A 72089-nucleotide genomic window follows, 5' to 3' on the forward strand; every position below is an offset into this window, starting at 1 on the left:
CACAGGAGCAGCTCATGTCACTTAACTCCAAGTCTTACTTTACCCTTATGTTCTGCATTACTTATACCCCATTACAAAAAAAATCAGGCACCTCTTGAAAGATTATTTTGTGGAAAAAATATCTATCTAACTACACTGTCACACTCCAAAGTAAATATTTGTACTTTTTGGTAGCTAACAGTGCATCAAAGCCTACAGGGTTTCTCTCCCCTTTCTCTTTCCTGTTCTCATTAAAATATTTTTTAATGAAAATGTCATTGGCATGTCACATCATTTCACCCGCAGTCAAATCTCAGATGCTCATTATGCTTATTCTTGAGACAAATGATAGACTAAGAAAAAAAATATATTTTTCCTCTTAGGAGAAGTAGGATAGTACAAAAAAAAAAAAAAAAGATAAACCAACTCATCAGCAAACCCCATTCATTTCAGAACATTGTTTCAAGTGTTCTAGCATTAATTAAATACGCTAAAATTGCAACCTTCTCCTTATTCTAAGTGTTACCATAATTTTCTTTAGTATACATTTGTATTTGGAAAGCAAGCTTTATTTAATAAACAGAACAAGACCACAAAATTATAACAGCAAAGGGTTAGAAATGAGAGAAAATTTGATTCAAGATTAATTAGACTTAGATGCAGAAAAATGTAGATCCACAGAACAAAAGTACATGTAAGAAATCAAAGGCCTGGAAATCTAACAGTGCTAGCCAATGCTCTCAACCCAACTGTTTAATTAATATTTTTCAAATCATCGTTATTCCTAAATGAATCTCCACAGCAATTATTAATCCCTAGATAAAATTATTAGCACACATACATACGTATTCTTTCTAATCAAAAGAGTCATGCAATTGAGAATTGAAGGCACGAACAAATAGCAGAAGCAGGTTGAATTCTTAGAATGTTAAGGCCTTGAAATTTTGTCGACCAGAGAAAACCCAGCTAAGCCTTGAAATAAAAATGTAACTTGCTTCTGCCACCTGCAAGCAAAGATGCTTTACTGTAAAACTTATTTACAAAATGTTGGAGGTGTTTCAGGGTAGCCCCACGGGATAAGAAGATTTAATCATAGCAATGAGACTTGTAGGCTTTGTGGGTGATCCAAGTCATTTTTCAGACCGTGAAAAGACTGCTAGTACCATCAGTGGACAAAATTATTAGAGCAAGAAACTTGCACAATTTGAGACAGAAATTGCATTATCTTAGTTTTAAATTACCCACATTTAAAAAGACCTTTGACTTCAAAAAGCACAGTAAATGCAGCTTTTTCTTTGAGTTCACTCTTCAAGATCATAAACCTGGGTCTTGTCCTAACACGCACACTTTTTGGGGAGAGAATCTTTTTTTTAATTTTTGTTGGGAGCTCATTTCTGACAGGCGCATGTTGGGAAATAAGATGCAAGGAAATAACCTCTTTTCTGCCAGTAATATTCGCAGCAAGAAAAACATGCAAATGCTACCTTAAAATTGGCAGGTTATTTAAATTATTGCCTCGTGTAAATTTATCAATGGGAAAACAGAAAGTCAGATACAGCTTTTGAAGTCTGTAAATTGAAACCTTTATTTTCAGAGGGTTTTGGGTCATGGCATGGCCCAAACCAAATTAAAGGTGTAGGTAATTATGAAACAGAAACTTCAATTCAGATTCCATCTTTCTGATCCACAAAGCCCATTTTTTCCCTAGTGCTTTCCTTTAAGCCAAGTAATTAGTGCTTTATGAGAGAGCCTAGTAGTAAAACTGAAGCTCCATCTGTGACTGTTTATACAAATTACGTACCTCATCATGTATTACTAGTGGTGCAAAAGAGAAAGATGTATGGCATGTATTGCATATTCCTGTATTCTCTTGGTATGATGCTTTTACGAGCTGTGTTTTGTTTACAGACTAAAAAGAAGGAAGTAAAGTATTGCCAAGAAGTAGTAGTAAATTACCACCAAAATTAAAGTAACCTTTCAAGACCATTTTGTTGCAATACATATTTAAACAACAATTTTGCAGGCTCTCCTTTACAACCTTCTTAAGACAGGGAGATAATACTTTTATACTACGAATGAGGTAGAGTTCCTACAGAAACAAATACATAAAGAAAGAAAACCTCCCTTTTCCCTCCCTAACAATTTTCTGAAGCTTGATTTTGAAACATTGAGGAAAACCAAAACGAAACTGTTAGGTGAAATACTGATGTATTGTAAGAAATAAAACATTTTTAGAAGTCTTGAATTCAATGGCAAACATGCCAGCCAGGGCAGACGCTGAGGAGGATGATGAAGTTTTCCAAGACTCAGGCTGTGCCGGCAGGGCTGGCACAAGCAGTCTTCTCCCTCCCCACCCCAAAGAGCAAGGTCTTTGTCTTCTCAGCTGCCTGCCAGGCTGTGTTTAACCAGCACAACCTGGAAAAGGAGCACCCCAGAAACCTGTGTGAGCATGAGGGGACACAAACGATCAGCCTGGCCTGGAAGCCACTCGGGCCAGCCCAACTACCAATAGCAACGAATTGTTAAACTGTGTCTCTAAGATTTTCACATTTTAGTTATAGAAGTTATAATAAAAAGCTTGAATGGTGCTATCACACTTTTCAGATTATCTAAGTAAGACAGCTTTTAAAAGTTGTGATATATTTCTATCCAAAGAGACAAGTTTCATACACATTTATGACAGTACAGAAATAAAGCTAGAGCTTCTTATGACAGAAGGCTCAGCTGATCATTAAAGTTTGGATGTAAAGCCAAAGTGCTGTTAATTCACACTATTCTACCCTTAACTATACTTTAATTAATGCCAGTGTGGCAGACACCTTCATACCCCAAGAACTTCCTTTGTATCCACATAAGTGCATCTACTGGCATCTTACCACCAGGTCTTGTAGCTTCAGAAGCAAACCGGTCCCCTTCCCACAAACACACTCTGACACCACTGATGCTTTTCTTTTGCTGTACTGCCTCCTGCGTAGGGGAGTGTTTTTACTTGGTACCTGAACAAGCAGCACAGTTTGGTTTTAAACCAGGAGCAAGTTTGTCACAGCTAAGTAAATAATGCATAGTTTCTAAAGTAATACATATCTAGCCATATTCTCTAGTGGGTTTTAAATGAGTAAACAGAAATTCACTTTTAACATGCAAACAGACACTGTAAATTTTCCCCACGTCTCCCATCTCCATTTTGGCCACCACAGGGCCTTCACCCTTCCCTGAACATTGCTTGTCCAGAAGCAGGCTAACGACTTTATCACACAGCAATACAAAAATTACAGCATTTTTGACTGAGATCATACTTGAAGATCAAACCATTTTTAAAAAAAGGCAGCAAGAGAAAGCACAGTGTTCCCAAAGCACGGCCTCCTCCCTCCACGGGTACGCTAAGCCAGTGAGGGGTGACGGGGACATAGGGGCCGCCAGTGGGATGGGACCTGCACCGTGGCCCTGAAAAAGGTGAGCTCCCTTGATTTCCACAGAGCTTTAGAGAGTGACAATGCCACCCATACATGCAACAGTGTATGCTGACTGAAAAGCAGAGACGGGGGCAGAGTCAGCCTCCCTGTGCAAGGCATGAGGGAGGTGGAAGATGCAGCCATGTTCTCTCCCAGCATTCTTCCTCGCCCACCTATGCCCATCCCTCCACAGGCATGGGGGACCTGCGCCTCTTCCCCGCAAGAGCCGTTAGATGGCATAAGATGGCAAGATCAATTACTGATCTTGCTAAGTCACAGGTGATTTACTGTTATCATTTGGTTTTTAGGCACTGCAGCATTCCCATCCCTGGGACGTTTCACCTCTTCTGTGAATATGATTTCCCCCCTCATGACTGCGCCCGCCAGGGAAGGAGCTTCAGGCCTGTGCACGAGCAGCTGAGATCAAGACGATGGCTACAGGGCATGTTCTCTGCTTTGCCTCATTCCTACAGACCTGGCACACTGCAGTTGGCACGAACACCCTCCCCTGACACAGCCTGGGTGACTCTTAGAGAGGGAGAAGTCTCGATGGCATCTACAAAGCTGCTGCTGTCCCCACTGTCCCCCAGGGAAGCTCCCCAGGTACAGACGGCAGCTTCGGGGCTGTAAGAAACCCCATAATGTTGCAATACACTCCAACTTTGCCGTCTTTTTGATGTGCCTAACCTTAAACATTAAATGGATCGCATGAATGGTTATTTTTCAGCATCGTATTCCAGACTCCCAGATCTCAAAAGGCTGCTCATACATCATGCAGTATAAAAGCTAATACAATTTCAGAGGGTGTAGTACATGGCCAAGGTCAGGAACATTTTCTCTCTGCTGGCACTTTCTGAGCACTTAACAAAAGCTTGTCTTAAACAATAGGTGTGTTATGATAAAGACAAAAGAGACTACGTTCCTGACGAGGAATGATGTTGTATCTATTGTTTTAACCGTTGCAGACAATGATATTTAAGAATTGAGAAGTCCAAAGTAATGCACAATTAACGGTCTAATCTGCACGGTGATTTATCACTGGTTTTCGCACACATCAAGTGCTACTTACGAATGGCCTGCTAAATATCCATTTGTAGATACAGATACAGGATTTGTACGCGGCAGATCCCATGCCTAGTTTGACTGCACAGCTACAATCCCAAAAACATTAGGAAAAAATGAGCATGTGGAAACTGGAATGCAAGTATTTAAATAATTCAGAACTACAGTATTCAAACCCAAAGTTCAGCTTGATTTATTCTGAAGAAATACACCCAAGATAAAGGTCTTCTATTAAAATGAAGCTCTAGAAAGAAAAACCTTGTAATTACAAATCTTCTATTCCCAAATAATACTGTTTTTTCTAGGTAAATATTCGCAATTTAAGGAAAATGTTGCTTGCTTTCGGTAAGGACTATTAGCAATACATTTACAAATGCTACTTGAGAAACAGTGGAACATAATTAAATGCAATATTACCAAATAAAACTAACACATTTTCGGGGCATCTGAATGTTAGCCTTCCTCACGAAATAAATTTAAAAATAAATAAATAAAACATACAGTACTTTGCCCACACTGTAATTTGTCAACTGTTGAGGAAATTGGCATGTCTTTTCTGCTGATTTATTGGTTAATCCCAACAATTCATTGTGGAAAAGGCCAACAATGAATTACAATGTGAGGAAAAATTAAGCAGTGCATTTAAAAAGTGTTTAACTATACAGCTCTTAAGGCGAATTTCAAAGTTCTCATAGACCTAGCTAAAGTATTTTGGGTAATGCTGTAGATGATAATTTAATAGTTTCAAATACTCTCTCTCTTCTAAGTTTTATATCCTGTATAGTAGCATTGCTAATATTGTTTCTTAGATTTGATTTCAAATACATTTGAAAAATATATAAACCTTGGGTTCCCAAAATCTAAAACATGAAGGAAGTGCTGGATATATTATACTGATTTCTTAAGTACTGGGACTCTGGATATTTCTATTCATCAACTAAGCGAATTATGCAATTTAAGCCAACGACTAATCCTGCTTATTGTAACGGGAATACCTCTTGCTTAGCGTTAAACAGGTTTTGCAATTCTAAAAAAATATGACTAGACACTTTTAGACTTACCTAATTTTCACACAAAATAACCTGCATGCCTTTAAAATACTGTTAATTTAAAGTAAGTTTTCAGGTAAGTGTTACAAAAGTCATGGATACAGAGTTTCTTAAATGCCGAAGAGGAAGGAAGTACAGCACCAGGGAAGACAGGACCTCACGTTCCCCTTTCCCTGTTCAGTCCCACACGCACATAGAGCCTTCACACTGTCAGAGTCGAGTTTGATACTGGTTTTCACACCGTGCTTCTATGCCTGTTTTCTTCCCCTCTTTTAAAAAATAACAGCTGCAGGTCATATGCTTAAAATGTTGGTAATCAGACTTTTCTTTCCCTTAGGCTTTACCATGCAAAAAAGGGAAAAATAAGGAATACCTTCAGCTGAGGTACTAGGAGCTATGCAAATTAAATCCCACTTGCTGCTTTGGGACATAATTGAAAGCCTATTTATAGCCAATGGGAAGCTTGAAGAAGTACAGCAGGTTTGTAACAAACACATTTTGAGGGTAAGCCTACGCTGTGCAATACAATATAGTGCAGAAGAATACCAGAGGCAGCTTACAGTTCACCTCTGGTTTACACCCTCAGCTTACACCCTCTTTTTAGGTAACACTTTTAAACAGGTTATTGGGCTCCACCTTAACTCCATTTAGGTCTTCTGTCTCCTGATGCTTCTTTTGGAGAGCTGTGCCGAAATCTCAATAGCTAGTTTTCAGCCTGAATTTATTCAAAGCAAAATTATGCACATTTGTTCTCCCACCAGATCTACATTAGCTTTATTGTAGTTTCAGGGTATGCAACGAACATGGTTGTTTATGGGTTGAATCACTTAATTTTGGCCCTAAATTATCTTCGTAGTAACTGTACCCGATGCTCTGTAATTACGCCCTTGGTTGCAAATTTCACACTGCACCTTGGAATTTCTTTAAATTGAAGTTCCAGGGCACTTTTCAATTCCCTAAATTCTTCAGTCTAGTTCATTTAATTGATCCTTAATTGATACGTTCCTCCAATTCTTCCCGTCTGAAATTACTTTGGTGTCTATGGACATCTTTCCATGTAATTTAAACCAAATCACTCGTGATCACTTCTTTCAAAGTTATAATCTCCACATACCTCATAACTTACTAAAATTAAATCTAAAGTATCATCGTCATATGGTCGGCTCCATACAGTACATGCAAATCTGAATTTTGCCACCTTAAGAATAAGCATAAAAAGCTTTCCAAGACAGAATTCACTGTTTCTGTCTCTTCTCAGGCACAGAGCATCACCTTTATCCTCCTACCAGAAGTAAGCAAGCAAATCTTGTCTTTGCCACGGCCACCTACTCTTCAAGGCAGTGAAGTCACCAGGAATTTAGTCAAGAGCCGTAGCCTGCTTAGCTGTGAAATGTGAGCTCCAGGTGACCTTGCTCAGCAATGCTGTCTTGTCATCCCATTTTGCACTCCCACGCTTTGGCTCAGCAGTAGTAAGAAGAACAAACAGCAATGTGGAGGCATGCACAGGCTGAGTTCATAGATTACAGTAGCGCTATACTACTGCCTAGAGAAAAGCCATCCGGGCATTGCGTACAAAACTGAACAATGCACGGCAGAGAGTAGTACTACATGAAACAGATTTGGGCTTTCAGTTCCATTGATTAACTAGCACTTTATCTATATTTAACAGTTAGCCAGATGATTCTTTTAATTGGGCAATAATTCTATACTATGTATTCCTTTCAGAGAACAGACAGGCTTATTTTAAAAAACAACAAAAATAAATCAACAAAACTCAAACCAAATTTGAGGGGGACAATATCAGGCTTGCCTGTGACATGTGGTGGCGTGACACACCAAGGTTAGAGGGATGGGGCACTAGTTGAGAGCCCTCAGCCTGTTGCTCTGAGAGGTGCTGGCTACACTGCAGCACACTCTAAGTTTTACAGAGATGAGCCAGGGGCTTCTGAGGTAATAGAAGGCAAGAGAGAAACACCAGTGAAATACCTCAAAGGAATTAAGGGGTGTTCCTTTAAGAATGTGACACAGCAGACAGCCCAGCTGAAGTGCCTCTACACCAACCCATCCAGCATGGGCAACAAGCAGGAGGAGTTGTAGCCACAGTGCTGCTAGAAAGCTACGACCTAATTGCCGTTACTGAAACTTGGTGGGACGAATCCCGTGACTGGAGTGCAGCTATCGATGGCTACAAGCTCTTCAGAAGGAACAGGCGAGGAACGGGGGCAGAGGCATTGCCCTCTACATGAAGAAATGGATAGAATGTGAAGAGATGTCTCTGAAGAATAGCCACAAGCAGGTTGAAAGCTTGGACAAGAATTAGAGACCAAGGCGAAAAAGGGACCTTTGTGGTTGGTGTCTACTACAGGTCGCTCAATCAAGGGGAGCCTATTAATGAAGCCTTCTTACTCCAGCTACAGGGGACATCATGCTCACAGGCTCTCATTCTGCTGGGGGACTTGAACCTCCTCACATCTGCTGGAAAAGTAGCACGGTGAGCTGTAGGCAATCCAGGAGACTCCTGTGCCACTTGGGCATGCTGCTGGCTCATATTCATCTAGGTGTTGACCAACACCCCAGGTCCTTTTCTGCTAGCTGGCTTTCCAGCCACTCTTCCCCAAGCCTGTAGCACTGCATGGGGTCGTTGTGACCCAAGTTCAGGATCCAGCACTTGGCCTTGTTGAACCTTATACCACTGGACTTGGGCCATCAATCCAGCCTGTCCAGATCCCTCTGTAGAGCCTTCCTACTCTCATGCAGATCAACACTCCCGCCCAACTTGTTGTCATCTGCGAACTTACTGAGGGTGAACTCGATCCCCTTGTCCAGGTCATTGATAAAGATATTAAACAGAACTGGTCCCAGTACTCAGCCCTGGAGAACACCACTTGTGACCAGCTGCCAACTGGACTTAACTCCATTCACCACAATGTTCAGTTAGCTCTAAAAATTAACCCCATTTTTCACCCTTACAAGACAGGCTAATGTGTTAAATCTAGAAGTAGCTGAGCAATGAGAACACAAAATAGAAGCTCTTAAAACAAAAGAGCTACTTTAAATGAGAAAATTTGGGATTTGGGTTGGGTTCTTTGGTTTGTTTTTTTTTGTGGTTTGGGTTTTTTGGTTGGGGTTTTTTTTTTTTTTCCTTCACAAACTCGGGTACCAGTTTTAGGTCCCACCTAGCCCAGAGTACTTGCCGGGAACCCGTAGTATCCTCCATCTTTCAAGAAGGGAGAAACAGGCTTGTGTCCATTGTCCCATGCAGGCAGACTTGGTGTACTAGCAAGGACTGACAGGAAAAGCTGATAAGAAGCTTTCAATTTTGCTACTCCCACACTCTGTATTTCACCACGATATATAATATTCACTGACCCATCCTCCATCATTGTCAGATCACATCTACCACTTGGATGGCACGAGATTTTAAAAAGAAGAGGCACTTTGCCACTAACCACTTCAGTCAAAGGACTTCTACTATTTTTGTGACAGGAGTGCAGACCTGAAGGTGCTGAACTTCCTGCATCAGAGCAGATCTAGAGCATCCCAAGTCATCAGAAACCACGAGATCAGTAGTGAACTTTATCCAAACTGAGCCACTGAGTCTTCCTGTCAGGGTACTGGTTACTGGCCAAGAGACCCGTGATATGTAGCTCCCTGGAGGAGTTGGTGGTGCCTACGGTACATAGAGGTAAGTATATGTATATTTGGGACAAGCTGAAGGCAGAAAGCAAGTATGTGGAGAAGCTCTGGTTAAAATACTGCCCACCTAGAAGACTGCAACATGCCTCATTTATGCAAAACTCTTTCTGCCTCCTAGAAGGAGTGTTTCTTGAACAAAGAAAGGAAGAACAGGCTCAACTATAGTCATATCTGACTATTGGCAAGTACTTAAATGGACAAAAACGGATTCCAAGTAGAATTCTACCACTCCAACATTTTTACTGTTACCCAAGATCAATAGGCATGCAAAGGGCTTTGCTGCATTACAAATTTTAGTTAAAGCAAGCAGATCCTTGTTTGATTTGCTATAGATACAGTAGTTAGGTTGCAAAAATAAAAACTCACACAGTTTGGTGAGCCTGTGTGCAAAAACATGCAACAGTCATACATTAGAGTGGCTTTTCTATGAAGTCTTAGAGGCTTTTTAGGTGCTTTAGCAGTTCACTCTTGAGACCAGTACACTTTGATCAACCCAGGAAAACACACTACGGAAAAATTAGCAGATTAGGCTTCTTATTACGCTGCACACCAGTACCAGTGACTGTTGCAATTCTGAAAGTAAATAGCTCCTGTACAATTAAAAACATTTTTATCTGTTGAGCCTTTAATACACTCACAAACTGCAAAATTTGGCAAAATATCACTTTAACCACATATTTTTGCCTGTTGCTGAAGAGGACTGTCACTTTTAAAAAAAACAACAAAACAAGAAAACCCAAGCAAGTAGACACATGCAAAATTGAAAATATTATCTAAGTTATTTACTGGAAGGTTTAATTTGGGCCACCCCAAGACTACATGCGTCAAACCTAATAGGAAATTTTTGAGAAACCCATTGAAACAGGCTTGGAGAGTGAAAAAACATTTTTGAAGATCAATTTTCTAACTTGTTACTGGGGTTGTCAGCAGCGTTGTCCAGTAACAGCAACGCAAGGCCAGATTCAATGTATTTCCCTGCTTAGAAAAATCTGAACCTTCATTTCTCTCTCCACAAGCCAAAACCATACACAGCCTCTGCCTGTGTGCTCTCAGCTTCTGCTGTTGATGCTCCTTCAGTTAGTACAAAATATGTAAATATGTACCGAGACAAAACCAAACCAAAAAAAAAGCCCAGCGTATGGAAGAAAGGGACTCTATTGCCTGGTCTTACAGTCAGTTTTCTGAGAGACGCAAACTCAAATTCTTGTGGGAAAAGTAGTGAAGCAGCAGTCTTCTTTTTGTGCTCATCTAAGTTTGAATGATATGCGTTGTTCAATTTTCTCCTCTTTCATTGAGATGAGAAAATAAATAGTTAAGATTTCCTCCAAACCAAAGTAAGTTTTCTGCCAATTTTTTTTCCCCTCAGCAGCTGACCTAAACACTATTAAAAAAAATAAATCAATTATTTCCAGATACTTAATTACGATTGTGATCTGGAACCAACAGGATTACGAAGAAGAGGACATATAAGTATTAAGAACATCTGTTAGCTGAAATTGTCTAGAAACTAGATGGGACCTATTATACCCCACCAACAAATTACACGCCCAGAAATCAGAGTGGAGTGTGTAGCATCTGACAGGTTATTATTGGGAAACCTATTGGCAGCTTATCTGCAGGCAATACCAATACTGCCTCAGGGGAACTACGCGGTACTAATTCAGGAAACCCAGAGAGATCGCTCCGAAACAAACAGACGACACAGCAGATGAGAAATACTGAGCAGCAAGAGCTGGTAGCATGATAACCTACCTCACCAGGGTACGAATCTCACCAGAGGATGAACTGAAGAGATGCACCCGAGAACTGTATGAAGGGACGAAGTAGCACTCTCAAAGAGGTATTTGGCTACACCGGCAAAACTACCACTCAGCAATTCAAAAAATAAATTTTGTGACGGAATACATGACACCAGAGCACAAGCTGCAAAGCTTTTGTGTGTGACAAAATGATCTAATTTCACTTGCCAACCTGTATTTGTAAAGTCCAGGGCCTCTGTCTTGCACACATGCAGAGACTTGGCTTTTAAATGAAGTGATGTCATTTATGTTACGCGTATATGCTTTATGTAATGCTGTCATTTCATAGAAATCCCATATTTATGTGACATTATTAATTCAGATAACTACAAATGTATTTATTCGGTAAGAACAAAAGCTATCTTATCTCCTTTCCATATTACTTGAACTCCTTAGCTGCTTTGTATTTCCTACATTGAGAATTTTATCATCTTTCCAAACTTGAGTTTAATGATCACTGTTCATTGCAATAGGTCATTTCCTTGGTCCTTATTCTGCTGCTCCAAGGGAGTATATGGGACCTAAAGCTCTGCTATTCCAAGGGAGTTTATGGGACTCAGCTATAGGGGCAGCTGGGAGATCCTCAACCATGGGGACAGCGCTTCATGGGCCAAGTCAGCCAACTCTGTGCCGTACTTCAAACTTCTGCAAGAATACTGGTGCCCAACAGCACGAGAAAGGCACTGGAGGCAGGGAGGGGGAGAAGGGTAAGGCCAGCACAAACTATAACATGCAGCTCCCACCTGGGAAACAGTCCCTTGGCAATAGCTGGGAGGTGGCTGAGGACAGTCCAGCAACGTTGTTCAAATATCAAGAGCCTCCCCAGAGAGGATCAAGGATGGCAGAAAAGGTGTTTTGTAGCCACACGTAGGGCACAGTCAAAGAATAATCCCACAGAAGGTATGAGGTACCCAAATTCATTCTGATTTTAATGCTTATTGATTTTATTATAGCGCTCTTACATGTTGTCTGGTAGCACTTTATAAATGTTTTATGTAAAATAAATAATTCAAGAAAGAGACTGCTTTCTTCAGTAAAGTTTATGACATCATGAGAGCTATTTTTTGTTCCTATGCTGACTGCAATGATGAAAGAAAAAGGAAAACTGGGATCTAGACATTTCAAACGTGAGCACTTTCTAAATCACAGCTGCTTTTTGTGTTGCAGCAACACTATGTTCAGGACTGTATTAGATATATAATACAAACATAGTTCTGTGCCTTTCTAGTGCTGTTTTTAACACTTTTCCTCCCCTCTGACCCTTGATTACAACACAATGTCTTTAAATACAACAGATTGGATTTTGTTGTATTTTAATGTTATTTTGTCTTATTTCCCCATTATTTATTCTCCTTTTGTTCTATTGTCTTCAGTAGCACTTGCATTATATCAAAGGGAGAAACTCCAAATTGAAAAAGCCACTTTTCAACCTAACTGAATAAATAGGCACCTGATTTTTAACACCTTCTGTCTACTGACATGACAACAGCCAACCAATCATAACGGTTAAAATCTGATTGGCAAACTGCTTCTATAATAAGACCATATCCTTCCTTATATACATTCTCCCTGAAACACCTTCCAATCAATTCTTGTGAACCACACTATAAGATCAAGAAGTTACCTATATGATATCTTCCAACAGCGGTGTCTCAGTGTCAATGGATTTTATGTCAGTACGTTAACATTTACACTCATCACTAAAAGGGAATTAATAGATTATAAAACATATCTGTATTTCTTACAGCTGTAAACCTAGCTCTCAATCCTCCTGCATAGAATGTTTCCTGATTACAGAATCATTGTGGCATATTGTAAATTACATGAAATGAATAAATGCTGCCTGGGGCACACACACACAGACAGTGTCGCGCAAATCTTGCTGCAAGTTATCATAAAGTCAAAATACTGCTCACCTCCCAGGTGTCTGTTCTGGAGGGCAGACGGAGCAAAACGGGGGAAGGGACCGGGAGTCAGAGGCTTTCTTAATTTTGTCCAGAGGGAGTTTGCTTATGCATTTTTCCAGTGGTCTCCAAGAAGAACTCCTCTTTCTTGAAATTTAATAAGCATATGGTCAAATCTCCTCCTTACTTTCACTCCAAAAAATCATCACAGAGCTTTGTAACAGAAGCTTGCTGGACTACAAATAGGCTCAAACCTCAAACAGTAAGTAAATAAAATGAGAGCTTCTATTCACTTCTCAGTGAAAATATTGAGTCATTAAGTGTCAAATGCCATTCACCATCTTTCACTACGCTGCTCACTAGATCCTACTACTTCAGCATGTTTCTTAGCTCTGACTCAGACAGCACTGTTTTACAAATGTTAAAAGTGCTAAAAATGCCAGGTGAATGAAAAAAGCGAGCTAAAAGAAAAAAAAAAAGAGCATTGCTTCAGAGAATAATGAAAGTCATTAGCACATTTTTCACCATTATTGTTTAAAAATCCAACAAATTTGGTCTTATACATCTATACATTATATCCTTGTCATATACTTAAGAAGTCTGAGGGCAGCTACAAAACAAACCCTGACAAAGAGCGGAGCAGGATTAACAGACAGTTGGAAAGCATGATGGATCTTTACTGCAGCTGATAGAGTCGCACACATCAGTGCTGAAACAGAGATATTTCCAAATCACAGTGCAGTTGGATAAGAATCTTCTCATTTCAGGTACCACCAAAGAGATTACAGCTGGCAGCAGTAGGAAAGAGATCCTCCTGTCAGAGCGCAAGGTGTCTTTCTGAAAGAACAGGAACTCTATGCCAAAGCCTGCAGGGATTACAGGACCAGAAAGAATAGTTATGATCGTTGTTTAATCTTCTAAATATACATAAGTCTTTCTCTCTTGTAACTTGCTCTTATCCATTCAGAACTTGAACACAATTATCCAATGGGCAGTGGTAGATGATGGGCAAATGGTCCCAACTGATACTGGTGAAATGGCACAAATACAGTTCCATTTGTCACCAAACCTAAAAAAACACATCTCTGGTGTTATAACAAAGTTGCTATTATTTCTTCTGGCAGAATTCAAATGAAAATTTAAAAAAACAACCCACACCACATTATTTTTTAGCCTCCTGATGCTTTACTAAGGGTTCATATCTGGGGTCTCTGATCTACCTCTAGACAAGATGTGCACTTTTTTTTTTTGACTGCAGATATCATTCCAAGCTGTCATTAACACTCAGACACTAAATAATTGAAGACTAGAAATGTATATAAATATTAGGAAATTACTGGTGTGAAACGCTTCATCTTCACTGACTGCAAATGTGCATGGCCCATGAGAAGGAGAAACAAAAAGGCTGGCACACAACTGAACAAGAGCCTTGTAGAGCACAGCTTCTTCCTGACTCATTTGAGAGAAAGTCAATGCCCACAGGTAGCTCAATTCACCAGACCATGTTGCCTTCTCATGCCAACGAGCAGTAGTCCCACAGCAGGCCGTGTCCTTCTGCAGATAGCTATCTGCAAACAGCCAGGTAACCCTGATCTACATTCTACATTCAGTCTTGAACAATGGTCAAGATTTTCAACAAACAAAAACACTAACGCCATCACCGTGACACCAGGACACATATGGCTGCTTCTTATTTCCATGGCTCACCACATTGTCTACAGAAATGGCAAAGCATTCTATGTAGCTTGTAAATGACAATAAATGTTTACAGCTAAACCAAATTTACAAAAGTCTGGGTTTGGGGTTTGTTTTTCTTTTTTATTTTCCCAAATCTAAGATGACAAACTACGTTAAAAATGAAACTTGACACTATTTGCTTTCTCTGAATTGGTTGCCCTAAAGTTCTCAAGGACCATGAAGTGGCCGTGCAGGTAGCCACAAGAATGAACGAAAACCGGAGCTTTGCTTGTTTGTCGAAAGAGAACTGCCAGCATTAGTGTTTTCTGTAGGAATCAATAAAACATGTCTTACAGGTACAAGGTTTCTTGCTCAAAGCCCACTGAAAATATTTAATATTTTAAAATGCAAAAAATAATATATATGCATTTTTACTTAACAGTGGAGTTCAGTCCACTGAAAGAGTGTTTGCTATTAGTAATATTACATAGCACACTAAAGGCCTCTATTGAGAGAAGGACACTTTGTGCCAGTCTTGTGCAGCCAGAGACAGGAACCTATGGAGGGTTTCTAATCTAAACACATAAGGTATGAAAGAGTTAAAAAGGTCTGTTGATTTATTAATGCAAAGTTTTGAATACACATGGCACTGTATGAACAAGCAGTCTTCACACTTTTCACAACCATTTGAGATATATATGTGTGTGTGTGTGTAAAAATCAGATAGGTAACACACATTCAGAACAGCAATGCTTTAAGATAGTTCTGTATTGGGATAGAAAACTACCATGAGGAACAGTGCAGAATCAGGTCCTCTGTGTTGTAAACTGCTTGACATAATTTTACATTAAGACTGACAGCGTTTCACCCTGCATGTTTTCTTTTTCATTTGTCATGTCTAAAAAGGCAACATTTCTGCACAAGTTGCATTCAGACACAATTTGGCATGTTCAATGAACTCACAGATCCCATCTTCTTTCTCTGGATACTGAGGCAGTTTTTGATGTGCCCTTGTGCTAGCAAAGGGTTAAAACTTTTCTTATGTTCCTACTGGGTTGTAAAAGAAACTGCTGAAGCTGATCAATGACCACTGTTAAGACCTGGAAACCAATTATAAACCTGAAATTTGTGATGAACAAAGCTCTGAAACACTAGGATGAAAACTACTGAATTAGTCCAGTTCATTAAAATCATTAATAGTCATGAAATGAAAACCACCAGAGTCCAAAAAGGCTTAATGCCCTATCCATATTAATTAGATGGGAGCAAATCTGAAGTGAAAAGCAGCACATGCTTTGTAGAATTAGCAATTGCTCTCTACAGACTACACAGATCTCTATTAAAATTCAGTTTAATTAAAATTGATCACGTTAAGAAACTGATGTGGTTAATTAACTGAATTCCTGGACTTCTTTTCATACATTTCACAAACGCATTGTACACTGCTTTCCTGGGTGACAGCTTACGTTGCAGTGAAAATCTTGATTTCACAGGTTAATGCTGCATGTTCCATGAGGCCTAAAGTTCCCGTGTCCCCCCCAGGAAACCCTGGCAGCACAGAGAAAACAACAGGCCTTAGAAACTACCAAAATCTACTGCAAGAAAGCCTGGCTGGAGTCTAAACAGTTTAGCATGTAGACCAGCGTGAAACTCTGAGCACACACAAGGAAGTGTCGTAAGAGCTGTGGTCTCATAAGGTCTATCACTAGAACTAAACAAAATATACAGGAAATATATAAATAGACGCATACGTTGTATCAGCAGAGACTGACATAAACAGCCAAAGGATCTGGTCCATGCAGTTAATGAATATAACAAACATGCAGACTGCAACCATTCCAGTGTTGGAAACATGTTGCCCCCATGTGTCTCACCGGGATGCATGAAATAACAGGGCTTCGTTAAAGGCTTAATCCTAGAGCTGCCCAGGAACACAGAGTTCGCACAAGCTTCAGTAGTCGATACGGTGATTCCCAGAGGGTCAGCAACCCGGTACCTCCTAGAGTTTGCAGTATCATTCTCTAAACGAGGTAACCATTTCCAGAGTTTTAAAGTGCACTTGGCAGGGTTAGGTTAATGGTTGGACTCAATGTTCTTAAGAGTCTTTTCCAACCTAAATGATTTTATGATAAACCACAAGTGCCCTACCAGCTTCAGGAGAAAGGCTGAATTGCATCTAATGAAGATTCATTTTTATCATATTGTTGTTTGAAATAAGGCATTGTGAATTGTGCCAATCTATTTTTGGTAGGAAGATTTCAGGTTTTTTTTTTTCCATGCCCTATTCATTGGCGTCTGTGGAAGCAACTTGGTTATGAAGTACTGCTCCAAACAATTCTTGTCTTTTAGAACATCACTTCTTAGAAAATATCAGCAAACGGTCCAGTGCCTGCCCCTTATATCATGCTGTACAAGAGGACATTAATGCAGCTACTGTTTGAAAGAAAGTGGATGGATGAACATCAGTACTGATAGAGCAGAGAGGATCATGCTACACCACCTAGATCATCATCTGAACTGCCACCCGAGTGGCTCCCCAACCTTTCAGGGTGCAGTGACACATGGAATCTCAGAGACTCATAAGTAATGATACTTCTGGATCAGCTTAGGGGAGAATTCAAAGATAAAACCCAAAATTTTTAGAGGAAGGAAGACTGTGGCCAGACAACTCTTGAAGGAGAGTGGGTCTAAGAATGGAAAATTGGACAAAGTCTAGATGGAGGCTAAAATAATTATCAAGGAATTATAATATAATAAATATACAACTAAGAAAATGATTTTACATACTAATTTTATATATCTTTGATTCATATTCAAATCTATATGAATAGTGGCACTGAACTTGGTACAACCACACCTTGTTCTTTATTACTTCTGACCACTATGTAAATGCTAAAATGGTATTTTTTTCTCCAAATATATTTTTGTTGACAATCACTATTACCATTCAGTGACAATGCTGTACTTTACATACAGATGTTGCATACAGGCCACCAGTGCATACGGATAGACACACATATGCTCTTATCTACGTATGTTTATATAGAACCAACTGCATTCACCTCCAGCACTATTTTTTTTCTTTTAAGAAAAGCAAAGCAACATCTGACTAGGATATAAGATACACGACTGACTCTTAATTCCCTCATGGCCAAACCCTTGTTAATGTCTTGGCCCGTTTCAGCAAAATGATCATGGTTCAAGTAATGTAAAACACACGCATTCAATCGTTTTCCTTTTCCCTAAAGGCAAACACTTTCTTATCATGGTGAAACAGGAGTCGTGTACTGTTGCGTTGGAGAGCCAAAGTTCTTTTAAGCCTCATCAGAAAATTGAATACTTACTGCAACCTATCATTTGGAACTGCAGAGTAAAACAAAAGCATAATGCAAACAAACACAGGAGGTTCAGTCAGCATTATCTAGTATTGCATAAGCCTAAACAGCTGCCTTACAAAATGAGAATACACAAGCAAAGACCCAAAATCAAATAGAAGAATTTAACTCCAGGAAAAAAAAATAAAGCTATTCATATTTAAATCAGGATTTCATAGTCAATAGTTTGAAAGGAGATGCTCTTGATATGCTTGCCTCGGAAGAGGGGTTATTTTAGGACAGGATTCTCCAAGTTACCACAAAGAGGGCAAGGCCTTAACACAGCAGGTGTGCACTCTCTACTTGAGCAGTGTCTTTTTATAATGCTCCTTTTATAATAAAAAGGGAATACTCATATTTTGAAAAAGTTGAATGACAGTACCAGTACAACTAGATAAAATAAAACAGAATAAAAGAAACCACATAGTAATTAAAGCAGGTTCTGCAATGTAAAAAAAAACTCTTAGAAAATGATACCCAAAGTTGCCTTACCCATGTTTCTTAGGGACTGTCATATCAGATCTTCTGTTTCTCAGGTGGGCTTCAAAATTTCCTGGGCTACCAGGTCAAACTGCATCTCTTCCCTGCACAACAGAAGAATGAACAGGAGTTGTCCCTTTCAAAGTAAAGAGTCAGGGGAACTGACAGGAGTCATGAGAGGTGACAGAAAGGGAATGGGAAATGTATGAGGATCAAATCCATCCTCTACAGAATGGGCCAGAGCCCAAACCCTGAGTGACTTCCCAGGCACTCGCTGCCTGAGGGTCAGTGTTTTCTGCAGCCACGCTGGCCCCCATCTCTCATACCCTGTTCCTTGGAGCTGCAACTCCAACAGCTCCCAGCGCGCCGTGGCTCCCCAGGCACACACAAGTACCACACGCTGATTTCCAAAAGGGCAATAGGAAGCCCTTCCCCATCCATCTAGGCATCCATCCTTTCCCTATCATCTCTTCCCTAAGAAAGGTAAACTCCAAAAAACCAAGATCCAGTTATACAAAGGGCCATCTTGCCGCTGCTGTCCTACCAACACCCTTTTCTTGCTCTAAGATGGTTTAAATACAAACATTAGATCCATTTCAGCAATGGATGACACCACCTCCTGTCAGTGGTGTAGAATGGAAGATGGCATCAAATGATGACCGGGAGTAATTTTCTTTAGTAATTAAAAAAAGTTCAAATTCAGATTACACTTTCCAGTACCTTCAGCCGCATAAATGAAGAATCACAGTTTATTCAGCCCTTTTCAGCACAGCCTTAGCCTGTAAGTACTTTTCTGGTAGAGCAATCATTTGCACAGTACTTGTTTTATATAAGTTTCAGGGGAAAGAGGAACAAGGCTCATGAAACAATTCCATGCCACGAACAGGCACGCCACTTCCAGCCAGATTTCATAATAAATACTTATGAAGGAAACTACACCCAACAAAACTGAATGATACCTAACACAGAGATCAAATCTTCATCTATTTCATAACCACACAAAGCTCCTATAACTCCATTAAGTTAGTGGTTTACTCCTGACTTACACATGAAACCAACAAAAGGAAACCAAAACCCCTTGATCTACCATTGTAAAGGCAACATGCGTAGCAGCCCGGTTTAAACAGATTAGGAGGACAAAAAACAAACAAAAACCCACACCATTTTCTTTCACATTTAAGAGACAGAAATATCAGAAGCAAAGACATGTTTACCAAAAGTCTAGTTTAAAAATCAGTAATTGAAAAGTATTATACTCCTTTATGTTGTCAACATCAGTCAGACTATTTTATATGACTTTCGTATGCCTCATACACAAAGTATGTAAATTCAATAACCCCTCATCTGGGTTTCTAAATACATCTTGGGCCCATTACCTGCAGCAGAAGGTACAGAAAGCAGACTTTGGCTGGGGACAAGGTAGAAGACGATGTAAATCATTTAAATGAACATGTGGAAAATGGAGGCACTGCCAGAAAAAGTTACTGCTGGACCTCATTTCCAAAGTCTGCCCAAGTGCTTTAAAGGGCAACTGCAGTACAGAAATTCTCACAGCTGACTTTGGAAAAAAACAGGCAATATTAATTCTCCGTAAAGCACTACTAAAGCTACACTAGGGTACAGTTTAGCCCAATATCTTGTCAACTTGTTAGCACCAAATCAATGAATATATAAAAATTGTGTGTCTCATGCCTTCCTATGCAGGGATTTAAAGATTGGATGGAATATTAAGGATGATTTCATTGTTTCTTGATGAATTCCTAAGTAGGTAAGGTGAAGTAACAGCTGCAGTCAAGATGTAGATCTCATATGTACTTCTCCCTAGTTTCTATTTCATAATTTCTTCTTATTTTCATTATGATTATATGATTTCCGTAATGATTATTTGTTTTCTTGGGTACCTAAAATAATTTCCAAAATGATTATTTGCATTCTTGGATACCTTAAAAAAGTGCTGTTTTCATACACTGAACATTAACTACTTGCTGAAAGTTCAGGCTCATCAGGATATTTCAAGGGAATGTTTATCTTGGCTGTTTTCTAACTTGAGGAAATTCTCAGCAGTGTCTGACAGACTTGTTAGTGTCCTGCGTTTTGTCATTTTCCTTATTGTCACCCTTCATCCTACAAAAATTGTCAAAATTTAAAATTATTGAAGTGGAAACAGTACAAACTAAAATTTCAGGAAAAGGAATTAGTAATTGGATTTTATATGTGAAAGTCTCACACACTCTATAATTACATTTCAATGAAAAACCCCTATTCTTCTTGCAGATTGGAAAGGTAATGTTTGCTTTGGATGTACAAAGTACATAGATGCTTCATGCCAATTATGTACCTTGTCACGCTATTCTAAAAGTAGAATTATTTTATTTAGCTAAACGCACAAAATATTTTTACTGGTAAAATACATGAATTATTCCTACAGTCAGATTAAAACCCACATCTTACTGACAAATGGGAAAAAAATGTTTAAAAAAAATTACAAGGTAAATCACCTCAAATGACATGCAGAATGCTGGATGGGAAGGAAGATGATACATACAAAGTGCCCATCCTCAGTAAGTTCAGTTACAGTTCATCATATCATACCAGAGCCCCTGTTTCAATCATCTATTCTTGTGCTATGCATGGAACAAGGAGCTTTGAAGCAACCTCTTGTGTTAATTTTGCATGAAAACACCATCTGGCCCTAAACAACTATCTAGGCTATGGATCTGTTATAGCCTAGATATGGTCAACATGATATTGAAAGGTCAAAGAAGGGTCTAATTATATGCCTTAGTACTTAGAGGCCATGGTCACTGGAGCATGAACATAATCACTCAGGCCAAACAAGACTCATTTATAATTTTAATTATCAGTGAATCAGACATCTCTCAAAGAGTTGTTCCATGTAAAAGAATTATATGAACGTTGCTCAAAATAACTGTCTTGTCTTGTTTGTGTCTAAAATAACCCCTTGAGACACCCTCAGCTAATTCCCGGTTGATATATTTAGAATCCATCAATCTTCTCAACCACTGCATATTAACATATTTGGGGTATTGTATAATTGCACACAACAAAAACTTTGTGTTACTACAGAGTTTTCAAAAATCCAGCATTCCAAACCTAAGAACTATCAGACTAGGGCTGACCACATGATTCCATTCACTCTGTTGTGTGCAATGACGCAACATGTACAAAACAGACTGTAATGATATTTTAATTAGTCTCTCACCTTTCTCATTGCACATAGTAGAGTATTTTGGGGGAGGGAACTGAGCTGTAATTAAAGGAACCCCCACTTTGTCTGTTGGGAAAAAAAAAGAAGTTATGTTTTGAAAGAGACCAAGATGATACAAAATGAAAGATAGGTCAGTTGATAAGCTGACTTGTAAAGTGTACACAACTTCCTCACCTGGCATGGATGCTATATGATGCTACATAAATCACTGTCCTGGTTTGAGAATCATTCAAATCAGTTTTTTACCCACAGATGGTCACAAATTCCTCAACTTTCTTTTTGTCAGTCCTGCCTTCAGGCATGGGGTTTGATTTACAGAAGTATCAATACAGTTCTGTAAGCTTTCAATATATGAAGTGCTTGTTGCCACTAAGTATTCTAAAGTGAACGTCCTAGGCATCTTACATTCACTATCCAAAAATCAGCGAAGTGTTTCCCAGCTCTTCTGAAACAACCCTTGTAAGCACTGTCTTCCCACCCGACTCATGCCCAACTTTCATCAGTTTTACTTTACCACTAGACATTTGCTGTGTCCCCCACCTCACCTCTACCATCAACACGTGACCAGCTGGAAAGACCACACAGCTCACTGAGGCTTGGGAGCATAAACAGCGCTATTAGTGCAGTGGAGCCATAGGCACTGCTGGAGGCATGGCTGTGTTGGATAATGTAGCTGTAATGATCAATGAAAAGCTCATGAGAAAGTTGTTAATTCAGAGTCAGATAGAAGCAGTAGGCACTAAGATAACACTTCACACTAGAAGATAAAGTACTATGTACAAATATATTTATACAGACTATAAGGGACATGAGTTTATGGTGTTAAAAATGGTGTACTGTGATTCCTAAACAATAAAAACCCACTACTACTACTCCAGGAAAAAGACACCCTCAGTTTCCTTCTATTTTGAATATAGTCATCACTCACATCACTGATAAAAGACTTGAGTCTGTTTTGATCTTCAACATTCATGTCCCTGTACCTCAAACCAGGACATTGCCGATACGCTTTGTGTAATTAAGAGCCCAGGAAATGCTTATCTGCACTTTCTTTACATGGTATATTATGTACTACTGCCCTATTGACACAATAAGCATAATAACAGTCACCCACTTGTCCGCTGGACATTTGAAGATCTGTGAAGAGACATCTCTACAGCCTCTGTCACAGGGATGGCTGGGCTCTTATCCCTCCACATGATCTCTGCTGGGTCATGATGGGGAATGAAGCCTTACCAGGTCAGGGGATGCTTCCTGGGGAGCACCCAGCTGTAACGTCAGCCCACCTTCCCTCTCTAAGCCCAACTGCCCTAATCACCTGCCCTCTGCCAGGTTTCTGATATAGCCTGGCTGCACTTCAGACAGTGTGTTGTGTCCAGGGTGCACCTTCTCCTGCTTGATGCCTTCATCACTGACTGCTTAGAGGGCTTCCTTTTCCCAAAGGCTCTCAAGGGGCCTTACAGCCTTAACCAGAAAAAGAAAACAGTCTACATCTCAGCAAGTTACATACGCTCACTTTTAACTGACATGAACTTCAAGGAGACCATTCACACACTTAAAAGTTAAGAAAGTACCTAGTATTGTGCTGAGCCTGGGCACTACGAGGGAGAACACCCTCTACCACACAGCTAAAATGGCTCCATTTTCCACAACTTTATACTCATTAAAGACCCCCCCACCACTGAACCCAGCACTTACACCACCACCAAACTGGAGTAACCTACACTGTGTATACTGTGTGGATTGGAGTATGCTCAGACATGCAGAAGACTCCCCAGTCCTGGTCACCTCATCACCAGATTTGTTGACAGATTGTACTTCGGCTGCCTTCTTGCTCAAATATCCCATCTCCTTCCAGGGGAAAGCGACAGCAATGGGAGACGGTGGGTGCTCAGATCAGGTCTGACCAACCCTCAGCAGAAGTCTCACTATCCACAGGCTGCATGCACAGACAACACCAGCATCACAAAGTGTCACTGAATGTACTCGCCCCACAGCATAGACACAGTCAGAGTGACCGCTACTCTAAGCGCCATCCATACGTAGTCTGTTTGCAAAACAGGCTTTCAACGGTAATAAATGCTTAGCTTTACAAATTAAGTCTTAGGGAAAAAATCTCTCACACACACAGTGTCAGTACTGTATTGAATTTGCAGATCAAAAAAGGAATGCTTAACACATTGGACTGAGTTTAATACTACGCCGTATACTGCCGTTGTTACCAGCCATTTTGGACATGCACAGGTTAATGCGGATTTCTCCCACGCTTACAAACGGCTAGATAGCAAAAGAAGAGATAGTTGTATAGTCAAAGCAGCTGGAGTAAAACGCAGAACTAGAATCAAAGACAAAGATACTTATTAAACAGAAAAAGGTAATAAATTGGATCATTTGCTTCCATATTTATGCTTTCAATCGTTAATCAAATCCATTTCCATTTCTAATTTTACAATTTTTCTTTTCTTTTGACCTTTAATAAAATGTTTCAATTGATCAGGGTAATAAAAATGTGAATTATATGAGCTGGCACAGACAAAGAAAGACCGGAGTAATCTGCGTTCCAGATATAACAAGGAGAATGCCTGTGATCAAGTACGGGCTAAAAGATACCTCAAAAAAATCCAAGTATCATATTTTTCACTTAAGAATTCAACGAAGAACAAACTTTAAAACAAACAACCATAAATAACCAAAATAAAATATTTGGGGGACAGTAGTTGTCATTCAATTGACATACAGGATCTGTTTGCTCATTGATACAAATTTATTTTTTTTAGCACAAATAAGAACATATTCTCATCTGTTCTTGAGATTTATTTCAACTATATCCCAAACACTAAATTGCTTAAATTGTTTCAAAACATATACACTTAAAATTGTTTTTTGGGTTTTCTAAACACCAGTGCAGAACTACGTCAGCAAGAATGTAATCAAAGCAAACAGCCTGCTGAGCCTGCCAACCAGTAATATTATTTGTTTCAATAGCTTTCCTTTGAATAGCAAGTATTGATTTTCTACATCAGAACTCATACAAACAGCATTAAAAGAGAAATTATACTTCCTATTTTTTCTCCATCTTATTAAAGACCATTGCTTAAGACTAACAATACGGTCACCAGAGATTTAAAAGTTTGAGCTGAATAGATCGACCATTCAGGAATTCTAGGAAATTTTTCTTCTTTTTTAAGAGTTCTTACTATGGGGCAATGCCACTTCTGCCAGAAAGGATGTTTTTTTTTCCCTTGAATAGAGGCAATTAGCTAAAATGCACTATTCCATTACTATCTGGCCTCAGTTACCTGTGTTTCTCAAAGTATTCCTCACATAAAGTTCAGGTAAGCAAAGGCATCATGAAGGAAGGAAAGAACAAAAGCACAGAGCAAAGGGTACCAGGGGACTGGTGGAAAGAAGAGGCTGAACTCTGGGAAAAGAGATCAAAGTCAGAGGTGTGTTCCGGGGGCAAAGGAAGGAGCAGAGTACGTATAGGAAGACTGGAGAAGCAACAGAAAGGTTGCAGGAACATTTGGGAGAGGTGACAAAGGGAACTATGGCTACTAGGAAACAAAAATTTAAATAGATTCAGCACTTCAGAAGACTTCTCAGTTCAGAAAAATATCTACATACAGGTGGTTCAACAGTTTTTGTTACTCCTCCAGCAGCATCCACAGCCTTCCATACTAATCAACAGTCACAACAGCCTTTGATGACTTACAGTCCTCAGTTAGCAATGCTCTTTAGCATCTCTCTTTCAAGTAATAGCAGCAATTTTTTGACTTCCAAACTTTGTAATATCTTTTCTTAAAAAATGCCAAGGGGCTAGAGTGCTATTACTGAGTTGGAGAACAAAGACTGGGCTCATTTTTAAATTTTGACTTCAAAAGTACCAACATTTATTAACGTGCTCGTTATCTTTAGCTGAAGGTCAATTTTCAGTGGTTGCATTTCCATCATACTACAATAATTTTAGTGCACTGTTGCCTTGGCATAAGCGTATTTTGATTAGAGTTAATAGAGCCACAAAGCAAAGATTTGGCCCCACTATAGTTACACTATTGTTTCCAACATTTAGTTGAACAAGGGTGACAATGACTTCCTTATATCTAGTCTGGATCTACCATCTTTTATTTTAAAACCATTACCACTTGCCCTGCCACAATAGGCCCTGCTAAAAAGTGTGTCCCCGTCTTTCTTGTAAGTCCCCTCTAAGTACTGAAAAGCTGCAATAAGGTCTCCCTGGAGCCTTCTCTTCTCCAGGCTGAACAACCCCAACTCTCTCAGCCTGTCCTCATAGCAGAGGTGTTCCACGCCTCTGATCATTTTTGTGGCCCTTCTCTGGACCCACTCCAACAGGTCCATGTCCTTCCTGTGCTGAGGGCCCCAGAGCTGGATGCAGTACTCTGGGTGGGGTCTCATCAGAGTAGAGCAGAGGGGCAGAATCCCCTCCATCGACATGCTAGCCGTGCTTCTATTGATGCAGCCCAGGATATAGTTGGCTTTCTGGGCTGCGAGCGCACATGGTCAGCCCATGTCCAGTTTTTCAGTCCTCAGCAGGGCTGCTCTCAATCCCTTCATCCCCCAGCTGGTATTGATATTGGGGGTTGCCACCACCCAGGTGCAGGACCTTGCACTTGGCCTTGGTGAACCTCATGATGTTCACAGGGGCCCATTTCTCAAACTTTTCCAGGTCCCTCTGGATGGCATCCTGTCCCTCAGGTGCATCAACTGCACCACTCAGCTTGGTGTCATCCGCAAACTTGCTGAGGGTGCACTCGATCTCACTGTCTATGTTATTGATGAAGACATTAAACAGTACTGGTCCCAACACAGACCCCTGAGGGACGCCACTTGTCACTGATCTCCATCTGGACATTAAGTTGTTGACCACTACTGTCTGGATGCAACCATCCAGCTAATTCCTTATCCATGGAACAGTCCGTCCATCAAATCCATCTCTCACCAATTTAGAGTGAAGGATGTTGTGGGTGACTGTGTCAAAGGTCTTAGAGAAGTCCAGACAGATGACATCCATAACTCTTTCCTTGTTCACTGGTGTAGTCACCCCATCATAGAATGCCACTAGTTTGGTCAGGCAGGACTTGCCCTTGCTGAAGCCATGGTAGCTGTCTCGAATCACCTCCCTGTCCTCCATGTGCCTCAGCATAGCTTCTAGGAGGTTCTGTTCCATGATCTTCCCAGGCACAGAGGTGAGGCTGACAGGTCCTCCTTTCTACCCTTTTTAAAAATGGGTGCAATGTTTCCCTTTTCCCAGTCACCAGGGACTTCACCTGGCTGCCATGACACAGCAAAAAATGAAACTCAAATATCATGGAGAGTGGCTTGGCAACTACATCAGTCAATTCCCTCAGGAATCTGGGATGCATCTTGTCTGGTCTCATAGACGTCTGCATGCTCAGGTTCTTCAGGTGGTCATGAACCTGATCTTCTCTTACAGTGGGAGGGACGTTGCTCCCCCAGTCCCTGTTTTGTGGTCCATCCACTTGAGAGATGTGGGAAGACAGGTTGCCAGTGAACACTGAGGCAAAAAAGTTGTTGAGTACCTCAGCCTTCTCCTTGACCGTTGTTACCAGTTTGCCAGTTTTGCCTATCACGTTCTTTGATCTTCCTTTTCTGGCTGACGTACCTGCAGAAGCCCTTCTTATTATTCTTTGCATCCCTCACCAAGTTCAGCTCCAGCTGAATGGGGTCAGCTTTCCTGACCCATTCCTACACAACCGGCAGCGTCCCTATACTCTTCCCAGGATACCTGTCCCTGCTCCCACTGCCTGTGCATTTCCTTCTTGCCCTTTAGTTTGACCAGCGGGTCTTGACTCAGCCACGCTGGTCTCTTACTTTCCTTTCCTGATTTCTTACACCTGGAGATTGAGATTGAGACCTCTTGCGTTCCATGGAAAGCAACCTTAAAGATCTGCCAGCTCTGTTCTGCTACCTTGTCCCTGAGGGCAGTTTCTGAGGAGTTCCTATTGACTAACTCCTTGAAGAGCTGGAATTTTGCTTTCCTAAAATTCAGGGTCCTGACTTTACTCTTCACCTGACCCATATCCCTCAGGACTGCAAACTCCATCAATACTACACACTAACTTATTTTAAGGTATCATTAGCTCAGTAGGGCACTATCTCCCCACAGAAAAACTCCCACATTTGTGCTTGAGGAGGAAACAAGTGACTAGAAACACCAAGTAACAATATGCTATTGGGACTAGAAGCCTCAAAAAGAGAGAAATGGGGTGCTGGAATCCAATTAAAGGAGAGCAACTTCACCCCCAGCTTAAGCAAAATCTAGGAGGAAGCTTCGATTACTACAGCATGTTAGAGTATCAGCACCAGTTCTGGACTAATAAAAGAATATTCAAACAAAAAGCATATTAACTCAAAGTGCACATTTTTATTTAATTAGAGGTAAAACAGAAAGAGCAGTAATAGGTCAATAATAATGACTTATTACTTCCTTTATGTGGCACATTTACAATAAATGGTAATTTACCATTAGAGAGACATTTTAAATTTTTTTCTGCTAAAGAAATTAACATTAGTCATGTGGAGAAAGAGAAGGCACTCCATTTCCAGCTTGAAGATTTGCATTCAACAAGGCAGTCTGAGGATATTACAGCCCCCGTTCCCCCTTTAGCAATGCAGGAAGAATTAAAGCATAACTGTGTATGACATCATTCCAGCTGTACGCTGATGGGCTACAGATCGTTTCATCCATGCTATTTGAAAAACATTCCACTTTCCAGTCATTAGACTTGCTAAATGGATTCACCTGCCATACCCTTGGAATCGTTAAATAAAGAAAAAAAAAAATCTTTGGCACACAAGAGCCTTGCTTTAGTTTTATTCTCATAGCTGAGATACTATTACTTTTACATCTTAAAAATAACAAAAAAATATTTTTCAATTACTTCATTGGAAAAAAAATATCTACATCTATGTTCCTTCTTTTATTCTTGCTCTAGGCTTATTTCAAAGTTTCTGATTAACTATCTTCACAAAACAGATACAACAGGACTTCCTAGACAAAACTTGTCATTACCAAGGCTGTACTGTGCCTTAGTATTTTTAAATAACTGCCTGTTAGCCTGTTCCAAAGCAAAGAGGATCAGTTTACTGATCTGAAGTCTACTTCTGGTAAGTTCCTTAATTATTTGACACGAAGATAGAGAGCTGCTATTTAACACTCCTTCCAATCACAGGAAAATATCACACCATTTGTGCACTCATTATGGCTGCACTCTTAACTTCAGACTCATTTAAAAGCTTCAACTCTACAGGTGGGATTTTCAAAGCTGCCTCTAGGTCATTAATTTCTAATTGGACACCCTAACCCTCTAGGCAAGCTTTGAAAATCTCATCCTAAATAATCAATATTCTACTTCCTAATAACCTGGTCTGAAAAAGAGTCGACGGGACAAAACATTTAGCAAGCGAGGGGGACTGCTGTGAACGTGGCAGGAAAAAAATAGATCGTATATCCTTGTCTTAATAGTAGGATTATTTCCTACTCCCCACAAGGAGTGAAAGGGACCAGACTGACAGAAGAGGGAGGAAAAGAAGGAATCTTCACAAAAACCAAAGAAACGAATAAAAAAAAATCAGAAGTCAAAGTTTCATAGATCTCATGAAAACAGAAGAGATGCAACAGCGCTGTGCACTGTTTGGGTGTATGTTCAGAGTATGTTTAAAATAATATGGTCCATATGGCAAAACCCCCCTGTTTAGGACAATATTAAAATACTGTATAATGCCACAAAGCAATGTATTTGATAAAAATCAAAACAAATAATTAAGGTATCATTACAAATTTAACCCCATATTTTTGAAATGCAGAACGGGATTTAAAACAGCAAAATTAGTATCAGATCCTATTGGGTTAAGTATGTTATAACTAGTAGTTAAATATAAAATAAGATTTCATTCAGGATATACATCAGCCTGAGTGACCTAATGAAAAGGAGAGAACTAATTACATTAAATCTAAGGCAATAGCAGGAAAAAAAATCAGTGAAACATTTGGGAATATCTCACCAATTCAAGACTGTAAATAATTTGAAACATACCTCTCCAAATATACCAGAAAGGGGGAGGAGAGAACGTAATCTAATATAGACCACCCCTCCTCTAATTAGAAGGCATTCGAACAATTGAATTTTCTAGGAGGAAAGAAGAAAAATAACCTAGCCCAAAACCCACACTCATTTAAGATTTTAATTATTAGTTTCTCTGAGTTGCCTGTATTCTGTAATAGTTATAGAACTGGGTAATAATTACGTTGTGGAGTCCTTCCAAAATAAAATATCCTTAACCACCTTGAAGCAGAAAAAGGATTCTGTCTGTGTTAACATACTGTATTTAAAAAAACAAAAAAACCAAAAAACCAAACCAAACAAAAACCAAATCTTCAAATTTTGAAATCAAGCTAATTCAGTGTAATCAGAAGGATACAGCTTTTTCCCTTACGGTTCAGCCCATTTGTTCTGCCTGCCACTCTGAGACCTAACACAGCTTAGAGCACTGTAGTTCTTATCACAAAAAACTTGATCCTTAAAACACTAGTTACACATTGGCATGTACTGGCTAGGTAGCAAACTATCTTTGATGTTACACTGGGCAACAGAGCGTGATGAACAGCAATATGGGCAAAGCAAAATCTGGCAACGAGGATGGCTACAAAACCCATTTGAGAATGCAAACCAAACAGCTGCATGTGCCAAATGTGTGTGTGTGTGTATATATATGTGTGTATATATATATATGCACAATCACTTAAGCCTTATGGCTGAAGGGTACTCAGTGCATTATCATATTTTCATACATATAACCTTAAGTTATAAGGTTCTGCTTCTGCAGCATAGGTCATAATAGGCATCAGAGCAGGTTACACAAAAGTTTAACTAAGAGTTGTACTTCTCCAATCTGGTTCCCAGATTCAGATTTTCTAACATCTCCTTTGCCCCTACCTTGATTTTTGCATAAGTAACCTGATGATATGGATTATACATGCAAAAACACAGTAATAGTTATACATCTTCAACTAAAATTTATTTTTTTAATCAGCCTTTTTTTTGGTAATAGGTGTATCAAACACAATCAAGATTTTAATACAGTATCTGTCAAGCAAATTCAAGTTTCCCTACTTTAATAACTTCACAGCTGACTCCTGTTATGTTCTTGTAAATTACATATTTCACATTTAGTCTGACTGGAATTGGTAATCTGAAATATTTAAAAATATTCTGCTACTACTACTGCTCAGTAGCTGATCTGTAAGTCAGCAGATGATGTCTGGAAAGATGTAGTGTTATAAATTTCAAATATTTCAAAATACTTTAAATAGATTTCTGTATTTTGAGCACAACTAAGAGATGCATTTCTCACTTTTATTTTAGAAACTCACTCTGTATGCATTAAAGGAAATTTTCCATAATGAAAGAGTTCAGATTATACAGTGAAGAGGCGGCATGGACTGAGCAGGTGGAGTTCCTGAGTAAGGTCAGCATCAGGATTTAACGTGCACAATTCTTTTTGTGACTTTGTCCAAAGACTTAGTTCAGACTCAATTAATTCTACATTCTCCTCATTTCAAGCTGTGGTGACGCAGTAACGTTGAGATTGATCATATTGGGACATTCTTTGAATTCCTCCCACTCATAAAATACATTAATGAAGCTTTTCTTTCTAGTATATCAATAGCTGGTGACTTACTTTCCTTTCTTTGAAGAGGTATTGCTGCCATAATGCAGATAAAACTCTAGAGCTGCACCCCAGACCAGTAACTGTTTTTTTAATAATCCTTGGTGTTGATTTCAATACACTGGAAATGAGTTTTGCAGACTGGTTACGCAGATTGTTGGGATCCCACATTTCATTCAAAGAGACTAACACTGGGGCTTTCAAAAGGTGAGCAACACTGCATACCATCTGACCAGTAATTTATTTTTCCTATTTCGATACTGCAGTTTTGAGTTGTGAACGAAAGGGATTAGGTCTCTGCAGCGATCCCAACTGGAAGACGATGGTACATTGAAGAGTTAGTGATCCACCTAACAGTTAACCTGAGCAGTCTCAGGCTTCTGCTCTGCTGCCTGTACAGCCTGGCCTTCAGGCCTGTGATGTGCTGCACATATCCCTTGGCCACAGGATAAACTTAGGATAAATTTAACGCTAATTTTAACAGAGGAGCCTGTGGGCAGCTCCCACTTGGTACCAGTGATTATGCCACCTGCCTGGCCTTGCCTTTATCTAGCAAGTGCAGCAACAAGTTCTCATGTGAACATCCTTTCTGCTTGCCAGTAGAGATGATTAACAGAGTTGTTTTCTTGTTAGTAAGTGCTATATTAGCTTGAATGACCAAAATGGGGCAATGCTTTCCAAGGACAGATCTGTATGGCGTGCTGTATGTGGATCAGAGGCCCATTTTGATGCTGCACAGCTCCAGGTTCCCAGCATCTAAAGGGATGTAAGATTTTACTACACTCTTTCTCTTTTTAGTGTTAGCTTTACTAAGTATCATTTTAAATGACACTTTACAGAGTCTGAGTGCCTTTCCTACTGGGATTGTAATGGATCAGCACCTCCTGGTGCAAAACAGTCTCAAAATATATATTTCTTCTAGCAAATACAGGCTTATTCTGCACTCCTCATGGCCACTGAATTATACTTGACCTTTGATTGACCAAATAAATATTCTTCACACGGATGGTGTACAACTAGCAAGCGAATACTTTAAATGCATCCAAATCATCAGGAAATTTGCAATATTGCCATTTCCTGCTTTTCATTGACAACTGTTTCTGCAGACAGCTGTACAGATTCAAGTTTCTCTTCACTATTCCCAACACTTATACTAGCATCCACTTCTTAATATTAGGTTAGCCTTTCAAAGTTTTAATGATAATTTGGAGGAATAGAGTGAAAATTAAGCAACCAGTTAAAGCCTGAGAACTAGAGTGAGAAATTACATTATTACTACTTGCCCTGAATGCCCAAATATGCTCACATAATATGGAATTAATTTTTTTTTTTTTTAATTAAAGTAGATACACTGCTGCAGCCAGCCAGACCTCAGAACACTTTAAAGAAAGCGAGGCAGGCACTTTACAGAACAGCAACAGGATTTTAAGTTAATTCACCCCAGTGTGAAATATTATACTATCCGGGAAGCAGCCATACTTAACTCAGCCTTAAACCAAGCAGCCAAATGGACTTGATTACAACTATAAGATGAAGTGGACCACGGTGTAGTGCAAATGATGCATACATGCATCACTTGTACCGGTGCTGATCCACACGCAAAACACTCTGCATCCCAGGCATTCGCATGTTGCACAGGAAATTGCTTTACACAGTCATTCATAAAACACACTATGTTAGAGTTAACTTTAACCCAATGCTTGATTTCTTCTATGAAAGTGGATGTAGCCACTGGAAAGATAATGGCACTTTCCCTACCTAGGACAGTAGAAATGCTTCACAACTGCATAGACAGTGCTCTGGATGAAGAAATCCTTCATGTCTTACACACCATCCTTAGTGGGTAGGTGGGGAGAGGAAGGAGTGAGGAGACACCCCGTTGTGCATCGGTGATAACACAGGCAAAGCCTTGACACCTTTTCTGCTGTCACTGATGTTCATGCACTAAGGTACAGGGGGCTACTGAAGAACAGAGTCCCCAGAAGAGCACGTATCCTTTGTACCAGCTCATTTTCCCCCCACATCGTTCTAAACCACCTCAAGCAGTTCCTCTGTGAATATATACAATTTTCCACAGAGATAAATAGGCAATTCAAATCTAAAGGCCCATGACCATACACTTTTTATACACAAAACGCTTGTAATCTTGTAATCAATATGCTATTTAACACAAAGCCAGTGCAGCCCCGGGGGGAGGGGGGCTGTGCTGTGAATATTCAGTTCGGGTGATAAGGTTTGCTGCTGTCTTTCTGCTTCATGGAAATAAACAGCACCTTAACATTACTGCTCAACAATGCTATCTGATGGTCACAGCGCCTCGGATTCATCAAAAACAACTACAGAAAAGAGCAGGTAAGGCAGCCCTTGAAAACAGAGCATAAGGACACCTGTTGCTTCAGGCGTCCACATCCACACGCTTGGAGGGGATTCACTGCCACACTTACCACAGCACTGACGTGGATTTTCGAAAACTTGTAGCCAGCTGGGAAAGACTGAGAAATTAGAAATAAAAAATACAGCCTTGTTTGGCAGAACTAGAAAGGCAGGCATGCTCCTAATAATTTCTATTATGAAAGTGTCACTATGTAGGAACAACAGTTATGGACTTTCAAGCTTTAAAAGAAGTCAGAGAAGAAGCAGGATAGCATCTACTGAACACCATTGGTTTACAGAGACTATTTCAAATCCAACTAAATTACTAATCCATTCCTTTCATTTGATAATGTTCTATTAGGTGAATGTAAGTAATGTAACTTTTTTTTTTAAGTGAAGCATCTAACGCTAGCATCTCTTTTACATTTAATTAGATAATAAGGAATTTAAAAGCCAGCTAGATAAAGCTAGAAACAGTAAAAATAACTTGAAATCTTCACACAATTTCTAGATGTGTATTTCAGCAAGCTGCTGCCTTGTCCTTTCTACTGATAACCACTGGTGGAGACAGAACAGTGAATTAGACAGACAATAGCTCTAGCACTGTGTAACAACTGACTTGAAGCAGATTATTAAATATAGAAGTTGTCTCATGTGGAATAGGAGGGTTGTTATTTTGGTTTTAGTTAGCATTTTCATTTGTAATTAGGAAACTTGTGAAAAAAAGTACTTGTGATATTTACAGCTGGTAGCAATTTGAGATAAATGCCAAAAATGCATGAGAATACAAAATTTGAAGAAACTAGGTAAATTAGAAACACATGCAAACTTAATACGTGGCAAATATAATCCAAAGCACAGAGTAAACAAGCAACACAGAAAGCAAACTAACTGTGAAAGGAGAACATTTCCTTGTGAGCTCTTCCAAGTCATACTTAGCGAAGTTCAAGTACTGTCTTGGTGTTGGCCACCTCACCTACTGCTGAAAGCTGAAGAGGCAAAACCAGGTGATGCGTCCATTCTTCAGTTTCCAGTTCAGAGCCAGGCACATTATAACGTAAACCACTATTGATTTCGGTTCACTTTAATACCCCGGACTGTGAACTGTGGTGGTGGAGGGCTCCAATTCATAATCCCTGTCAGATTTAGCTGCCACAGCTAAATCCACAGAGGTTGTGAATAAGAGACCTTAGAAATCATTTCAAAGTGAAATATGATCCAAATAGGCAAGTGGAATTCGAGGATATGTACAGTGAATCACGAGGTAAATTATCAACTTCCTCTAAGACGGACAGAGGCAGTTTAATTGAATGGATACCACCACGAACCAGGAGCTCAGACACACTGCCTGGGGCCACTGAGGGGCAAAATGAAGCTGTGGCAGTTGGCAGAAATACGAGCACCTTCCACGTTTTGGACACTTGTTCTGACCTCTGCATTGCAACACAGCAGCCCTTCAGGGAACCAATTCTCCCCACGTCTCTTCCCTCACCCCCAGAAAAAACTTCCCCAGAAGTGAGCCCAACCACTTCACTAAGCCAGTCCACAGTACAGCCCCCAGCAGATGTGCTGCACACTCTGGGTGGGCAAAATTACCAAAAGCAGGACTGCTAAAAGTGACATGCAAACATTGCACAAAACAGTTGTGGGTCTCTTGACATTTTGCCTTTTCGTCCTTCTGTTTCCCAAGCCTACATCTCTTCAGACCATAATCTTCTGTGTACATCCCCTCTCTAAGCTATGATGGTTCAGTTCCTTGGCTGAGGTCAAGGATTTAACTGTCTACACTGTACAAGCCTTCTTATGGATTAAATGAATCATGGTAGAGGTTTATTCTGTTATTCCACCGACAGAAGTCCACAGTCAAGACATCTTGCCCAGTGGTAGCTATTTATCTAACTACTGATGCCTTCAATATGAGATTAACTCTACCTCAAGTCACTAGAAGAATAACTTGGAGTAAAGGAAAAAAGAATAAGAACATCAGATTAACTCTAAAAAAAGTTCTTTCTATACATGAAATAAAGGTGCCACATCTTTGATTTTTTTTTTTTTTTTTTTTTAAGGATTAGGCAGACGCCTCTAACAGGTGGCCTTTAAGTAAAGTTCTACTAGACAGCAAAAGTTGATGATTTAGCAGACCTAGTCCATCAGCAAGTCTTACTGTCATTACTACCTCAAACAGTAACAGCAGTCTCTGCTGTCTCTTGGCATCCAGAAATACTTGTCCAGCATTACATGACTAACCAGAAACAGACTATAATTCACCCCTATGCCTAGACTACTATTTAAGATTCTGAATCAAGACTAAAACAATATGATTGAATCAAAAGGAGATAACAGGCAGTCATAACCTCATTTTGTTTGCATTTACTTTCACAACATTTTACAGTATAAACTTTGGCTGGCAAGCACTGCTGTCATCTACACAGAAACAGTTGTAAGAAATAAATACGCCCAAGGACTCTCTGCATGCCATTATAATGTGTATAAGTTTTGAAAATGCAAGCTACAGCTCACATATACATAGAGGAAACCCAGGGACCCGCCCAATTCATAGCCCTGGGGAACCTGGCAGTTCACAGGGGCAGTATCAGAAGATGAGATATTTACAGTGACAAACTGGCACCACTGAGGCAAATACTAATGAAGCAATGTCAGAACAGTGCCCACAAGGCTCAGGATTTTCTACAGGTATTTTAAGAGAAACCTATGATCTCTGGTATCAAAAGCCACAGGAAGATCAGTAAGAATTAAAATTGACAATGTGCCAGAAACCACCTACTATAAAACAGAAGGTCACTACAAATCCTCATTAAAGCTGTCTCACTGCTTTGGCCTGATTGAAATTTTTCAAACAGTTTATTATTACCATGAAGGTAAGGGCTGCAGTTGCCCTGCCACAACCTTTTTCCAGGACCTTTGCTAGAAAGGTAGAATTGAAACAAGGTGGAAATCTGAGAAATTGCCTGCGGACAGCAAAAAGCTGCTTAATCAACTGCTCCAATCTCCAGCAAAGAAGAAACTCGTACAGATGCCAAAGAGGTGTTAATGATAGATATTATAAAAGGGAACTGCTACAGTATATCTTCCAAGGACTGCTACAAAAGCCTTGCTGGCAAAAGATCAAGAAAACAGCTTGCAAGTGCAGGACCATATCTAAAATAAAAGTACAGTGTGACAGGTTTAAAATCCATAAGCGACGCTGAAGTACATAGTTCAGAATCCCAATGACCCAGCTGGAACTGAAGTTGTTGAAAGCCTTGGTATTTAACCACCACGGGAAAAAAAAAAACCCCAAAGCCTTCTCTCATCTTCCTACATCTCCTCTCCACTAGACCTTATGCCAGGAGCCACCGCAGCCCAGATTGCTTCTCTGTAATCAGTTGGTTTCCACCACCACGCTCGGAAAACTTCAGCAGATGTTAATTGTGAAGAATATTCAACCATAACAGAACAGTAACATCAAACAACATAAAATAAAACCACCAAGCCCACTACAGATGCTTGAAACAATGGGATGTGCTAAGCAGCTGGGTGGGTGCAGATGGCAATGACGATCTCACATGAGCTTCCCTGGACTTTATTTTAGCAGGCAATGTGGCCATCCGTTCACAGAAGTACAGTGAGTTCCTCCTAACTCAGTTCCTCTTGCCTCTTTGCTCACTGTGCTTCGGTTCCTTTTGCTCACCACATTCCTTGTGGTTCTCTGCACAGCTAGAAAGACTTTCCGTTCAGCCTTGTTTATAGTTCTGATTTAAGGAAAAACTTCACAGAAGTTAAACTCTATTAGCATAGAGTTTACATCTTCCTTCTAATACCAGACACTCACACAAAGGCGTTTAAAGGCAAGCAGTAAGAAAAGGGAAAATACATGGTACAGAGAGCTTTGTTTTGCTTGATTTTTAAACTTAAAACTTGCCTTAATTTAGGTAGGGCTAAACCAGAACACAGCTTAAAACTGATCAGTAGAGATAAAATAAAAGAAAAACCCAGAATTAAGCCTCATCCTGAAGTCTGAAGAAAACTAGTATCTCAATAAAGCAGCCATCTTTCTAGGTCAGAAACCAGAAAGAATATCGGGAAATGTTATCAGATGGTTGCTCCTTCAGTTCCAGTGGAGTGTCACCGTACCCCCAAGGCCCAGCCAAACAACAAAAATCTCCCAACGACCCAAACCTCCCCCCCCACCGAGCAAGGGTGACAAAGGAGAAGCATTTCAGTATTACCCTTTGGGTTAACTCTGAGAAGGATTAGCATTTGTTCACATCTTTGGCAATCTCACTTCTTTGGAATGTTATTGTTATGAGTATTTCGTGCTCTAGAAGTTAATACAGTGAGGAGTTGTATTCTCCCTTATAACCTTGAAGAAACTTCGCTTTAACCATTTTTGGCTCAGATGAAAACTCCTTGTCAGGCTCACGTGAGCTTGCTGAGAAACTAGATGACAGACAAACCTTTCTGTACTGTGTACTGCACAATTATTTTTTCTGAAGTGTTGTGTTTTAGGGTGGATGACAGTTATCCTACTTCAGTTTTGCTTTTCCCACTATCTAAATTTGGTTTTTTTCTAACAGCTTTACTGGTTCCAGGCTGGAGCAAGCAATCTACTTCCTAATGGTATTTCAACTGAGCCAAGGTTAGATCAAATTTGATCCTACTAAACATTTTCTTTCAGAAATAGTAAACCTATCATTACCAAATATACATAATAAAAGAAAGTGGCAGTACATAAACATAATTCTGTAGGGAAGCTATTCAGAAAGGAGCATGTGCTGACACTCAAGTCCTGAGGAATGGACTGGTGCGAGTATTCTGAACTCTTGAAAGGAGAAATAGTGGTGGCTGGAAGAGGTGGTGTGACAATGAGTCATCAGAGGAACAAGCAGATGCCAGAAGAGATGGAGCGAAGGGAAGGAGATGCACTAGTACTTCATATATAGATAAAGTTCCGCAATCATGGAATTGACTAAGGAAAATGGTTGAGTTCTTCGTAAAGCCTCTTGTGAGATTATGACTCAATGAACAACAAGGGAATCAACAGTGGAACAGGTCATCAGTGACACATGAAGAGGAAAGGTGGAAAAGCAAATAACAGCTGAAAACAACAGCTCACATTTCACTTCTTGGCTACCTCCAGTATTAAGAGAAAAGAAATAGATAAATTCTGGGTTAAATCTGTAACCTAACATACTATCCTCTCCACAACAGCAACTAGTGCCAAAGATCCAGACAAGATCTAAAAAATCCCATAATAGAAATCTGCGATTTCCACAGACACTTTCTTTTTGTCTTCAGCTGATGCCCTCCTATAACTTTGAACACACATACACCACCTCTGTCATAACCCCAGACAATGACATTACTTATACAGAACACCTAATTGTCTCCCTCCTGAAACCTTCACCTAGCTCTAGTTTACCTTTATAGCAATGAGAGCTGTTTGAATGCTACATTAAAAAGTATTTTTCTGCCTACGGATGGTGGAAAATTTAAAACATCCAGCATCTACCTTACTTGTATCAATATGATAGCCATTTCACCTAAAGAAAGAGAGGATAAAAAGTAAAGGTTATATCACTGTAAATACGTCAGATCTGCATATTTTATACCAATTCTGTCTTTGATTTATACAGCTGTAAAGAAATATGGGCTTCATTATTTTGTCCAGAACGAAACAATGGTCAGTGGCATTTCTTACCATATTGTCCGTTTGCCCTCCAACAGATGCTTATTTATTTCATATTTACTATAAAAAATCATCAGGTTTGTCCAACTGAGCTGCCTCATCTCTTGTTTTGAACCCAGTGCTGTACTATTTGGACGTCACAAAACTGTTTTCATGTTTGGGCTCCTGCAGAGCTAGTCAGAACAGTCAGGCGATATTCCAGTACTACACTATAATAAATGCATTAATAAAAACTTTAAACACTTTCTTATAACCTGGCTTCCCTCAGACTTGAGCCAAGCAAAATACAGAAGTGCACTGGATGTGTGCTGAACACAGTGACGATAGGTGTGATTGGTACACAAATCACACAGTAGGCATGCTGTGAGCTCATTTTTCTGAAATGGAGATGTAGGTCCCTGGTCTGGCATCTAGAGATGTGAAACTTTGCAACAGAGTTATAAAATCCATCACAGCTCTCACACAGAGCCAGGTCTATATTTCAGTTCTACTGGTCTGGACATGAGGAATATATGGATACTACAAATCTAGCTAAGAAAAAAAATCAAAACACGTAGATAGGTATCTTCAAATTCTCACCATGAGAAGAATATAAAGTATGTAAAATGCAGTTTCTCTGCCTGTGTTTTCAGTTCAACTACTCTATACTTGACTACAGGGTATCATGATAAATGATATTTTGTTTTGAATTCATCCATTCATTCATTCAGTAGGGTTTTTGGCAAAAGGAGCAGCCTGAATTCTTTTTACGATGTTGCTCAAAGTTCCTTCAAGTTTCATCTACTTGCAGAAGCTCAGCGCTTATATCATGAGAAACGGAGAAGGACATGAAATTACCTAATTCCACAGCTTTGTCCAAAGGAACAAATCTGCTGGAACCCTGCAGTTTTCCAATACATGGTCCTCTTAGAGCATGATCTATTACTTAGATGTCCACATACAAATCAAGCAATATTGCCTGATACTGTTTCACCTAAGAATTATGTCTGAAAACTTTTCTAGGAATATAGTTCACATAATTACCCTTTTGCATGCATGCAGGAATTCTCACAAAAATCAGCCAATTAGCAATACCTGCGGGAACAAAATATATTTCCTATCTCGACATTTTCAAACAATAAGAAAAGTTCAGGGTTTCCTCCTGTTTTCATAGCAGCAGGAGCCTGGGCCCTGGTCATCTGAAACATCACATGGGGCTCCAGATGCAAACCATCATCTGCTTACTCAGACAGGGATTCCACCACCCCCAGTTTAACTTCCCTGCCATGGCACACAGATAACTGAGCATAATGTCAGTATTTCTGTTAACAAATGGAGCAAGAACATGACTGACAACAGGAGCGGGATACATGGGTGGAGATCAATCCTCCAGTGCCTGGCTGTGCCTTTGTGGTGAGGTTTAAACTGATAAGCAATTTGGGGCCAGCACTTTCTCCAGGTCAGCTTGGAATGACAGACAATAAAATAAAAACAGCGTGGGGGAATTTCTGCTTCCCGTAATCATCTATGAATCTCTTTTGTCACAAACCCAGGTATTTCAGAGGCCAAGACCCCAACAAAAGTCAAGAAACCAAAGATGCTATGTTATGTAGTAAAATGCTAAATGTTGCACAAATATCTTGAGCCCGTTACTCTAGGGGCACTAGGAACCGTTGTGTAGCCCAGCTGCAGATGTTCTGCAGACCTTTCGGGATTCAGCATCTGTATGTGGTTCCCTGACACTGGGAGAGAGTCTACTTGGGCCAATAGCGCCATGCTCCCAACTTTGTGTCATGAGCTTCTCTTTGTTGCACAGATCAAACAAGAAACTGAAATAAATAAAGAATAGCAGGAGCTAAGAATCATCATAAACCTCCTCACTTCTGACTCAAATTGAAAGCAAACTATAACCTTGTCCTTGCCAACAACACGTATTTACAAGCTGGTCCACAGAAGAAAACATTTCACCTTCCCCTTCAAAAAACATACCCTCCTTGAGATAAGGAGCAGACAAGATATTAGCATCTCATTGATTACACAAACAGAAGGCGTTCAGATGCCAGGATTAGGAGATGATACAAGAAAGCATCTTCATAAAACAAAATAGGTAACAATGAAGACAAATCCATTCTGGTAGAAGTTTGGTCTTTCTTGCATGAATATATGTATATTTTGATAAGCAAGATAAAGAAGACATAGTTACATTGACCATAGGCAGAATATATTTTCATTTGTCCATAAACTGCAAGCCAAACTAGAGCAAAGACATTGCATACCTGGAAGCTTACCAAATACATTTTTCCTGAAGTAGAAAAGTACATCAATAATATTGCCCCAAGTCTTTTATTTCTCACTTGGTAGTAGTTACTTTACTTACTCAGCATCACCATTTCATCTTTGTAAAGAAACATGCAGACCCAAAATAAGCTCCTACTTTAGCACAGCATTTAAGCACATGTTGAATTTAAGTACAGTAAATTCAGCTGGGCTGTTCATATGCTTAAGTCACCCTTCTGATTTCTGAATTCAGACATACACAGCAGTATCACTGGGAACAAGACATCATTGAGCACATACCTCACCTGTTCATTGCAACTGAGAGCAATGGTTCAGTCTGACCTTGTCACCTCCTGACTGCTTTGGCAAGTAGCTGAGCACCCTCATTTGTGCAGAAGCACAGGGTAAATACCAAAACACTCCCATTGAGGAGGGAAAAGACACTCCTCCAACAGAAAATACCACAGCACTAATGCTATACAACAAACAGCAGGAACATTTTACTATAACATTAAAAAACGTTATTAGAAGTGCCTAAATGTGAAAAAAATGCTTAAGCATAAATGCTTAAAATGAATAAAGAAGCAAAGGAACCGCCATAAAGGACAAGACCATTTCCGTACTTTCCCCCCAACAACATGCAGTATTAGATACCACAAATGAATATGTAAAACACTCTGGCCTGGGCAATTAAATGGCACCCCAACTATAGTGAAAATCTCACTGTAAGCTCAACAGTTAAAGGCTGGCTTCTATTTAAAGCACAAGAGTTTCTCTCTCTTTTACTTTTAAAACTCTGAGACGTGCCTGGCTGGGTTCTTCTGTGCTCCACAAACGAAGGAGGAGGCCTGTATTAGTTCAAAAAGGCTCAAACAGAGAGAAAACTAGTACATATATTAAAATAAAAAAGCTGATAACAAATAATCTGCCTCAAAGTTCATGCCAAGCGGCAGCAAGTACCACAAGTTGTTGATAACAGGTATTTTCAACCTCAGGTCAAGGATACTTGCTATATGCTCTGTCAATACACTGTTAACCATGATTGATTTGGTCCAGTGACAGATAATCTATTATGCACTCATACTTCAACCCCACTAAATCAAAGATAGTTTGTCTAGCAGAACAAAATGACACAAAATAGGAGAAAGCACAAAGACAAAGTAGTGGCTTTCTTTTCACCCAACTTATCCTTCTATGAGAGAAGGAAACTGAAAACTGATATATAGCAAAAAGTTTAGCAAAATGCAAATTCAAATCTTTCCAGAGGATATAGGGGAGGAAAAGGAGAATACTGTAAGTAAAAATATATACCAATGAAAGAGAAGCAATAGAAGTCCTAGCAAAATCTCAGAGAGAGTTGCAAGTAAGCTAAGAACAGAGTGGGGGAAGTAAACTTGCCCTTGGAGTCAAGCTGTGTGGATATATTTATACAAATCCTTGGGGAGGGGGAATAGAACCAGACTCACTGTTTATCATCACCTACAGTACAAGGGGGAAAAAATTAAATTAGATTCTCTCAGATTATCAATTAGCATAGCTTAGATGCATTTCTATTATGGCCTGGGATAGACTTGCAGCTTCCACCCTATTCTCCGTCCTACTCTTTCCTCATTTGATGTGGATATCTGCCTATAGACAAGATGTCTAGAGATAACATCTTGCTAGGTGTATTCTAACACTGATATCCTAAAGCTAAAGACTGCTGAGTGCCTAACACAATCCACCAGGCTACATGAAAATCGCGTGCATTCATCCTCTTTCATTATTCACTCTTAATATCCTGGTGTTCACAGTATCAGTAAGCTACGTTAGTAACAAGCAACACATTTCTGCGAAGCAAACGATCTCCATTACTCTGTCACCCAGACACCCTTTGTTGGTCACAGTGACTGAAAAGAAATGGACTGATCAAATATAAAGAAATAGCAGAGGACATAAGTAAACAAAGAAGTATAAGACAGGTGCCTTGTGTATGTATAGAGCACTATGTTGAACATGAAACATTCTGCCGAGTGGCATCCCTTCTGTACAACCATCCATTTTTATACCAACTATGAAACAGCAGCTAGTTGTCCAAAAATGGATAAAAGTGTGACAGGCAAAAAGCCAAAGGACTGTAAAGACATCTGCAGTGTGTGATTATAGCATGGCCCCAGACCAGAAGCATGGTATAGACTCTCCATCCAGTTCTGCCAGTCCAGAACTAGAGGGATGGGACACTGTTAGCCCACCTCTGAGCTGGACTGTCCTTCGCACACCAACCAATACCTTTCACAGCTGCACAAATCCATTTCTAGCTGTACTGAAGCACTTGATTGCTATGCAGGGGTGTAGAGGGTTATTAAATAAAATCTCCCCCTCGGGCCTTTTCTTTTAAAGGTCTACATGGCATGGGCCAAAACTAATTTTCTCATCCAACCACATCTAGCAAGAATAGCTCAGCCATATACTGAAGCTATGAAATATTTGACAAGGACAAAAATCCTTGGAGAACAGTGAAATATTCACCTGGAGATAGCGTTCATCCCCCTCGCCATTAAATATGGGACAGAAATAAGTGGGTCACCCTGCATCACAGAGTAAATAAATGCTATTTTACATTGTATTATATAAGTACAGTATATATGAATTCAATGCAAAGTCATTTTACCACAGCCAAGTAGCCTGCAGATACTTTGGTGTTTTCTCAGCTTTATTATTACCTTCCTTTAGTGTATACAACACATAGTTGGTTATTTGTTTTCTTTTTTAATAAAGTAAGTATACTGGAGCTGCGTATAATTTTCCTCCTCAAGCTTCGGAGAATGCCGTCAAAAGAAGGAAAAAAGCCCACCAGAGTAGTAGTGATGGTGACCTATTTCACTTATGTGCAGCCAGCAGAACCAAATTTACTTCAGCTTTAAATGCATTGCCAATTTGAAAAATTTAACACAAGCTTTTTTCCTTCTATTAATGGAGATCATTAATAAGTAACATTTACAGATTTCTTCCAGCCTTCACAGCATCTCCAATATGCAAAACCCAATATTCTTGTACAGGCTGAACTACAGAAGACCTCTATAGACACCCACATGGATCAGAGCTTCAGCTTGTATGAACCTACATACCTTCAGGGGTTTAAGGAAACCATTTCAACTTAACCTGGCTGAGGAAATGGCCCACAGCTTTAAAATGTATTTATTTTCATACTCTGACTGACACTTTGCATACCAACTTTAATCTAAGTACTTATCCCATTTTATGCATCACTGAATTAAATACCCATGTGAGAGGGGAAAGAATTGTTCTCAATTTACAGACAAAGTGTAAGGGAATTATGTGTTTGCTCTAGGTTACACAAGAACTCAGGCCCAGGGCAGAAATAAAACTTGTATTTCCTGACAATGAATGCTGTATCTGATCAAGAAGCCATCCAGTCCTCTACTTATAAATAAATCACACGTAGGTTTTGACCATGTGCAGCTGGTGCAAATGAGCACAGCTATTTTGATGTCAGCACAGTTATGCTTCATTTTAGTAGCTGATCTGATCCAGAGTTTATTTATATGAAGAATGACTAAACACATGAGAAACAGAAAGCTTAAAGGGCTACCAAGATGATTAGGGGATTGGAACACCTCTCTTATGAAGAAAGGCTGAGGGATTTGTGTCTCTTCAGTCTGGAAAAAAGACGTCTGAGGGGGGACCTTATCAACACTTATAAATACTTAAAGGGTGGGTGTCGGGAGGATGGGGCCAGGCTCTTTTCAGTGGTGCCCGGCGACAGGACAAGAGGTAATGGGCACAAACTTGAACATAGGAAGTTCACCTCAACATGAGGAGGAACTTCTTTCCTCTGAGGGTGGCAGAGCCCTGGCACAGGCTGCCCAGAGAGGTGGTGGAGTCTCTGTCTCTGGAGACATTCCAAACCCGCCTGGACGCGTTCCTGTGTAACCTGCTCTGGGTGACCCTGCTCTGGCAGGTGGGTTGGATTAGATGATCTCCAGAGGTCCCTTCCAACCCTATGATTCTATGATTAAGCAAATGCAAGTTGTATTTATATGGTCAATCTAAAATTTATCTCATTATGAATGAAGCTCCCCCAAAAGAAAAAAGCTTAGACACAAACAATTTAATGCCACAAGCTAGTTGAAATAGTCATTTTAAAATCTGCCCCTGCTTCCCCTCAGTTAAACTAGGCTTATGAAAAGAACATCTGGGGATATACTTGTCTCTTATTACCATAAGAAGAGTGACCTCCTTGGCTGGATGATTTTTAAAGAAATCACATGGCAGTGATACCATTTACCCACGGTTAATTACTTTGGTGTGCCAGAGAGGCAAAGAGAGAGAAGAAAGGTCTTACTACACCAAGTAAAGAGTGATTTGAGAATGATACCTACTGTCAACTTTAGCAATGCAAAACAATTTAGCCATATGTATTCACGTATATTCACTTCACTAGAAATTGTAAATAGAATGCTTGACTCAATGGAGAACACTCATAGGGCACAACTTGAAGGCCATTTCCTATAACAGGCAGAGAAAAAAGAAAACACATGAAGAAAATGGAGCGTCTGAATACCATATAAATGGAGAATGCCCACTTGAGCTCCCTGCTTCCTAATCAGTCCTTCAGCCCAAAACCACATAGACTTGTTCTGCGTTTGGTTACTGTGGTGGAGCTCTATCCTACCCCAAATATACCTTTTTAAGAAAAGGCTTACATCACAACCAGATGTTTCTTTTGTCCAAGAAAAGAAAAAAGGGGTATCACAACAAAAGGCACAGCCACTTGGAAATAGGCCACTTCTTCTGAAAAGTAATATTTCATTAACATTTGATCTATGAATACGTCAACCCACAACCAATGTTCCAGCCCATCTGCACCCTCCAGCCTTACAACTCCAAAAGCAACACCTCAGAAATAAATACAATTGCTGTATCTTTCACTGTATGCAAAGGGGCTAATGAAACCACATTTGAAATACATCTAAGTCATTGAAGCTTTAGTGCAACCATATATTAAGATACAAGTATCTTATCCCCTGGCCAAGAAGGCTTCAACATAAGAGACATTAAACCATAAAACCTTTATTAACTGGCCAGCAGAGTCACTGCGTTCCTGCCCGTGTCCACGGCACACTCTGCGCTCTGAACTTTCACAGCCCATGGAAGTGCTCGTTAAACTCCCAAGGGAATTACACAGCACACCGCACTGGGATCACGCCAAAGAGTATATATATTTTAAGCGTGCGCCCACCTAGGAGAGGAGCTGTATTTATGCATTTGGGAACAATTAGGGTAAATCTGGTGGCAACTTCAAAAAAAACACAAGTCGAAAAAAACCACTGAAATACACGAACTGGAAAGTTGTGCACTTTAAGGACCAATCTTCTAAGGCCATGGAGGGGTGTTAGCAAGCACCTGAAAGTCCTTCCTCAGACAAACCCAATAAATCTCTATTCCATCGTTCAGCATTCCCCTACCACCACTCGCCCTAAGCAACCCGAGATCTGTAGGAGTTTGCAGGGAAAAGGTGAGCAGCCCAGGCCATAAACTGATGAAATCCGTCAGAAAATCCTAAAGATTTTTTTCCTTTTCCCTTCTAACGGAGCAACTGCACGTCTGCGTTTGGCCGGCAGTTTGGCAGCTGCTTGAAAAGATGCAGAAAGCGCCTGTTTAAACGCCGCAGGAGGCAGCCCCCGCCTCAGCCTCCCCTCACGCTTCTCGGGCTGCCCCGCCGCAGCCCACACGGGCGGGCGGGCGGGCTGACTGACTGACTGACAGCACCTCCGACTCCCCTCTCCCACCGGGCGGAACGGAGCCCCCAGAACGGAGCAAGGGCCTCGATGGAGGGGTCCCCGCCTGCGGCCGGGCCGACCCGGCTCACCAGAGCCCCCCGGAGCCGCCGGGCCCGGCCGCTGCCGCGGGCGGCCCGGGCCGGGGCGGCGGTTGCCGGCGCTGAGGCGCCACCTGGCGGCAGAGGGGCCGGGAGGGCGGCGGGCCTGGCTCGAGAGACTGGTCCCTAATTAGGGGGAGCCCCTTCTCTGTAATTAAAAATAAAATAAACCTTTAGGGCAGATTAAGATCCAGACAAATGAAACGCGCACCCTTACCTCTTTAAAGGGAAGAGCAGGGGGCCTCCCCTGGCCTCAGCAGCACCAGGCAAATGGCAGCAGGTCCCTGCCAGCTGTCGAGGCCTGTCGTCGCTACAGCTCAAAAACAGCAGTATTTTTGACACTTCTCTGAAATTATTGGGTCTTCCCATCCGTCGAACGGTCCAAAAACAATGTTGGGCAAGAAGATTTTTGGGAATGAGAGAGTGTCATTTTGCTAACAGTTATTCTGCCCCCTGGCCCACATCTACCCAATCACTCTGGCTGTTCGTAAATCAACAACAAAAGTGAGAGGTATTACAATAAAAACGTTATTTAAAGTGAAGAAAGCCTGGAAGGCCTGAGGAGCTGCATGCATGAGGCACGGAGAGGATTCAGCTGTGAAATGAGGGGGAGGTCTGAGGCACAAGAAGTAGAGGGAATAACAACATGGTGGAGAGATGCCATAATATGATCAAGTTCTGTGGTAGTTATAGCATGTACCTGATTTCTGGACTCCGAAGAGATGCTCTCCAGAGTATTATGTCTTATGTGCTCTAGCATTCAGCACGCTTGGGCCTTGGTATCAGCTGCGATATGTTCCTACTACAATCATAAAAAATGACTAATTCAGTCTGAAGCATGTTTATATGCTGCGTCCATCTTGTGCGGGATGGAGGCATCGCATGGCACAGCCTCCCTGTTCACCAAGTGGCAATTAAAAAAAAAAGAAAAAAAGATTCATGTTGGCTTCTAACAGTACTTTCTTTTTGGTTTTAAAAGTATCCTTTCTCTGTATTATCACCATAGGCCGCTCTGGTGTATTTTCCATGTGAGTTTTAGATGTCAGCATAAGGCAAAAATCTATAATGATCATTATTCTGTATCTTAAGGACTGTGAACAAAAAGACTGCCATCACATTATTGAGCTTAGGGTCTCTAAGCATTCTTGGCGTTTTGTGTGTGCTGTTACAGAAATGAAATATTAGAGTAGCAAATACTATTTCCTGACACTTATATTTTAAAATATTTACATGTAATATGCTTGTGTTCTGTTGTACTCTCCCTTGATAATGATAGATGTGTTTCAGAAATGCACTAGTGCATTTCCTGTCTTAATAACTGTCTTAACAACAGTTGTAGCTTTTAATACACGATAGAGAATCTTACAGGTACTGTGATCAATAAAAGCAGCTTGAATCCTACCAGTCCTTTTTTTGATGAAAAAAAATTTTTTTAACCTTTTGTATCTTGGGGTCTTCCTCCTGAGCCCACTCCTGCAAGTTGCTGAATGGCAGAACCTCTGAAGATTGAAATGGAAAGGAGTTAAATGAACTAATCTCTGTCTATTCAGGCATCATTTCCATAGAAGAAGTAATAAAATTATCAGATGGAATTGGTACAATTTACTGACTTCTTGTAGGCACCGGGGACCGAAAGCATGCTCTTCTTCCTACAGAAAAAGCTACAGTTATTATCAGAAACAAGTTTTAATAGCATCTTTAAAGCAATAGCTTTAATAAAAGTAATAAAATAGTTTTAAATTAATAAAAGCTACTGTATGAATCAAATAACATTAAGAACCTGTATTACATATAGATGTATTAAACATGCCAATATGTTAAGGTTTCATATTTCCTTAAAGAGGCACTGAATCAGACACTAACTCAGAGTAGCTGGAACTCTGAAGAAAGGTTCAGTTTCTGCTTGAACCTGATAAATGAGTAATTTTTATGATTTAAGAGAAAAGAGAAGCACAAAAAGCCATGGCCTTCTATGGCATGGAACTTTTCTTTGCATTTAAGATTTTGCATGAATTTAGTGTATCCAAAGTAGTCAAATACTGTAAATAAAAATCCACCAGAGGTTCTGGCAAACACCTTGCTTCTTGGCTACACTGCTTCCTCTATGTTAGCATTGTTCCTGCATTAATCATTGTATGTAAATGATGTTGAGATGCACACTGATCTTTTTTTTTGGAAAGTTCAGTAACTCTCCCAGATTTTTTAAACTCAGAATTTGGGCTTCAAGCTCAGATAGTGACTGTGTAAGAACACGTGAACATGCTTCACACAGTATGAACTGATTTCAAGTGGAACTGTTTCTGGAACTAGATCTAAACCCACTGAACCATTAAACCCCCTGCTGATTTATTGCACTGGGCTTTAAATTACACCTATTCCGTACAGTGTTAACCAGATCTGTGAGTCTTTTCTGACAGAAGCCCTGATCCTGCGTTTGAACATGCATTTGATTTTAAAACATGTAAAAGCTGAGGTCTAGGTTAGGTACATGCTTAACAGCAAACATGTGATCTTGCGGTTCTCACTGGTTCATTGTTTATAAACAAGTCCGATATTTTCTTATGTAAAAATTCTTTCCAATACAAGGGCATTAAGGTAACTGCTGGTACAAAAGATTGCTTGGGCATGACGCAGGTTGATGGTATCAGTGTGACACAACTATTACTTGGCTGTTAGGGCCATGATACCGTTGCTTCCCATCACTCTATCACATCGTTCTCATTCTACTTTGCAAATATTGTATGCTTTGTATCCGGAGCCAGAACCAGCTTTACGAAGTATTTCTAATGCTTTATAAGCTAAGCTTTACAAAGCTCCATCTCAAAAAAAAAAAAAGTTTAAATATTAAAGAACATATATATAGCAGCAATAGCACAGAAATACATGCTGAATTTAATTATTACTGGAATTAATAATCATGTAATCAAGACATAACAAATAGATAATGCAATTTTGCAGCAAAGAAACCAGCCACATTAGTCTGTCTTGTATAATGTTTTTAAAAAGCTAGAAATGACTGTCTATAGATCTTCCTGCAATAACTCTACATGGTATATGGCAAACATACATAAATAAGATATTAAAATATTTTGTATTAATTATGTATTAAAGTAAATAAGAGAATAAGATATTAAAATGATTCTCCAATATAAAAAGCATTCATTTATTGATAATTTTTGATTTACTCTTGAAAGCCTTGCTCATAGGTGAAAGCGCACTACTGCTTCTCTTGATTTAAATACAATTACTTCTATAAATAAAAGTTAATTATGTGAAAAAAGATAATCAAAGGATAGATTTCATTGTCCTTTGTTCATTAAGCAGCATGTTATGTATGGTTATTTGAAAAAAAATCACTAAACAATGATATTATTCAATTAATACACAACAGGAAAATTAAAGTTATGAGATCGTGGTTCAGTAATGATTTTCAGCAGCTTCCTAATTTAACTTCATTGACAACAAGCCGTATAGTCTCATTCTCTTTCTGGTGGGAGTCATTCTTTTAACCACTTCTAGTTAACTGATGTAAATAAAATACCTGGAGAATACCCTTGAATGCGCATACGAGTGTGCCAAGGTCTTCACTGCCCACACCTCAGGGTAGACAGTAACTGACTCTAAAAATTTACCTATACTTTTACTTGCAGATTATTTCATATATATTGGTGGCTCCCATTATCTGTAGAGAAATATGTAGGATGCCATTATATCAGCCTGGTATAAATGTTTATGTCCAATAAAACTGTGCTGCAATGAGTACAAATCTCTATATCATCACTTGAAATCAAGTGTTTTAAAAAGACTGCAAGACTACAGTTTTTCCAAAATGAGAAACCATGCTTCCTCCTCTCACGTCTATATGATGTTTTCAGTTTTATGCCTAGGAAATTTCGGGAAATCTCTTGTCTGTCAGGGGGCCCAGCCTTCTGGAATAATCAAAATTATGTTTCATTAGAGGAACTCCTCTTATTAAAACTACTTTCATTCATGATTTTTAAATAGGCAATTCAAAAGACTGGGCCTCACTCTCCTCTCACTTACATGAGAATAACCCCATCAACTTCAATTATCGTATAATAGTATGAAGATCAGAGAATTATCGTTGTCCACTTGCTGCTATCTATGTAATAGAACACTGTGGGCATCAAGTTTAGCTTTTTTTTTCTGTAGAAAATGATTTCTCTTTAATACTTTTAATAATGAGATCTAACATAGTAAGAATCAAAGTGACTTTTAAGAACTCCTTATTTGTTCCCTTTTGATTAATTTTTTTTCCTAATATAGCCCCAAAACTTTGACCAAAATCTAAAATAATGAGATCAAAACTATTTAAAATAAAACACAACATGTCTAGACTATTGAGTTATGTCTGTTTAAATCATACTAAGTAATAAAAGATGAAGAACCATAGCTTCCAGCCAAGTCTTTTGTGTATTTGGAAAAGCTTTATCAAGCCTATGTTAAAAATCGCATTAAACTACATGAAAATTTATGCCATTCCCTTACCGCATTTCAGTTGTGTTTTGAAAATCTATGTATGTTATCCACAGTAGTGAAATTTGCCCTATTAGGAAATCCCAGTTCTTGAGTCTTTGGCGTAAGGGTATATCACGTTACATGTTGAAAACTGTTTTCTTATGATAATAGATGATTTTGAGAAAACTTCATATTCAAAGAAGGAAATAAGAGTAGCCATTTCTGCTAAAATAAATAAATCAATTGAGACTACTGCAGATGGAAAATGGGCTGTGATCTAACACCAATTATGGGCACGTGTATCCAAACATCCACTACGGGGAACGTGTATCTTGTTTTTTCCAAATTCTAGTGTTTAGTCTTAACTTTGGATATGCTCTCCTTCAGTATATATTTTCAGACAGTAGGGGAAAGGGTTAGAGAATTTTCTCCCTGATCCCTTACTAGTCCTGAAAGGAGGTTGTAGAGAGGTGGGTGTTGGCCTCTTCTCCCAGGTGAATAATGACAGGACCAGAGGAAATGGTCTGAAGCTGCGGCAGGGGAGGTTTAGATTAGATATTAGGAAGAATTACTTTACTGAAAGAGTGGTCAGGCACTGGAACAGCCTGCCCAGGGAGGGGCTTGAGTCACCATCCCTAGAGGTGTTTAAGAAACATCTAGATTTGGCACTTCAGGGCATGCTCTAGTGACAGAGATTGTAGGTTGTTTGGTTGGGCTTGGTGATCTCAAAGGTCCTTTCCAACCATGAAGATTCTATGATTCTATGATTTTAATTCTTCTTTTTTTCCGATTTTTTTTTTTGATCTGAATAATGCCCATCCAGAATATTTTGCTGTTTTTCTGTGTTGCATGAAGAAACTTGTAATGGAGGAGGCTGGCATAGCCATGACTTTGAATTTTAACTTTCTAGTTCAGCTGTTCTGTTCAGGGAACAAATTATTTCAGCTACAGATTCTGGAAATAAATATCTGTATATTCCCCTTTGGATAACCAGTGTTGTGTAGCCTTACCTAACAGAGTTCAAAGGATTGCAGAACACTTAATTACTTAAGAGAAAACAAGAACATTAATTTTGTCAATTCACACTTATTTCCAAGATTGCACCTCTTGCTAGGACTCTATGGTAACATAAATACATAGATAGCTTCAGTGCAGAAATTATGATTTCTATCATAATAATTAACAAATGATCTGGAATAATTTAAAAAAGCAACCCATCAGTAGTCAGAACAATGGGAATTTGGCTAGAGTCTGTTCTCTAAAACACTAGTAGATTTCCAGTATTTTCAACAGAAAAAAACCAACCTTAATCCATTTAGGATTTTACTGCTTTTGGAAATAAGACTTTGTCATGGAAATGCAGCAAGTGGGAATTCTACGGGAAAAAAACCCCAAAGTGTGAACAGCAGAAAGCTGAAAGAAGAACAAATTGCCTAATGAGTCGTAGTTTGAGCTGAGTTTGAAAGAGAGCCTTTAAACTCAGAGATGACCTGAAGAGAAGGGAATTTTCAGAATAATGTGGTAAATGGATCCTAGAATCTGTATAATACAGTAACCTCATTCTAGAAAATCAGCCTGAAAAAGAAACAAACTTGGTTTCAACTACAAGTTTTCAAGTCATAGTGTATAGTTAACTTAATTGGAACATTTCTAATCTACCTCTGGTGAGGATCTTGCCTAGTATCTCTAATTCAAAAATACTTTTGGATATGATGCTGCTGATTTTATAATATTTCTTAACTTTCCAGTAAAGTTCTATGATTACATTTGTTTGTCACTGAATCTTTGGCTATTTAACACAAGACAGGATTTGCATGATGACTCTGAAAATTCATCGTAAGGAGGTATACCACCTAGATTTAGGTACCTACTTGAAAAATCTAACTCGTGTGGCTGATGTCCTTCAGCTGTATGTATGGTAAATAGAGACAGGAACCCCCGGGGGCTACTTTGGAGAATCTAGACCGGGCTCCAAACTCTGAATATTCCTCTGGAGGAACCTCTATTAACTGTACCTCAGGCAGACGCATATCCTTCAGTACTGGGAATACCTCCTTCCTAACATTCCAGTCGCTTACTACTATTTAGTTTTTACATCCCTAGAATTAATTTGGTACACATAATTTAAAATATATACAATTCACAACTATTTATGGAGACAGAACGTACAAATACTTGTTCATAGTCACATTTACAAGAACATTTACAAGAACAGCAACTAGCTTCCTAAAACGTGCTCATTGCACAGGGGAGTTCAGGTGATGTCAACTACGCAGTGATTTAGCTTAATTTTTAAGTCCCTCAAAAGAATATGCCTGTAAATTCTAACTTATTTATAACATCAACTAATTATAATGATTGGATTTTATTTTTTTAATAAAATAACTTGTTTAATGATCGCCAAAAACAATCTAGCATGTCCAAGGAAAGAAAAAAATATGGTTAAAATTTTCAGAGAAATGAGAAGAAATACACATTTTATCAGAGTAGAGGCATTAAGTCTAATAATGATTTTAAAGCTTATAGAGGCAGGTCCCTCAAGATCTCATGTGAGTTATGAAATCTAATTTTATTCTCATAACTCTGTAGTAAAGTTTTATAAATGTTATAAAAATGGTTTTTACTAAGAGTGAACAGAAATCTGAACTATCTGGCCAAGTAATAAAAACGCATTCCTTTGTTGCTAAGCGTCAGACAAGAAGGTTTACCTGAAAATTGATCGATAAGTCTTCCTTTTCCACTTGAGTGCATTCATTTTTTTCTTCGTAGGATAATAGGGTTTTTTAATGGTTTTTCCATTAACATCTAACTTAACTGCCAGGAAAAAGAAGGTAAACATAAAAAAAGAAGAGAGATAAATAGTCAAGAAAAAGCTTAGTAATCTTTGATGATGTGTTACAACTTTACAATGGGTTTTGTTGCTCTCATTTCTTACTCATTACAAACCACAACGTAACTCTGGGCTTCCTCCAGCACTGCAAAAGGGGTTGTAAAAGCATTTTAACCATGCTGATGCTGGGATAATCTTGAGTGACAGCTCTGATATCACCTGAAATACAAAATTTGAAAAGATACTATGGTTCTAAGAAAATAAACTCTCATGCAGGATTCTAGGTGTGTGCACTCAGAATGACTTCTGGGTACCTCCCCTGAACACCTCTGTCCTGGAAAGATTACAACACGTTGCTGGAAGACGGATCATTAGTCATACTTTCAACTGCTGATTATTTCGGATGGAAAAATCTGATTTTTAAAACATTTTTAATAAAGAACATGCACACTTTAGAGAATATTTTTTGCTGCATTTGTTAGCTTTTGTGTCTGGATGTCTCAAAAATCCTTTTTTTCACTCTGAATATTGCTTTTACAACTGAAGATCAATAATTACTTTCTCACCATCGTTGAAAAATAATGACATGTCCACATATTTGATCAGCTGCAAATTAGGCCTCCAGCTAAATGGCACCCCTTGGACAAGTGAGCCAGGATGTAACAGGCAGATTGTTTTCCTGTCAGACACGCCTGCACAGCGATGCAGACGGAAAGCAAAACATACTTTTTTCGTCATCTCCTCTTTTTTTTAATGAATATAATAAACATAACTGAGGAGACTGGTGTACTCAGAGTAACAGGTGTGCTTCCCTGTGTTGCTGGGTAGGGAAAGACTGATCTGATAACACTAATAGCTTAACTGCACCACATTCAGTTGTGGCCAGTTTCATATTGTCCCAATCACACCTTGTGAATTTTAAAAATAACCTGTAAGAGTTAAAAGGTACCCTTATACTCCTTCTTTAATTAAGAATTTTATTCCATCACTACATATAACTTCATTCATATGACGAGATTTAAAGAAAGCACTGCTTCCATTTTTGCTTACCCCTCCCCAAGATTATCTTATACATGGTTGATGTGTTTATTATAGTGGAATGACTCCATACCTTTAAAGACTGTCATACTATACTTGAAGAGAACTTGTTTTAAAAATATGCTTTAGTTATTGAATGTCTTGAAAAAATACAGTCTTTCCTTGTTCCTTCTTTTGTTGCCTAGGAAGCTGGAAAAACTCCAGTGATCTCTGGTATTACTGTCTTATAAATTAGTGCAGTATATTTCTCTAAATTTCATACACTGCTGGATGGTTTTGGCAGTACAGAATGGATAATGTGAATCAAGGTTAGACTTTAAACTACTTTCCCATATGTATGGAAGCTCTGAAGAATCTCTATTTTAACCAGAGAACTCTTCTCGTATCTTATTCCTTACATATTAATTATTCTGAAAGGAACAACATGATGACAAAAATGAAAAATAGGAGAGAAATAGGAAATGCAAAAAAGCAGGATACTCTACAGAAAAGAATCACATTTTGTAGCACTTTTGGTGAATAAAACACACATTTCAACTAAATCAATTAGATCCAAATCCATGTAATTATCCTGAACGCAAACCCAACTTGAATTTAACTTGCTACAGGAACTATGCAGTTTGCCTGTTTAAAAAGACAGATTTTATCACCAGCTAAAGGCAGTTCAATTAAAATTGGAGGCTTAACCACCCAGAAGCCTGCTGGCACTGTCTTGATGAGCCGTAATTCTAATTGGAAACTCTTTGCAGTCAGTGCACAACAAAGAACCGTAGCTGTTTTTCAGTGATGCCCATGTTCTTTGCAGGTGTTACCTACATAGCACGTCCAGAAGGAGGTTACACGAAGTGCTCCATAGATGAGGGGGGAATGGAAAAGTCTGGATCCACCTGAACTACAAAGCTGGTTCGTTCTTCTTCCATGAGAAGTCTTGATTTTCATTTTCCTGTATCTTCGAAAATATTTTTCCTTCCGATGTTTTTACTTAATTACCTTGCTGACAGAGTTAAAAATCTACAGTTAAATCTACAGAGTTAAAAATCTATTCTGTACATTCAAGCAAAGGCCGGAGGGGATTGATTATACGCTGGAAAGCGTTTACAAGGAGGTGACTGGCTTGAAGCGTGTTAAAATGAAAGCTGTAGTAATGGTAAGCAATTATATTTGAATCTATTTGTATATTTTAGAGCTTATAATAACTGATTCAATGCAGTTGTAGCTGACAGAGTCTTTATTATAAATATCACCAATGCTGTTATTAGTGTTTGATTATTGTTAAACAACCGCTTTGTTAATCTTTGGTTTCCTCACTAAATGTTCATAAGTTCAATAGTAATGTAGAAGAGAATACTTTATTGCCTCTCTCTGCTCTATTTCCTTCTCATCTTCCAGCCACTGAATTCAGTGTAAAAAGCCCTTGTGCCCTTGTAGTGTAAACTTCACAAGATAGGACCTTTTTTTAAAAAAAAACAAACCTGAAAACAGATAATAACTAACACCAGAGAGTTCCAATTTTAGCTGAAACATTATCACAAGACACTATTCTCAGTTCATTAACTGTGATACTTCAATAATTAGAATGGAAACATATGACAGTTTTTTCCCCTCTATATTATTTATTTCAGGGTTTGAACAGATTTTTGTGATACTATTTGCAATTGTGGTAGCCTAAATATGTTTACTATGTTATGCAAACGTAAGGTCCAATATTTAATAGAGCTGCTGACATTTGGTTTTTGTTTGTTTGTTTGTTTTCAAATATCAAATCGTTTAACAAAAATCACTTCAAAAAATCTTCAAAGATTTTCTTAATATTGCATTTTTGCCTAGTTTCAATATTTAATACACCTATCAGTAGCCACAACTGGTATACAAACGGCCCACTTTTGTGGGTGGTGTCGACACTGTTTTGCTTTCATCTTTTTCATCTTTTTTTCATAATTTCTAAGATTCTAGTAGTAGGCTCACCCTCAGCTGACACAGCATTTCTCCAAGCAGAATTTCCTTGTTCACTGTTGGGAATTGCAGCTGAGAAAGGATTGACTAAGCTCGGAAGGAAACAAGTGATCTAGCAGTACCATCAGGAATTTCAACATCGCAAGGTGGGAAAGATGGGGTAAACGACTGAGTTTAAGAGAAAGGATGGAATGTCATAGAAAGAAAGAGGAGGAATATGGAAATGGAAGGAGACAGCTTTTCAAGTAAAAGGGCTATTTCAACTCTAAGTTGCAGATGAGATGTTAGTGCTTTGAACCCATCTCACTGAATCACCTTGAACATTTTCAGTAGGTTTCGGGACATTGGGTAGAAGACAAAAGGTTAAGTCTTCCACTGTATTTCTTAAGTAATTTCACTGTTTTTAAGTCTACATTCATCCCTCAAAAGATTTCTTTACATCAAAGGAAGACAGACAAGTAAAAATTCTAACTGGTAACTTTTTAGTGTTGTACCGTTTTTTCTTGTAGGGATGATCATGGTAACTTTTTCAATCTCATCTTTGAAGAAGAAACTATTGATGTATTTTTGGTCCTTTAAAGTCATCTAATGTAATATCTTTACTTTTTTCAGGATCTAATAATAATGAATAAGAGCATTAATCCTTAAAGGGGATAATGTCAAGTTTTCTTCTTTCTGTCTTTTGAAAATAGAATGTACCTTGGAATCAATGTTTCCTTTATAAGAGAATACATTAGGAGGGTTTAGAATTTTAATTAAACATGATGCTCAAACTAATTGCGCTCTAATGCTACTACTAATGTTTGGATGAGAATACATAGCATTTTTGTTGCTTTTCTACAGCAATGTCCGTCAGAAAGGGAGGTTACTTCAAATAACAAGAATTCTTAAAGTTATGTTGTTTACATATTCATTTCCACAGTTGGCGCGTATACATTTTAGCTTTTTCACCCATTCACAGTATGTCACCTTGACATATTCAAACCACACCCTTCTTAGAATACACCCTGTGTCATCTCGGGTCTATTACACAAGGATTTGGAGACCCCAAGAAGGAGAAAGAGGGAGAGAACACGACATGAAGAACTCTTGTTATTGCAGGACTGCTCTATCAAGTGCAACATCTGTCCTAGATTCTTCTGCAATTGTGTTGCAGCTGGAGAAAACGTGGATTGAGCTCTGTCTGGCTTAAATTGTGCTCTAGATACACAGGCCACAATTCCTGAAAGGCATTGACAGTACACCTACTGTCCTCTCTAACGATCTGTGCATGGAGATAACCATTTCCATAGACCACTGTGTCAGGAACAGCTGCGTGGAATGACTACAGACATGCTCCCGACGTCAGGTGAAACTCAAGCATTAATTTGGAAAGATTCCTACAATGCAGTTTCTCCCCCAAAAGCACAGTGTATGGTGAGTCATCCATACTGATTCGTCTCTATCGTGTTCTCCTAGAAAAGGTAGTAGCTACTGGAAGCTACTTTCATAAAACAATGCAATAATGAGTAGGATGCTGATCCCTCAAAACGTAGCTTTCCAAGAGTCCTGAAATACCAGGCTAATGTCCCAGTGGGGACTGAGTTCTTAATATAATAGTCTACCAATGACAGGCAGAATCTCATTGTGGTAAGGTGGGTTTCTGACTGAATTATCAAGCCTCATCTGGTGAGTAATCTGTCTTGGGGCAAGACTGATAACATCATTAACAACTATGAAGTGTTTAACAATTATGGTACTGAAAAATCACATAAGCAACTGAGATTAGTTTTTTATTCTCCAAGACTTAAAAATTTCATTAATTTTAAGCAGAGAAGAGTCTCAGTTCAAGTTGGCTAAAGATACAGCTGTTCTTAACGGTTCTGTTGCATCATACTTTGACCCTGAGCATTACAACTTGTTTTAGCTAGAAAAGACAGAATATTTCCTCAGAAGTTTTAAGAGGTTCTGCATTTATATTGTATTCACACTGCGTGTCAGCTTTGCTTGCATTGTAACAATTTTTTCATCCATGTACAGACACCTGCTCATCAACACTGAAAAAACATCGCATGTCCCTTAATGAAAAATATTCTCTGAGGAAATCCTGTAGAATCATGTGCAATTCTGAGATCCATTCTTCTGAAGGCAGCAAAGTAATTCTCCTAAGATCTGTTCTGTAAAATATATATGAATCTCTGTTTTTCTATGGGTACTTTACAGTACTGATTTTTGTATTTTCCTTTTTTCCTGGGTGTAAACAAGTACATTGTAGCAGCGATTCTTACTGCCATGCTGGTTTGCTTGCTCAGGTGCTGGTAATAGGCTTAGGCTTCAATTTAGCAAAGTACGTGAGCTTAATTTCATTGTGGTGCACAATGGACTTTGCTAGATAAGGCCCTCGGCACTGAGCAAATCCTTTCTCCTTCTCAAGTTTGAACCTGCTTGATAGTTACAGAGAAAGTCCTCCTCTCGAACAATTTTATGGAAACCAAGTCCTTGAGAATATAGCTAATTTTGATGTTGCTATCACTTAGATGCTGTGGTGGGGTTGATGGTTGGACTCGATCATCCCAAGGGTCTTTTCCAACCTAAATGATTCTATGATTCTATTCTATGACTGCGACTGTGTCGCAGCTGTTAAAAATGTGATAGTCATGTCACTATTTCTGCTTCTGTTCAAGCTTTTTTCACAAATGTGGTTTCCAACCTGATACTAAGACTCCAAAAGCTATTGGTTTCTTGGCTAATCACATATTGAGTCACAAGGCAGCAGCCACATCTGCTGCTTACCTTGTTCTTCCAGCAGAGACAGGCACTGCTAGTAAGAGCTACAAGTAAGCCGGGAGTTTTGGCATTAATAGATTACAATAATCATAACTGTGTCATAACATTAGTAAATATTTTTTTTGTATTCTTAAATTAGCCATTGTTTAAAATAAAATTAAAAATCAGTAGTTTGGAACAGCATTGTTTTCTTAACTTCTTTCAGCATACATGTAGATGGTAACGTTTTAATATTAGAAAACTATCCCCAAACACTCATGATTTATTAGGGAAACCAAAACAGCTTCTGCCCCTGTGTGAGTAATCACATATTCTTTATAAAACAATCCAAAGAAAGAAGGCCATGGCATAAGGCTACCCATAGCGTCCCTTTAAAATTATGAATAATTTAAAATCTTATTTCTATGTATAAATATGGAGTTATTCTATCAGTAGAAATATAAGCATATAGAGTCTATAGAGATAAGAGAAACAACAAACTCCTGAGCTGTATTTGCATATTTTGCAATAATGCAGTGCATATCTCGGCTTCTTCTATAATTGATTTCAATGTATTTTGTTTTGAAGCTGCTACAGCAACATTAAAGTGTCAGAGACTTCAATTTATGTACCACTCTGCCCAAACCTGTAGTCCAGTCACAGAAAGGGAGGCAGTCACAGCATGAGCTATTTTTTATTTTGCTTGAAAACACCTTGCAAATAAACGCTTTATGGTTATCAAATCCCCACGTTAATTATGGATAAGAAAACTCTTTAGACAAGAAAAGCATGAGATATGCAGACAAACACAGTTCTCTTGAGGATGCTGAGTGTGCAATATGGTCACTGATCTGTCACTGCTGATTTACCTTTGGATCACCTTAATGTTTCTGTAGCAGCAGGAAATACATCTTCCATGGGATGCTGTCAAGCTCAGAGACGCTGGTACCTTTCAAGTTTAATAACAACAGGGTTTCTCATTCATCTAAAAATACTGGCACCTGATTTGTGGCTTTCAAATAGCTGATGCAAAATTTTAAAAGCCTTCCGGTAATTACTGGGTTTGTTAAAAAGTTGCGGCACTTGACAATTATGACCACAAGTTAAGGTTTAACCAAGGAGTCCATGTAAAGTTTAAGCACAGGGAATGTTTTCACTCCCCAAAATTGAAGCATTTATGAAGGAAAAATATGTAACTTGACAAGTATTCACTTAAGAGTGAATACAAACCTGCCTTCAAATTTGTTTATTTCATTATAGAAATCTCATTATCCAGACTTCACTTAAAACACCTTTTTGGTTAATTACTGAACTATGGTAACACTTGTTTTTCTGTGTAGTCAATAATGTACTGGAGTTTTAAGCAGTTACATCTCCCTTCACTACGGGGTTACTGTAGAACTGGACACACAAAAGATTTTTACTCTTTTTTGTTTGTTTGTTTCAGAGTATTAACAGTAAATTTAACGAAACTGGAGGAACTCAGTAAGGAAAACCAACAGATGTTACCTTGCAAGCTGGGATTTCTTCCTTGCCGTGCCAGAAGAAAGGGAAGAGTTATTTCATACAGCTGGGATGATTTTTATGACTTTAGAAATGTGCGGTATTTACTTGCCATTCGGTAGGAATTGCCACTGCTCGCGTCATGCGGAGGGAGAGAGAATTCGGGGATTTAATTTACACTCAAAATGTTAGTCTGGTTCGACCACCCTGGAAAATAGCATTATGGAAAAACTGAGGTTTGTGAGTGAGCGTTCTGGCTAGGTGAGACCCATTCAGCAGGCCTGCAGTTTACTTGCAGGTGAGATGGGAAAATGAGGGAAGAGAAACGAACTAGTTACTAGTAATGAATTAGTGCATTACAAACAAATTTCTCATGCATTTTAAGTTTCACATAAACTTCTGAAAAACTAGATACCAGGCTCCTTTACTCACTTGGAGAACTTCTTTGGCTCTTGTGTTGTATTTGTTTTGACAGCTTTATTGCTTAAATTCTACTGAAGAGAAAGCAGCCTAAGTCACATTAAAATAAAAATACGACAAGTGGCATCAGTCCCATGAAGTCTCAGTCACAGATTAGATGATGAAAAAGGTTCCTAGGACACAGACACAATTAATTTAATTCCAAATTAATTTAATTCCAAAACAGCGTCACTGAAATTTCTTTTGGATTCACATGAGTCTGCTGAAAAAATTATTGGATGTTATTGAATATGTAGCAATTTTAAAACATCTATTGCTTTTATTAGAATGGAAAACGTGTTTCTAATAAAGTCAAAGTCTTTGATTATCAGGCGTACTGTTGTGTTTATTCTAGGGTAAACTTCAAACATGTTAAATTACTGTTTCTAATTCTTTTTGAGATCAATTCTATATTAGTTTGAAGTAAGAGGGTGTAGCATACGAACTGTATAAAGCTACTAATGATGTGCCACAGTGATGGAATAAATAATTTCTAATTAAGAAAAAGAGAATAGTAGACTCATATCTTTTCTAGACTTTGTGTAAAATACCCATATCAAAACACCTGGCTGTTATATTTCTCTGGAGGAGAAACAACAGTATCTGTGGCAGCTGGATCTTGCTGCTTTTGGATGCTGAAATAACAATTAAAATTTGTACATTTTTAAATAGAAATGTATAAAGAGTTACATTTATTGTATGCAGTTAGTTTGTATTCTGTCCAATAACATGCAGAGTTGTATAAATAAAAATACAACAAGATGAAAGGACAAAATATCAAGAATACACATTAAAATAAACCATCTGGCTTCAGCCTACAGATTGCAGACTGAAAACTGCTATGGAATTTAAAGGAAACAAATCAGAATTTCAGCCCGGTAGTGTGTCTCCTATTGATCTTTTCAACATTAAACAATTTTGTACTTTTCGACAGCTGCATGCAGACAGGAAGAAGCTGATACATAAGGAAAAATAAATCATAGTAGAAAAGAATATTACAAAACGAGATCAATTTGGCTTTTGGAAGTTCTAGATTGTTGTATTCTCGCATGCAAGGTGCTTGCAGAGGAAAGAAGATACGGCTCTTGGTCCCAAATATCATGGAAAACAAGTCCCAGTTTAGGAGGGAAGGCATTCAGTGTTGTTTGTCTCTCCCCTAAACACTCAGTGGAGCTTCTCTTTCTATGGGATCACTCGTGCCATTCCCATGGACTAATCGCCTCTGCAGAACAGCTACAACAGAAGGACCACAGGAGATCCATCTAGCAAATAACATGACTTGCTAACACGTAAGACTACATGAAAGCACTTTCATATGTTTTGTTCTAATTTTGCCCATTTTTCGAAAATCTTGGGGACCTCTGACTGCACAGAGCTCTGTTGGAATCCTAAAAAAGCTAGGATTATTGCTATTACTCCTTCATCACCTCTTGAAAGAGGATCATTATTTCATCCCTTGCAGAAGTGGAAGGGATAATCAGGTTTTAGAATTCAAGCTTTATTGGGATATTAGGTAGATTTAAGTTAGCATAAGGGGGATTGTAATATTATAAGCTATAGAGGTTGAAAAACCAAGGAGATATAAAACTGTAAGCCTCTGGTTGAAATATGAAGCAGTAAACCTAGAAAAACGCTGGCATCTGTAATGCATCAGGAATGTAAATGAATTCATTGTTATGAAATGATAATCGAGACCTATCACTGATAATTTAGGATGAGTGAAAATTTTAAAATTGAGTCTGAGTACAGTGTCGAGCTCTGTGAAGTTTCCAACCACAGTAAAGCTCAGTCTACTTTCTTAATTGTCTGTAAGTATCGCTGCTGCATTTCCTACGTGTCCTAGTATGAGTTCTTTCAATTGCAGATGCAATCAGAGGCTACCTTGTAAGGCACCTAATAAAAATTACCTTCCCATCTATGCCTGTGTCTTTGTATATTAATGACTAGTTTCCAAGTTTTCCTGTATCACACCAATTCAAAAGAACAAACACGCTATAATATTAAATTCAGGTATCAAGCAATCTAGTTGATTGGTTCCCATTTTACTTATACTATCCAAAATCTTGTAAAGGACAAGGGAACAAGCTTTCACAAAAGTACATGCCACAACTAAAGTGTTTGGTTGCCAGGGAAAGATTGTCTTTTGGTCATCCGATTAAATCAATAATGTTTAGTAGCTGAACATGAAGCAGTTTATTTTCCCCTAACGTAAAACCTCATGGTAGAATCTGGATTAAAAATGGCCTAAAAAAAGGACTTAATCTGATTAGGAGATGACAGCTCCATCCCATATCAATTTACAGAAGTCAGAAGTGGTTAGCTACATCAGTTTTCTTTGGTTATTATGTTCGATCTTGAATAAATGAGGGAGAAATGCTGTCTGTGCTCCTCACATGCAGTCATTTAATTCTCTGTTCTTTTCTGGTAAATCTCATACACAGCGCTCCTTTGAAATATGATTGGTGATGCCAATTACCACAGGCATATCACTTGAATGGAATATATTTCATTTTAGTAGAGAATAAGACATCAATGAAATCTGTTGTAATTTCTGTATCTCTTACTATTTAATTCTTATACTGTTTATTTTTTATTTCAGAGAATGAGCATGCATCCTTTGCTCCCACTCAGTTTCTCATTATTTCTCCATTAAGTCAAATTACAAGATAATTCAAGAACATCCAAATTGATGAATGATGGTATTGCCTTTCCAAAGCTAAAGAATCATAAAGTGAACAGCTTCTTTCATCTATAATCTTTGTTTTATCAGATATCAATCCAGTTGAAGACACATAAATTTAGGAGTTTAGAAACCATCAGCCAAACTGATAAATTGCGTGCAATAAGGATATTTTATCATGCAAATATCAATAATCTCAGAAATAATCATTAAAGGAAAACAGAAAGATCAAATAAACTAAGTTCATTGGCTTAAACCAAGTTATCATTTAAAACTGAGTTTGCTAAAAAAAAAGGAGTTTTATTCAGAAGTGGATTGGTTTTACTGATATTTTAAATTTAGACGAAGTCCTGGTTTCTAAAGGGTTTGGGTTTTACCCACAGGGTACAGTTAAGTCATAGTCCATTCTTTCTCAGTAACAGGCACTGGCCATCTGGCAAGACTTGGCAACTTGTTCAATTTTTGTGGAAGGATACATCTGATTAATTACCTCTCCGCTCATGAAAGGTTTTCCCGAAGAAACAAACAGAACCATGCCGCTCCCTGTTTCATCCCCTGGCTTGCGCGGTTCACCGTCTGGTGTACGAAGAGCTTTAGGGGGCTGTTGCACATTTAGCTGAAAGGTGCAGTTGATAAAATAAAGACAACATGAAACTAATCATTACGTGTGCTGGTGTAGCAACTTAAAATAGAGTCTTTACTTAAAGTCTCTAAGTAGCATAAATTTAAAAAAAAACACTGGTGTATAATGATAGAACAGAACACACGCCAGTAAAAAAAAATGCTACAATACCTCTTGCAGTCAAGGTCCACGCTTTAAAATCTTACACAAACCTTTTGCAGTTGTTAATGAGAGTCTGGGTAAAAAAAAAGATAAAATAATGTTTTGGATGCGATCCATGCAACATAAGATTACCAGAAATCGTTGAGGATCGTTCTAGTTACAGGTACCACTGTAAACAGAGACATCTAACATATTTTTAAGACGAAGCATTTTTCAAATAACTTATTAATATGAATTCTTTTATACCAGTTTGGACTTTTTGGCCTGGTTCATTCTGGCTTGAAAGGTGATCCAGCTCATTATTTGACAAATTTCATTAACAGATCACCACAATCTTGCAACATCATATATTACTCCCCACGGTTAGTGAAACTGAGATTCAAGAGAGAGAGAAGCAGAGAACGCTTGAACTGTGTAAGAGCATGAATGCACATGCAAGTATGTATTTACATAAAGAGTAAAAAGTTGCTCTATTATATTGGTTTCAATAATTCCTAACAGGCATTAGATGCGAACTGTTAAATAAAGCCAAACTAATGGATTCTGCTGAACATACAGAACTATTGCTTTGGAGCCGACAAGAGCCTACTCCTCAGTGGGGTCCTGCTGCCCGTCTGTTAAATAAAGCCAAACTAACGGCTTGTACCAAAAGTGCAGAAATATTCCTTTGGACCTGACCAGAGCCCACTCCTCGGTGGGGTCCTGCTGCCCGTCCCCTGCCCAGGTGGGCAGCACGGGGCCAGCCAAGCGGGGCTTGGCCATGGGAGAAGACTGTCCGCCTGAGTCCCTGGGCATGAAAACAGAAGGAAAAAGGCTTTATTGCCTGTTCAGACTTCCTTTTTGTGGACCCGCGGGCACGGAGTGGAGCCTGGCGGGCAGGCAAGGCGTGCAGCAGTCCAGGGGAGGAGACGGAGGCAGCTGCAGGTGAGGGGGAGACCATAAGTTATGTGGGAGGAAAAGACAGCAGTGATTTCACGGGTAGGTATATCTGACTCTTGACGATTTGGGTGACCCTGATGACCCAAGGCTCAGATCTGTGCATTAAATACAGTAATAACTCAGCGAACATCAAAGATGATATTTCATTCTGATGCATACACGAACAATTGACCTTTGCTGCTGCAGTTTTGTTCTATTTGAAAAACCTCACACTACAAAGAGAGAGGCTAGGATTTCACTTCAAAAGTCCTCAAAAGAAATAAATATAAGAAATGCACAGATACAGCAAAATAAAAAGACAAGAGGTGGTCAAAATATTGGAGAAGTTGACAACCTTGCGAATAATTCCCTTGGTTTACACGGGAGGCCCCGAGCTACAAATATTTGTTCTTGTTCCACTTCACCGGACGCAGCGCTATCTGCTGGTTGGGCACAGTTTTCTTGTATACTCGGCCAGCAAAGTCGTACGTGCTTTCTAGCATATGGGAACTCACCAGCTCTCGAGAACTGTAACTAGATGTGATCTACCAAGTGGAAAAAGAATTGTGACTGGTTTGCTTTATTTCATTTTCTTCTAGTAGGCAACTTCCGTTTATCACAGCCTTATTTTCTGGATCATATGGATGAATCCTGCCCACAATATAACATAATCACAACATTTTTAAATTTCATAACGATTTTAGTTAAGATTTTGCTACTTAAAGGTCTCCTTTCATGTATTATATTTAACCAAATATGTAAAATAGGATGTTTTATAACACAGAAAATGAATATGAATACACTGTTACAGTTTGACTTAAAACTCCCTGAAGCGGGATGAAAAGGCACAAGCCCCGGTATATTTTTAAGATAAATATAAAAAGTCATTAAGCTCCTTTGTAGAATCTGATGTCATAAGTGATAGAAGGCTCTCACTTAATAAACGTATCTTTGCAAATAGGAACAATTTCAGCTGTAAGGAGAAATTTTACTGGACATCGTAAAAGGATGAGCGAGGACAGAAAGATGTAAGACCACTGTAAAACTGACAAAGAACACAGCAAGGTATTATCAGTAGAATGACCGTGAAAAAAAAATACTGGGAAAAGATTTCTGGAATAATATCCAAACAATAATAATATACTACCTTAGAGTCCATATAGTTCCCTTTACCCTGGATTCAAGGGAACAGGACTGCACGGGTTTTGTTAACAAACAAAAATATTTCTATTAAATTTCTTACAAAAAAAGCCTGCATGTATGTCATTTAATAAATACCTATAGTGCATTATTCTGCATTCCTTTGCTGTGGTGCATAGTTAATATCTTCAGAAAAGGTTTTTTTAAAGTAATTTCTGTGCAGTACTTGGAGCAGATTATTTGAGCTTCTTGTAGTTGCCAAGATGTGCCTGGGGTCAGCTACAAGCAAGAACAGAATGCTGAGAATTCGGTAGTCCGTGTAAACTGAAGAGCTCTAGGCACTCTTAATGTATTTGTTTGAGAGCACCACAAATATTTTAGCACAAATTCTTTCCATGATAACACTGAAGATATTATTTTTTTTTCATCGTTGTTTTGGTAATTACATAATTTTCCATTTTGGGTTAGTTAGGTTGTAAAGATGAAAGAAGTATCAGGTGAACCCAAGGAAAGTAGACAATGACAAGAAAATAAGTTTGGGCTATTTCTGCATTAATTATATGATAAGCATATATACAACATAATAGATGTCATAAAGATAAGATATAGACAATATATAGGATAGCTCTTTATAAACAACAAAGTTCAACGCTGTCAAATCCTCATTGGTCTGACTGCACTATAGCAATCACAGAATGGTTTGGGTTGGAAGGGACCTTAATGATCATCTTGTTCCAACCCCCCTGCCCCGGGCAGGGACACCTCCCGCTAGACCAGGTTGCTCAAAGCATTGTGCAAATAGTCTAGTAAAGAAATCAATCCTTGAATCTCCATGTTTTTCCAATGGGCTTTGAGTCTTATAAGCTGCTCTGTCATCCAAGGCACACCTTTTGACAGTCTTTTTTTGGTACCTTTACCTCTGTAATTATTTTTCCTGAGGCATAAATGCCTTGGTCAGGTTTATGAGCATTCAGATAACCACAACTCTTTTTGCAGCTGGTTGATCACACAGACATCTCGGTTCGGGTGATGGTAGGTTAAGCAGTAATGAAAAATTTCTTTTGAATTGCAACTCTGAGTAATATGTCTATGTGGCAAAAATTATCACAAATTTCTCCCAGGATTTTAGGTTTGGTATATAGATAAAACAATCAATTTTAAATACTTCAGTAGTATCATAAAAAAACCCCAAGGTACATATGCTTAGCCGACTGCATCTTCCTGAGTGATATTTAAGCCAGTTGATATAGGAGTTGATTATGGCCAACAGATGGTCCAAATATTGCTTACCTATAATTAGGATATTTTATTTTTCATTTATATTTCATGGCTAGATATTTACACATCTTATACCGGAGAAAGCAGCTATTCCTGCCATAATGCTCGATTAAAAATTGCTGCTTTTCCTGTGTCTTCCATATTCAGCATTGAAATACGTATTGTGCACAGTTTATATTGTACAACATATGCTTAGTTAATCTCTCCCGTCTGATCTCGAAGCGTTACTTGTTATCTTCAGTGGGGCCTTATTTCATGATGTCAACACCATCAACAACTATATAACACGTCAACAAGCTCCACAGTATTAAGGTTATTAGCACCAGTTGTTGTTTTGTTTTTTATAATCCGTGTAGTTTCAAACCGTTTTGATGAAAATGTTTCCAAAGGCAAAAGAGAGACGCTCTCCGGTTCTACTACATATATCACACCTTAAGATCTGCTCACATATCCTCTGCACGACCAGGTGCTAAATATTGACTGCTTATCCATATGGATGAAAAGTACTTTTTAAATTCTAAAGGCCTCTAAAGTAAACAGTCCCTCACTCTTTGCTCTTTTCATGTTTTGACAGTTACCCTAAGGAGTTATTAGCACTGAAACAATCAGGCCTGTTTTATTGTCCTATATGTAATTATTCATGCACATGTCCGTATGACTGTTTTTTAATCTCTGTAAAGGTCATAGTTCTTGACTTCTAATCAGTCAAAATATATTTATGCCTAAACTGCCTGTATATTCGAGTATCTTGTTAAGGCCTTCACATAAAATGTAATATATAGCATCTGTTTAATTTATCTGATCTGTATCTCATTGGGGTCTTTCAAGTCTTTGATAGAGTTCTTGAATAGCATGAAAAATATTTTGTATTTGAGAAGATTCACACAATATGTATTGAAAAACCTCTGTATACTGTATATTTGCAATGAGTTTTTGCAATTTGCAATGAGTTGCAATGAGTTTGTATATTTGCAATGAGTTTTTTGCAATTTGTTCCCGCATTCTGTAGTCCATCCTCCACAGGCATTCACTACCACAGGCTGGATCGGGCTCCTTGTGTGACCCAACATATCTGGTTTAAAGGCCGTTATTTGTTTCTCAAAAGCAGAAATAATATCTTTTAGGTAATTGAGCCTGAAATACTAAAAAAAGTGATTTGTAAGACAAAAATAAAAAGGAGTATTCAGGAATATAAAGCTCTACTAAATGCAGAGACATCATTCTCTTCAGAGCAGGTGAAAGAAACAAATCTATTCATCAGATAGAATAGAACAATAATACCACAGGGGTGGGTAACATTGCAGAATGGTCCATGATGAAAAAACAATAATATGTGCAAAACGCCCCTCTCTTTGTGCTAAAAGTGAGCTGTGTATGGGAATGCAAATGTTGTCAAGTCTGAGCCATTACTGCTGGAAGATAAAGGAGGCGCACCACTGAAATCTTACAGGATTAGAGAAGAATTTTGGGTAAAGAATTTTTGTGAGATTTTTACTGAAACCCATTTAAACTAAACTAAAATTGCAGAAAAGCAAATTTTGGTATCCAGGATAGTGAAAGTCTCATTTTCTCTTTAAGGTTTTATAATTCTTTAATTACAGGAAGGAAAAAATTATTGTAATTCTTTGTAGATAAAGAAAGCTTTGTACACAAATAAGTTGGGGGTTTTTTTAAAGATCAGGACTAGAATATAAGACTGCCTTTTGATATATACCTTCAGTAATGTTTTCTGAAACGACTGAGAGGCCTTGAGAATGGATTTTGTTTAGGTCATGAATCTTAGTTTTTTAGATGAAGATGGTCTTTGACGAATCAGAAATTACTTCATGAAAGACTAGGAAATTCCGGAAATTATTAAACCTGCCAAGGAAACCACTGAAGAACGGACAACAGCGAGGATCTTTAACAAAGGAAAAGACAGTTACCTTTTCTTTCATTCTCTACATAAAACTATTCAGCCATTTTGTTCTTCATCAGTCTGGAGAGAGCTTAAAAATGATGGGTTTCTTGATATACATGAACCTGAGACACTGTTAAGTATCTTATAAAAAGAACCTATGCACTTACCTCCCCAAAATCACTTTTTACTGTGCATCCATTTTGGTTATTCTCATTATATTATGCTTAGCACAAAGGCAAGAAGAGCAAGAAAATGAAAACTGAAAAACGTCAGCATGACATATGCTTTACTACCAGCAAGTCACAGCTAACTGATGACCCCACGTCCACAGTCACACACGTACCATGCTTCTTTGTTTACCTCCTGGAAAGGATAATGGAAAGCGTGTATGCTCTCAGTAAGGGAGCGACGATGAAATTTGGGAATAGGTCTGCTCTGGCACAAAATCATTCATTTCTTTAGGGGAAGACAGTGTGAATTAACAGCATGTCTATGAACTATACAGTGTATTTCCTGCAATGTGCTTGTGTTCCATATAGGCTATCTGTGTCTGTTATACAGTATAAGAAAACAATTATTGGTATCCAAATCCTTTAATTTTGGTCTTCTTTAGGTTTTGAAGGTCTTGTGCATTTCAATGGGTTCAAATTTCACTTCTGATGTACATACTAACCCTAATTCAAACGCAATCCAGGCATTTTGTGCATTAACAGTAACAAAATCCTACCGAGACTAATATCTTACCATTCTCTTAAATAAATAAAAGATGGAAAC

The sequence above is a fragment of the Chroicocephalus ridibundus genome, chromosome 4 (genome assembly GCF_963924245.1).
Source record: "Chroicocephalus ridibundus chromosome 4, bChrRid1.1, whole genome shotgun sequence".
Taxonomy (NCBI): domain Eukaryota; kingdom Metazoa; phylum Chordata; class Aves; order Charadriiformes; family Laridae; genus Chroicocephalus; species Chroicocephalus ridibundus.